This window comes from Lolium perenne, chromosome 4 (assembly GCF_019359855.2).
Source record: "Lolium perenne isolate Kyuss_39 chromosome 4, Kyuss_2.0, whole genome shotgun sequence".
In the NCBI taxonomy this organism is placed as follows: Eukaryota; Viridiplantae; Streptophyta; class Magnoliopsida; order Poales; family Poaceae; genus Lolium; species Lolium perenne.
Genome location: NC_067247.2, coordinates 81,573,813 through 81,645,901, shown reverse-complemented (window position 1 = coordinate 81,645,901; position 72,089 = coordinate 81,573,813). Strand labels below are relative to the sequence as shown.

The following is a 72,089-nucleotide window of genomic DNA, read 5'->3' as shown; positions in this document are numbered from 1 at the left end:
GTTTCCGGAACCAATTCCGATGTTGCGCTACTCTGATCATTATGCTTAGGTTCATAAACCTTATCAAATTCTATTGTCCTCCCACTTAAAAAACTTCGCGAGAAACAATTTCTTGGAAATAAATAATAAACATTGACAAACACTTTTGTCTTTGTATCCATAGTGGAAAGAATTCCCAATCAATACTTTGGGATAACCAACAAAGACATTCATCTGATTTTGGTTGTAAACTTATTTACATATGCTATGCATACCAAAATTTAAAGAAAGGACTATTAGGGTTTATACCCATGCCATAACTCGTATGGTATCATTTCAACGGATCATGATGATGCTCTATTTAGTGTAAAAGCGGTAGTCACTAAAGCATAATCCACAAAAATATAATGGCATCATTTTATTTTTATCTCATCATTAACCCAACAAGGTTTGGATACATCTCTCGGATACTATATTATCACTATGATACTCCAAGAAATGTGAGTTGTAGAACAATTTCATAACTCTCTTAGATGTTCGCTAAAACTCGTAATTCAAATATTTCCACCATGATCCAATCATAGATATTTGACTTTTCTATTACGATGATTTCCACTTCATGCTGAAATTTATTTGAATCTATTCAAATGTTTCAAACTTCTTCCTTATCGAATATATCCACATATATATACTCAATTCATTGTTGGAAGTTTTCATGTAGTGGAAGAATCTCCCGCATACAACTATGCCCAGTGAACCATGATTGTGACGGTAAAGCACACGTCCGTTGGGAACCCCAAGAGGAAGGTGTGATGCGTACAGCGGCGAGTTTTCCCTCAGAAAGAAACCAAGGTTATCGAACCAGTAGGAGTCAAGAAGCACGTTGAAGGTTGATGGTGGCGGAGTGTAGTGCGGCGCAACACCAGGGATTCCGGCGCCAACGTGGAACCTGCACAACACAACCAAAACACTTTGCCCCAACTTAACAGTGAGGTTGTCAATCTCACCGGCTTGCTGTAACAAAGGATTAGATGTATAGTGTGGATGATGATGTTTGCAGAGAACAGTAAGAACGGGTATTGCAGTAGATTGTATTCGATGTAAAGAATGGACCGGGGTCCACAGTTCACTAGTGGTGTCTCTCCGATAAGAATAAGCATGTTGGGTGAACAAATTACAGTTGGGCAATTGACAAATAGAGATGGCATGACAATGCACATACATATTATGATGAGTAGTGTGAAATTCAATTGGGCATTACGACAAAGTACATAGACCGCTATCCAGCATGCATCTATGCCTAAAAAGTCCACCTTCAGGTTATCATCTGAACCACTTCCAGTATTAAGTTGCAAACAACAGACAGTTGCATTAAGTATGGTGCGTAATGTAATCAACACATACATCCTTAGACATAGCATTGATGTTTTATCCCTAGTGGCAACAGCACATCCACAACCTTAGAACTTTCGTCACATCGTCCTGCATTTAATGGAGGCATGAACCCACTATCGAGCATAAATACTCCCTCTTGGAGTTACAAGTAACGACTTGGCCAGAGCCTCAACTAATAACGGAGAGCATGCAAGATCTTAAACAACACATATATGATAGATTGATAATCAACATAACATAGTATTCCATATTCATCGGATCCCAACAAACACAACATGTAGCATGATACGCGTACAGCACGCGTCCGTTGGGAACCCCAAGAGGAAGGTGTGATGCATACAGCGGCAAGTTTTCCCTCAGTATGAAACCAAGGTTTAATCGAACCAGTAGGAGCCAAGAAGCACGTTGAAGGTTGATGGCGGCGAGATGTAGTGCGGCGCAACACCAGGGATTCCGGCGCCAACGTGGAACATGCACAACACAAACCAAGTACTTTGCCCCAACGAAACAGTGAGGTTGTCAATCTCACCGGCTTGCTGTAACAAAGGATTAGATGTATAGTGTGGATGATGATTGTTTGCAGAAAACAGTAGAACAAGTATTGCAGTAGATTGTATTTCAGTATAGAGAATTGGACCGGGGTCCACAGTTCACTAGAGGTGTCTCTCCCATAAGATAAATAGCATGTTGGGTGAACAAATTACAGTTGGGCAATTGACAAATAGGGAGGGCATGACCATGCACATACATATTATGATGAGTATTGTGAGATTTAATTGGGCATTACGACAAAGTACATAGACCGCTATCCAGCATGCATCTATGCCTAAAAAGTCCACCTTCAGGTTATCATCCGAACCCCCTCCCATATTAAGTTGCTAACAACAGACAATTGCATTAAGTATTGCGCGTAATGTAATCAATAACTACATCCTCGGACATAGCATCAATGTTTTATCCCTAGTGGCAACAGCACATCCATAACCTTAGAGGTTTCTCTCACTCCCCCAGATTCACGGAGACATGAACCCACTATCGAGCATAAATACTCCCTCTTGGAGTTACAAGCATCAACTTGGCCAGAACATCTACTAGTAACGGAGAGCATGCAAGATCATAAACAACACATAGATATAAATTGATAATCAACATAACATGGTATTCTCTATTCATCGGATCCCAACAAACACGACATATAGAATTACAGATAGATGATCTTGATCATGTTCGGCAGCTCACAAGACCCGACAATTAAGCACAATGAGGAGAAGACAACCATCTAGCTACTGCTATGGACCCATAGTCCATGGGTGAACTACTCACACATCACTCCGGAGGCGACCATGGCGGCGTAGAGTCCTCCGGGAGATGATTCCCCTCTCCGGCAGGGTGCCGGAGGCGATCTCCTGAATCCCCCGAGATGGGATTGGCGGCGGCGGCGTCTCTGGAAGGTTTTCCGTATCGTGGCTCTCCGTACTGGGGGTTTCGCGACGAGGGCTATTTGTAGGCGGAAGGGTAGGTCAGGGGGCGTCGCGAGGGGCCCAGGAGACAGGTCGGCGCGGCCAAGACCTGGGCCGCGCCGCCCTACCTTCTGGCCGCCTCGTGGCCCCACTTCGTTGACTCTTCGGTCTTCTGGAAGCTTCGTGGCAAAATAGGCCCCTGGGCGTTGATTTCGTCCAATTCCGAGAATATTTCCTTACTAGGATTTCTGAAACCAAAAACAGCAGAAAACAAAGAATCGCTCTTCGGCATCTTGTTAATAGGTTAGTTCCAGAAAATGCATAAATATGACATAAATTATGCATAAAACATGTAGATATCATCAATAATGTGGCATGGAACATAAGAAATTATCGATACGTCGGAGACGTATCAGCATCCCCAAGCTTAGTTTCTACTCGTCCCGAGCAGGTAAACGATAAACCAAGATAATTTCTGGAGTGACATGCCATCATAACCTTGATCATACTATTGTAAGCATATGTAATGAATGCAGCGATCAAAACAATGTAAATGACATGAGTAAACAACTAAATCATATAGCAAAGACTTTTCATGAATAGTACTTCAAGACAAGCATCAATAAGTCTTGCATAAGAGTTAACTCATAAAGCAATAATTCAAAGTAAAGGTAATGAAGCAACTCAAAGGAAGATGAAGTTTCAGCGGTTGCTTTCAACTTATAACATGTATATCTCATGGATATTGTCAATGTAAAGTAATATAACAAGTGCAATATGCAAGTATGTAGGAATCAATGCACAGTTCACACAAGTGTTTGCTTCTTGAGGTGGAGAGAGATAGGTGAACTGACTCAACATAAAAGTAAAAAAATGGTCCTTCAAAGAGGAAAGCATCGATTGCTATATTTGTGCTAGAGCTTTGATTTTGAAAACAAGAAACAATTTTGTCAACGGTAGTAATAAAGCATATGTGTTATGTAAATTATATCTTACAAGTTTTAACCAAGTGTCACAAAGGGGTACCTCTATGCCACCTGTACAAAGGTCTAAGGAGAAAGCTCGCATTGGATTTCTCGCTATTGATTATTCTCAACTTAGACATCCATACCGGGACAACATAGACAACAGATAATGTACTCCTCTTTAATGTATAAGCATGTAGCAACAATTAATTTTCTCATATGAGATTGAGGATATATGTCCAAAACTGAAACTTCCACCATGGATCATGGCTTTAGTTAGCGGCCCAATGTTCTTCTCTAACAACATGCATGCTCTAACCATTAGGTGGTAAATCTCCCTTACTTCAGACAAGACGAACATGCATAGCAACTCACATGATATTCAACAAAGAGTAGTTGATGGCGTCCCCAGGAACATGGTTATCGCACAACAAGCAACTTAATAAGAGATAAAGTGCATAAGTACATATTCAATACCACAATAGTTTTTAAGCTATTTGTCCCATGATCTATATATTGTAAAGGTAAAGGATAGAAATTTTAAAGGTAGCACTCAAGCAATTTACTTTGGAATGGCGGAGAAATACCATGTAGTAGGTAGGTATGGTGGACACAAATGGCATAGTGGTTGGCTCAAGTATTTTGGATGCATGAGAAGTATTCCCTCTCGATACAAGGTTTAGGCTAGCAAGGTTATTTGAAACAAACACAAGGATGAAGCGGTGCAGCAAAACTTACATAAAAGACATATTGAAAACATTATAAGACTCTACACCGTCTTCCTTGTTGTTCAAACTCAATACTATAAATTATCTAGACCTTAGAGAGACCAATTATGCAAACCAAATTTTAGCATGCTCATGTATTTCTTCATTAATGGGTGCAAAGCATATGATGCAAGAGCTTAAACATGAGCACAACAATTGCCAAGTATCACATTATCCAAGACATTATAGCAATTACTACACGTATCATTTTCCAATTCCAACCATATAACAATTTAACGAAGAAGAAACTTCGCCATGAATATTATGAGTAAAGCCTAAGGACATATTTGTCCATATGCTACAGCGGAGCGTGTCTCTCTCCCACACAATGAATGCTAGGATCCATTTTATTCAAACAAAACAAAAACAAAAACAAACCCACGCTCCAAGTAAAGCACATAAGATGTGATGGAATAAAAATATAGTTTCAGGGGAGGAACCTGATAATGTTGTCGATGAAGAAGGGGATGCCTTGGGCATCCCCAAGCTTAGACGCTTGAGTCTTCTTGATATATGCAGGGGTGAACCACCGGGGCATCCCCAAGCTTAGAGCTTTCACTCTCTTTGATCATGTTGTATCATCTCCCTCTCTTGATCCTTGAAAACTTCCTCCACACCAAACTCAAAACAACTCATTAGAGAGTTAGTGCACAATCAAAATTTACATGTTCAGAGGTGACATAATCATTCTTAACACTTCTGGACATTGCACAAAGCTACTGAAAGTCAATGGAATCGAAATATCCATCGAACATAACAAAACAGGCAATGCGAAATAAAAGGCAGAATCTGTCAAAATAGAACAGTTCGTAATGACGAATTTTATTGAGGCACCAGACTTGCTCAAATGAAAATTCTCAAATTGAATGAAAGTTGCGTACATATCTGAGGATCACTCACGTAAATTGGCATAATTTTCTGAGTTACCTACAGAGAATTTTTCCCAGATTCGTGACAGCAAAGAAATCTGTTTCTCCGCAGTAATCCAAATCTAGTATGAACCTTACTATCAACGACTTTACTTGGCACAACAAAACACTAAACTAAGATAAGGAGAGGTTGCTACAGTAGTAAACAACTTCCAAGACTCAAAATAAAAACAAAGTACTGTAGTAAAAACATGGGTTGTCTCCCATAAGCGCTTTTCTTTAACGCCTTTCAGCTAGGCGCAGAAAGTGTGTATCAAGTGTTATCAAGAGACGAAGTGTCAACATCATAATTTGTTCTAATAATAGAATCAAAAGGTAACTTCATTATCTTTCTAGAGAAGTGTTCCATACCTTTCTTGAGAGGAAATTGATATTTAATATTACCTTCCTTCATATCAATGATAGCACCAACAGTTCGAAGAAAAGGTCTTCCCAATATAATGGGACAAGATGCATTGCATTCAATATCCAAGACAACAAAATCAACGGGGACAAGGTTATTGTTAACGGTAATGCGAACATTATCAACTTTCCCCAAAGGTTTCTTTGTAGAATGATCAGCAAGATTAACATCCAAATAACAATTTTTCAATGGTGGCAAGTCAAGCATATTATAAATTTTCTTAGGCATAACGGAAATACTTGCACCAAGATCACATAAAGCATTACAATCAAAGTTATTGACCTTCATCTTAATGATGGGCTCCCAACCATCCTCTAGCTTCCTAGGAATAAAAGCTTCGCGTTCTAATTTCTCTTCTCTAGCTTTTATGAGAGCATTTGTAATATGTTTCGTGAAAGCCAAGTTTATAGCACTAGCATTAGGACTTTTAGCAAGTTTTTGCAAGAAATTTATAATTTCATAGATGTGGCAATCATCAAAATTCAAACCATTATAATCTAAAGCAATGGGATCATCATCCCCAATGTTGGAAAAAATTTCAGCAGTTTTATCACAGGCAGTTTCAGCAGTTTTAGCAGTTTCAGGCAGTTTTTCGCGCTTTGCATTTGAAGTGGAAACATTGCTAACACCAATTCTTTTATTAGTAATAGTAGGAGGTGCAGCAACTTGTGTAGCATTAGCATTACTAGTGGTGGTAATAGTCCAAACTTTAGCTATATTATCTTCTTTTTCATTTTCTTCTTTTTCCCACCTAGCACGCAATTCGGCCATCAATCTTATATTCTCATTAATTCTAACTTGGATGGCATTTGCTGTAGTACCAATTTTATGATTATGATTTTTATGATGCATAACTTTCGATTTCAAAAGATCAACATCAGCAGCAAGACTATCAACTTTAGAAGCAAGTATATCAATTTTCCCAAACTTTTCTTCAACAGATTTGTTAAAAACAGTTTGTGTACTAATAAATTCTTTAAGCATGGCTTCAAGTCCAGGGGGTGTATTCCTATTATTGTTGTAAGAATTACCATAGCCGTTGCCATTATTATAAGGATATGGCCTATAGTAGTTACTAGAATTGTTCCGGTAAGCATTGTTGTTGAAATTATTATTTTTAATGAAGTTTACATCAACATGTTCTTCTTGAGCAACCAATGAAGCTAACGGAACATTATTAGGATCAACATTAGGCCTACCGTTCACAAGCATAGACATAATAGCATCAATCTTATCACTCGAGGAAGAGGTTTCTTCGACAGAATTTACCTTCTTACCTTGTGGAGCTCTTTCTGTGTGCCATTCAGAGTAATTGATCATCATATTATCAAGAAGCTTTATTGCTTCACCAAGAGTGATGGACATAAAGGTACCTCCAGCAGCTGAATCCAATAGGTTCCGTGAAGAAAAATTCAGTCCTGCATGAAAGGTTTGGATGATCATCCAAGTAGTCAGTCCATTGGTTGGGCAATTTTTAACCAAGGATTTCATTCTTTCCCATGCTTGTGCAACATGCTCAGTATCCAATTGTTTAAAATTCATTATGCTACTCCTCAAAGATATAATTTTAGCAGGGGGATAATATCTACCAATAAAAGCATCCTTCCATTTAGTCCATGAATCAATACTATTCTTAGGCAGAGATAGCAACCAATCTTTAGCTCTTCCTCTTAATGAGAAAGGGAACAATTTTAATTTTATAATGTCACCATATACATCTTTATACTTTTGCATTTCACAAAGTTCAACAAAATTATTAAGATGGGCAGCAGCATCATCAGAGCTAACACCAGAAAATTGCTCTCGCATAACAAGATTCAGTAGAGCAGGTTTAATTTCAAAGAATTCTGCTGTAGTAGCAGGTGGAGCAATAGGTGTGCATAAGAAATCATTATTATTTGTGGTTGTGAAGTCACACAACTTAGTATTTTCAGGAGTACCCATTTTAGCAGTAGTAAATAAAGCAAACTAGATAAAGTAAATGCAAGTAACTAATTTTTTTTTGTATTTTTGATATAGCAAACAAGATAGCAAATAAAGTAAAACTAGCAACTATTTTTTTTGTATTTTGATTTAGTGCAGCAAACAAAGTAGTAAATAAAATAAAGCAAGACAAAAACAAAGTAAAGAGATTGCGATGTGGAGACTCCCCTTGCAGCGTGTCTTGATCTCCCCGGCAACGACACCAGAAAAAGAGCTTGATACGCGTACAGCACGCGTCCGTTGGGAACCCCAAGAGAAGGTGTGATGCGTACAGCGGCAAGTTTTCCCTCAGTATGAAACCAAGGTTTAATCGAACCAGTAGGAGCCAAGAAGCACGTTGAAGGTTGATGGCGGCGAGATGTAGTGCGGCGCAACACCAGGGATTCCGGCGCCAACGTGGAACCTGCACAACACAAACCAAGTACTTTGCCCCAACGAAACAGTGAGGTTGTCAATCTCACCGGCTTGCTGTAACAAAGGATTAGATGTATAGTGTGGATGATGATTGTTTGCAGAAAACAGTAGAACAAGTATTGCAGTAGATTGTATTTCAGTATAGAGAATTGGACCGGGGTCCACAGTTCACTAGAGGTGTCTCTCCCATAAGATAAATAGCATGTTGGGTGAACAAATTACAGTTGAGCAATTGACAAATAGAGAGGGCATGACCATGCACATACATATTATGATGAGTATTGTGAGATTTAATTGGGCATTACGACAAAGTACATAGACCGCTATCCAGCATGCATCTATGCCTAAAAAGTCCACCTTCATGTTATCATCCGAACCCCCTCCAGTATTAAGTTGCTAACAACAGACAATTGGATTAAGTATTGCGCGTAATGTAATCAATAACTACATCCTCGGACATAGCATCAATGTTTTATCCCTAGTGGCAATAGCACATCCATAACCTTAGAGGTTTCTCTCACTCCCCCAGATTCACGGAGACATGAACCCACTATCGAACATAAATACTCCCTCTTGGAGTTACAAGCATCAACTTGGCCAGAGCATCTACTAGTAACGGAGAGCATGCAAGATCATAAACAACACATAGATATAAATTGATAATCAATATAACATGGTATTCTCTATTCATTGGATCCCAACAAACACAACATATAGAATTACAGATAGATGATCTTGATCATGTTCGGCAGCTCACAAGACCCGACAATTAAGCACAATGAGGAGAAGACAACCATCTTGCTACTGCTATGGACCCATAGTCCAGGGGTGAACTACTCACACATCACTCCGGAGGCGACCATGGCAGCATAGAGTCCTCCGGGAGATTATTCCCCTCTCCGGCAGGGTGCCGGAGGCGATCTCCTGAATCCCCCGAGATGGGATTGGCGGCGGCGGCGTCTCTGGAAGGTTTTCCGTATCGTGGCTCTCCATACTGGGGGTTTCGCGACGAGGGCTATTTGTAGGCGGAAGGGTAGGTCAGGGGGCGTCGCGAGGGGCCCAGGAGACAGGTCGGCGCGGCCAAGACCTGGGCCGCGCCGCCCTACCTTCTGGCCGCCTCGTGGCCCCACTTCGTTGACTCTTCGGTCTTCTGGAAGCTTCGTGGCAAAATAGGCCCCTGGGCGTTGATTTCGTCCAATTCCGAGAATATTTTCTTACTAGGATTTCTGAAACCAAAAACAGCAGAAAACAACAACTGGCTCTTCGGCATCTTGTTAATAGGTTAGTTCCAGAAAATGCATAAATATGACATAAAGTATGCATAAAACATGTAGATATCATCAATAATGTGGCATGGAACATAAGAAATTATCGATACGTCGGAGACGTATCATAGCATTACAAATAGATGATCTTGATCATGTTAGGCAGCTCACAAGATCCAATAATGATTGCACAATGAGGAGAAGACGACCATCTAGCTACTGCTATGGACCCATTGTCCAGGGGTGAACTACTCATACATCAATCCGGAGGCGACCATGGCGGTGAAGAGTCCTCCGGGAGATGATTCCCCTCTCCGGCAGGGTGCCGGAGGCGATCTCCTGAATCCCCCGAGATGGGATTGGCGGCGGCGGCGTCTCTGGAAGGTTTTCCGTATCGTGGCTCTCGGTACTGGGGTTATCTCGACGAAGACTATATGTAGGAGGAAGGGTAGGTTAGGGGCACCACGAGGGGCCCACACGCTAGGGCCGCGCGGCCAGGGGCTGGGCCACGCCGCCCTGTTGTGTGGCCGCCTCGTCGCCCCACTTCGTTTCCCTTTCGGACTTCTGGAAGCTTCGTGGAAAAATAAGACCCTGGGCGTTGATTTCGTCCAATTCCGAGAATATTTCCTTACTAGGATTTCTGAAACCAAAAACAGCAGAAAACAACAACTGGCTCTTCGGCATCTTGTTAATAGGTTAGTGTCGGAAAATGCATAAATATGACATAAAGTGTGTATAAAACATGTGAGTATCATCATAAAAGTAGCATGGAACATAAGAAATTATAGATACGTTTGAGACGTATCAAGCATCCCCAAGCTTAGTTCCTACTCGTCCTCGAGTAGGTAAATGATAACAAAGATAATTTCTGAAGTGACATGCTACCATAATCTTGATCAATACTATTTGTAAGCATATGTAATGAATGCAACGATCCAAAGCAATGGTAAAGACAATGGTTAAACAACTGAACCATATAGCAAAGACTTTTCATGAGTAGTACTTTCAAGACAAGCATCAATAAGTCTTGCATAATAGTTAACTCATAAAGCAATAAATTCAAAGTAAAGGCGTTGAAGCAACACAAAGGAAGATTTAAGTTTCAGCGGTTGTTTTCAACTTGTAACATGTATATCTCATGGACAGTTGTCAATGCAAAGTAATATGATGAATGCAAATATGCAAGTATGTAAGAATCAATGCACAGTTAACACAAGTGTTTGCTTCTAAGACAGAAAGAAGTAGGTAAACTGACTCAACATAAAAGTAGAAGAAAGGCCCTTCGCAGAGGGAAGCAGGGATTGCTATGTTTGTGCTATAGCTTTTATTTTGAAAACATAGAGAGAGCATAAAAGTAAAGTTTTGAGAGGTGTTTGTTGTTGTCAACGAATGGTAGTGGGCACTCTAACCCCCTTGTCAGACAGACTTTCAAAGAGCGGCTCCCATGAATTTTATTTTCGGGTGGCACTCCTTCCAACCTTTGCTTTCACAAACCATGGCTAACCGAATCCTCGGATGCCTGCCAACAATCTCATACCATGAAGGAGTGCCTTTTTATTTTAGTTTTATTTAGATGACACCCCTCCCCACCTTTGCTTTCTCAAGCCATGGCTAACCGAATCCTCGGGTGCCGTCTAACAATCACATACCATGGAGGAGTGTCTATTTTTTTGTAAAATTATGAAGGTTAATTAATTGGGGCTGGGAACCCCATTGCCATCTCTTTTTGCAAAATTATTGGATAAGCGGATGAAGCCACTAGTCCATTGGTGAAAGTTGCCCAACAAGATTGAAAGATAAACACCACATACTTCCTCATGAGCTATAAAACATTGACACAAATAAGAGGTAATAAATTTTGAATTGTTTAAAGGTAGCACTCAAGCAATTTACTTTGGAATGGCAGAAAATACCATGTAGTAGGTAGGTATGGTGGACACAAATGGCGTAGTTTTTGGCTCAAGGATTTGGATGCACGAGAAGTAATCCCTCTCAATACAAGGCTTAGGCTAGCAAGGTTGTTTGAAGCAAACACAAGTATGAACCGGTACAGCAAAACTCACATAAAAAAATATTGCAAGCATTATAAGACTCTACACCGTCCTCCTTGTTGCTCAAACCCTTACCAGAAAATATCTAGACTTTAGAGAGACCAATCATGCAAACCAAATTTCAGCAAGCTCTATGTATTTCTTCACTAATAGGTGCAAAGTATATGATGCAGGAGCTTAATCATGAGCTATAACAATTGCTAAGTATCACATTATTCAATATATTATACCAATTATCACATGTAGAATTTTCTGTTTCCAACCATATAACAATTAATGAAGCGGTTTTAACCTTCGCCATGAACATTAAGAATAAAGCTAAGAACATATGTGTTCATATGCAACAGCGGAGCGTGTCTCTCTCCCACACAATGAATGCTAGGATCCAATTTTATTCAAACAAAACAAAAAACAAGAACATACAGACGCTCCAAGTAAAGCACATAAGATGTGACGGAATAAAAATATAGTTTCACTAGAGGAACCTGATAATTTTGTCGATGAAGAAGGGGATGCCTTGGACATCCCCAAGCTTAGATGCTTGAGTCTTCTTGAAATATGCAGGGATGAACCACGGGGGCATCCCCAAGCTTAGAGTTTTCACTCTCCTTGATCATATTGTATCATCCTCCTCTCTTGATCCTTGAAAACTTCCTCCACACCAAACTCAAAATAACTCATTAGAGGGTTAGTGCATAATCAAAATTCACATGTTCAGAGGTGACATAATCATTCTTAACACTTCTAGACATTGCACAAAGCTACTGAAAGTTAATGGAACAAAGAAATTCATCAAGTATAGCAAAACAGGCAATGTGAAATAAAAGGCAGAATCTGTCAAAACAGAACAGTCTGTAAAGACGAATTTCTAAGAGGCACCAGACTTGCTCAAATGAAAATGCTCAAATTGAATGAAAGTTGCGTACATATCTGGGGATCACTCACGTAAATTGGCAGAATTTTCTGAGTTACCTACAGAGAATTCAACCCAGATTCGTGACAGCAAGAAATCTGTTTCTGCGCAGTAATCCAAATCTAGTATGAACCTTACTATCAAAGACTTTACTTGGCACAACAATGCAACAAAATAAAGATAAGGAGAGGTTGCTACAGTAGTAACAACTTCCAAGACTCAAATATAAAACAAAAGTGCGGAAGTAAAATCATTGGTTGTCTCCCATAAGCGCTTTTCTTTAACGCCTTTCAGCTAGGCGCAGAAAGTGTGTATCAAGTGTTATCAAGAGTTGAAGCATCAACATCATAATTTGTCCTAATGATAGAATCAAAAGGTAACTTCATTCTCTTTCTAGGGAAGTGTTCCATACCTTTCTTGAGAGGAAATTGATATTTAATATTACCTTCCTTCATATCAATAATAGCACCAACAGTTCGAAGGAAAGATCTTCCCAATATAATGGGACAAGATGCATTGCATTCAATATCCAAGACAACAAAATCAACGGGGACAAGGTTATTGTTAACCGTAATGCGAACATTATCAACCCTCCCCAAAGGTTTCTTTGTAGAGTTATCAGCAAGATTAACATCCAAATAACAATTTTTCAATGGTGGCAAGTCAAGCATATTATAGATTTTCTTAGGCATAACGGAAATACTTGTGATACGCGTACAGCACGCGTCCGTTGGGAACCCCAAGAGGAAGGTGTGATGCGTACAGCGGCAAGTTTTCCCTCAGTATGAAACCAAGGTTTAATCGAACCAGTAGGAGCCAAGAAGCACGTTGAAGGTTGATGGCGGCGAGATGTAGTGCGGCGCAACACCAGGGATTCCGGCGCCAACGTGGAACCTGCACAACACAAACCAAGTACTTTGCCCCAACGAAACAGTGAGGTTGTCAATCTCACCAGCTTGCTGTAACAAAGGATTAGATGTATAGTGTGGATGATGATTGTTTGCAGAAAACAAGAGAACAAGATTGCAAGAGATTGTATTTCAGTATAGAGAATTGGACCGGGGTCCACAGTTCACTAGAGGTGTCTCTCCCATAAGATAAACAGCATGTTGGGTGAACAAATTACAGTTGGGCAATTGACAAATAAAGAGGGCATGACCATGCACATACATATTATGATGAGTATTGTGAGATTTAATTGGGCATTACGACAAAGTACATAGACCGCTATCCAGCATGCATCTATGCCTAAAAAGTCCACCTTCAGGTTATCATCCGAACCCCCTCCAGTATTAAGTTGCTAACAACAGACAATTGCATTAAGTATTGCGCGTAATGTGATCAGTAACTACATCCTCGAACATAGCACCAATGTTTTATCCCTAGTGGCAACAGCACATCCATAATCTTAGAGATTTCTGTCACTTCCCCAGATTCACGGAGACATGAACCCACTATCGAGCATAAATACTCCCTCTTGGAGTTACAAGCATCTACTAGTAACGGAGAGCATGTAAGATTATAAACAACACATAGACATAAATTGATAATCAACATAACATAGTATTCTCTATTCATCGGATCCCAACAAACGCAACATATAGAATTACAGATAGATGATCTTGATCATGTTAGGCAGCTCACAAGACCCGACAATTAAGCACAATGAGGAGAAGACAACCATCTAGCTACTGCTATGGACCCATAGTCCAGGGGTAGACTACTCACACATCACTCCGGAGGCGACCATGGCGGCGTAGAGTCCTCCGGAGATGATTCCCCTCTCCGGCGAGGGTGCGGAGGCGATCTCCTGAATCCCCGAGATGGGATTTGCGGCGGCGGCGTCTCGGAAGGTTTTCCGTATCGTGGCTCTCGGTGCATCGGGGTTTCGCGACGAAGGCTATTTGTAGGCGGAAGGGCAGGTCAGGGGGCCACACGAGGGGCCCACACTACAGGTCGGCGCGGCCAGGGCTTGGGCCGCGCCGCCCTAGGGTGTGGCCACCTCGTGGCCCCACTTCGTTGACTCTTCGGTCTTCTGGAAGCTTCGTGGCAAAATAGGACCCTGGGCGTTGATTTCGTCCAATTCCGAGAATATTTCCTTACTAGGATTTCTGAAACCAAAAACAGCAGAACAAAGAATCGGCACTTCGGCATCTTGTTAATAGGTTAGTTCCAGAAAATGCACGAATATGACATAAAGTGTGCATAAAACATGTAGATATCATCAATAATGTGGCATGGAACATAAGAAATTATCGATACGTCGGAGACGTATCAGCATCCCCAAGCTTAGTTCCTGCTCGTCCCGAGTAGGTAAACGATAAACAAAGATAATTTCTGTAGTGACATGCCATCATAACCTTGATCATACTATTGTAAAGCATATGAGCTGAGATCAAATCATTCAAAGCAAGTATCTATATTGATATAAGAGATGATAATGCAAGAGTTAGACAAGCTAGAAGTTTTCATGAACTATTGCTTTAAAGACATGCAACCGTACAAAGTTCATTAAAGATGTATTAAGTATTCAGCATAGAATTTCTATCCTTCATTCCAAGCATCAAGTAAATTTTCACAACATAAGAAGGATTCAGTCAAGTAAACATAAACATGAACGTCATGAATCAACTGTTTCGAAGTCTACTCAACCGGTGAGCGCAAGCATTTGGTATTAGCACCAGGATGTTATGGCATAAAGAACGTTAATGGGGGTTTGGAAGGCCAAATAGAAGAGAGGCTTGCAAAGCTGTAAATGACCATTAGACAAGAGGAAGCCTTATGATCGATGCTATGCAAGGAGTAGTGATTGCCATGCAACGGATGCACATAGAGCTATATGTGTATGAAAGCTCTCCAATGGAACTAGTGGGGGTGCATCCAACTTGGTTGCTCACGAAGACCTAGAGCACTTTTGAGGAGGCTCATCATTGGAATATACAACCCAAGTTCTATAGTGTAAATTCCCCACATAGTTATACTAGTAAAACATGAAAACTCTCTCATATGAATGTAGGTGCTGAACATGAGCACAAATGATGACTATGAATAATGCGGGTGCTAAAACATGAGCACAAGTGTGGATAAAAGATAGTAATGCTGCCCCCTTTTTTCTTTATTCTCTTTTTTTTTCTTCTTTTTTTTCTTTCTTTTCCTTTTTCTTTCTTTTCATTTTTTTCTTTCTTCTTTTTTCTTTTCTTTTTGGTGGCCTCCTCGGCTCTTTTCATTTTTAGGGGCAACATCCTAATATGACAACACACTTTTTGGTACAAATAACTCATAATGAATGAAACATGATGTATGAAACTGTATGCCTCTGCCAGTGTAGCAGGATGTGCAATGATCTAGCGTAACATGGGTAAACCACACATCAGCTGTATATGATCATGCAAAGCAATATATAAATAATAAATGACAACATGGCATGTAATGTAAAATGGATGTTGCATGGCAATATATCTCGGAACAGCTATGGAAATGCTGTGGTAGGTAGGTATGGTAGCTGTTTTGAGGAGATGTATGGGCTTATGTGTAGGAGAACAAGAGAAAGTTCTCCCACAGGTTTGGATGTACCGGCGAAGTATGCACAATTCTCAATGTGAGCAAAAGGCAATGCACAGTACCGAAGAGGCTAGCAAATTTAGACGGTGGAAGTGCCAAAAACCGTAGCTTAACATTAGTCAAAAAGAACTCACAAGCTTATTGCAAACAACTAGCAGGTTCATCATTAAGAGCATGATTAAAATTTACTCCAAGGAGGGTCGTTCACGGTGGCACAAGTACCCCGCTAGCTCCATCGACCTTCAGCACAACTTAGTTATTACGATGAACTCTCAGACATGGAAAGCTATCAAGTCCAACTACGCCTTCAACTATTTAAATAGAGTTTGTAGTACGGCACAAGCTTAAAGACAACAATCCACTACTAATTTTAACTCATTTATCCAGCAAGCCTTACCATCTAAATATCTCAAAACATTTGCAAAGAATCAAGTTATCAAAGCTCATTGTTCTACAAGTATTTTATTATTCACTACCACATGCAACATTTCCCGTTTCCAACCATACAACAATTTAACGAAGAAGAAACTTCGCCATGAATATTATGAGTAAAGCCTAAGGACATACTTGTCCATATGCTACAGCGGAGCGTGTCTCTCTCCCACAAAGTGAATGCTAGGATCCATTTTATTCAAACAAAACAAAAACAAAAACAAACCGACGCTCCAAGAAAAGCACATAAGATGTGATGGAATAAAAATATAGTTTCAGGGGAGGAACCTGATAATGTTGTCGATGAAGAAGGGGATGCCTTGGGCATCCCCAAGCTTAGACGCTTGAGTCTTCTTGATATATGCAGGGGTGAACCACCGGGGCATCCCCAAGCTTAGAGCTTTCACTCTCCTTGATCATGTTGTATCATCTCCCTCTCTTGATCCTTGAAAACTTCCTCCACACCAAACTTAGAACAACTCATTAGAGGGTTAGTGCACAATCAAAATATACATGTTCAGAGGTGACATAATCATTCTTAACACTTCTGGACATTGCACAAAGCTACTGAAGGTCAATGGAATCGAAATATCCATCGAACATAACAAAACAGGCAATGCGAAATAAAAGGCAGAATCTGTCAAAACAGAACAGTTCGTATTGACGAATTTTATCGAGGCACCAGACTTGCTCAAATGAAAATGCTCAAATTGAATGAAAGTTGCGTACATATCTTAGGATCACTCACGTAAATTGGCATAATTTTCTGAGTTACCTACAGAGAATTTTGCCCAGATTCGTGACAGCAAAGAAATCTGTTTCTGCGCAGTAATCCAAATCTAGTATGAATTTTACTATCAACGACTTTACTTGGCACAACAAAACACTAAACTAAGATAAGGAGAGGTTGCTACAGTAGTAAACAACTTCCAAGACTCAAAATAAAAACAAAGTACTGTAGTAAAACAATGGGTTATCTCCCATAAGCGCTTTTCTTTAACGCCTTTCAGCTAGGCGCAGAAAGTGTGTATCAAGTATTATCAAGAGACGAAGTGTCAACATCATAATTTGTTCTAATAATAGAATCAAAAGGTAACTTCATTCTATTTCTACGGAAGTGTTCCATACCTTTCTTGAGAGGAAATTGATATTTTATATTACCTTCCTTCATATCAATGATAGCACCAACAGTTCGAAGAAAAGGTCTTCCCAATATAATGGGACAAGATGCATTGCATTCAATATCCAAGACAACAAAATCAACGGGGACAAGGTTATTGATAACGGTAATGCGAACATTATCAACTTTCCCCAAAGGTTTCTTTGTAGAATGATCAGCAAGATTAATATCCAAATAACAATTTTTCAGCGGTGGCAAGTCAAGCATATTATAGATTTTCTTAGGCATAACGGAAATACTTGCACCAAGATCACATAAAGCATTACAATCAAAATCATTGACCTTCATCTTAATGATGGGCTCCCAACCATATCCGAGCTTCCTAGGAATAGAAGCTTCGCGTTCTAGTTTCTCTTCTCTAGCTTTTATGAGAACATTTGTAATATGTTTTGTGAAAGCCAAATTTATAGCACTAGCATTAGGACTTTTAGCAAGTTTTTGCAAGAACTTTATAATTTCATAGATGTGGCAATCATCAAAATTCAAACCATTATAATCTAAAGCAATGGGATCATCATCCCCAATGTTGGAAAAAATTTCAGCAGCTTTATCACGAGCGATTTAAGCGGTTTTAGCGATTTCAGGCAGTTTCTCGCGCTTTGCATTAGAAGTGGAAACATTGCCAACACCAATTATTTTACCATTAATAGTAGGAGGTGCAGCAACATGTGTAGCATTAGCATTACTAGTGGTGGTAATAGTCCAAACTTTAGCTATATTATCTTCTTTTTCATTTTCTTCTCTTTCCCACCTAGCACGCAATTCAGCCATCAATCTTATATTCTCATTAATTCTAACTTGGATGGAATTTGCTGTAGTAACAATTTTATTATGATGATTCTCATTAGGCATAACTTTCGATTTCAAAAGATCAACATCAGCAGCAAGACTATCGACTTTAGAAGCAAGTATATCAATTTTCCCAAGCTTTTCTTCAACAGATTTGTTAAAACCAGTTTGTGTACTAATAAATTCTTTAAGCATGGCTTCATGTCCAGGGGGTGTGTTCCTATTATTGTTGTAAGAATTCCCATAAGAATTACCATAGCCGTTGCCATTATTATAAGGATATGGCCTATAGTTGTTACTAGAATTGTTCCGGTAAGCATTGTTGTTGAAATTATTATTTTTAATGAAGTTTACATCAACATGTTCTTCTTGTGCAACCAATGAAGCTAACGGAACATTATTAGGATCAACATTTGTCCTATCATTCACAAGCATAGACATAATAGCATCAATCTTATCACTCAAGGAAGAGGTTTCTTCGACAGAATTTACCTTCTTACCTTGTGGAGCTCTTTCCGTGTGCCATTCAAGGTAGTTGATCATCATATTATCAAGAAGCTTTGTTGCTTCACCAAGAGTGATGGACATAAAGGTACCTCCAGCAGCTGAATCCAATAGGTTCCGCGAAGAAAAATTCAGTCCTGCATAAAAGGTTTGGATGATCATCCAAGTAGTCAGTCCATGGGTTGGGCAATTTTTAACCAAAGATTTCATTCTTTTCCATGCTTGTGCAACATGCTCAGTATCTAATTGTTTAAAATTCATTATGCTACTCCTTAAAGATATAATTTTAGCAGGGGGATAATATCTACCAATAAAAGCATCCTTGCATTTAGTCCATGAATCAATACTATTCTTAGGCAGAGATAGCAACCAATCTTTAGCTCTTCCTCTTAATGAGAAAGGGAACAATTTTAATTTTATAATATCACCATCTACATCTTTATATTTTTGCATTTCACATAGTTCAACAAAATTATTAAGATGGGCAGCAAGATCATCAGAACTAACACTGGAAAATTGCTCTCGCATAACAAGATTTAGTAAAGCAGGTTTAATTTCAAAGAATTCTGCTGTAGTAGCAGGTGGAGCAATAGGTGTGCATAAGAAATCATTATTATTTGTGGTTGTGAAGTCACACAACTTAGTATTTTCAGGAGTACCCATTTTAGCAACAGTAAATAAAGCAAACTAGATAAAGTAAATGCAAGTAACTAATTTTTTTTGTGTTTTTGATATAGCAAACAAGATAGCAAATAAAGTAAAACTAGCAACTAATTTTTTTTGTATTTTGATTTAGTGCAGCAAACAAAGTAGTAAATAAAACTAAGCAAGACAAAAACAAAGTAAAGAGATTGCGATGTGGAGACTCCCCTTGCAGCGTGTCTTGATCTCCCTGCAAGAACGAGCGCCAGAAAAAGTGCTTGATACGCGTACAACACGCGTCCGTTGGGAACCCCAAGAGGAAGGTGTGATGCGTACAGCGGCAAGTTTTCCCTCAGTATGAAACCAAGGTTTAATCGAACCAGTAGGAGCCAAGAAGCACGTTGAAGGTTGATGGCGGCGAGATGTAGTGCGGCGCAACACCAGGGATTCCGGCTCCAACGTGGAACCTGCACAACACAAACCAAGTACTTTGCCCCAACAAAACAGTGAGGTTGTCAATCTCACCGGCTTGCTGTAACAAAGGATTAGATGTATAGTGTGGATGATGATTGTTTGCAGAAAACAAGAGAATAGTATTGCAGAGATTGTATTTCAAGATAGAGAATTGGACCAGGGTCCACAGCTCACTAGAGGTGTCTCTCCCATAAGATAAACAAGCATGTTGGGTGAACAAATTACAGTTGGGCAATTGACAAATAAAGAGGGCATGACCATGCACATACATATTATGATGAGTATTGTGAGATTTAATTGGGCATTACGACAAAGTACATAGACCGCTATCCAAAGCATGCATCTATGCCTAAAAAGTCCACCTTCAAAGTTATCATCCGAACCCCTCCGTATTAAGTTGCTAACAACAGACAATTGCATTAAGTATTGCGCGTAATGTAATCAGTAACTACATCCTCGAACATAGCACCAATGTTTTATCCCTAGTGGCAACAGCACATCCATAATCTTAGAGATTTCTGTCACTTCCCCAGATTCAAGGAGACATGAACCCACTATCGAGCATAAATACTCCCTCTTGGAGTTACAAGCATCTACTTGGCCAGAGCATCTACTAGTAACGGAGAGCATGCAAGATCATAAACAACACATAGACATAAATTGATAATCAACATAACATAGTATTCTCTATTCATCGGATCCCAACAAACGCAACATATAGAATTACAGATAGATGATCTTGATCATGTTAGGCAGCTCACAAGACCCGACAATTAAGCACAATGAGGAGAAGACAACCATCTAGCTACTGCTATGGACCCATAGTCCAGGGGTAGACTACTCACACATCACTCCGGAGGCGACCATGGCGGCGTAGAGTCCTCCAGGAGATGATTCCCCTCTCCGGCAGGGTGCCGGAGGCGATCTCCTGAATCCCCCAAGATGGGATTGGCGTCGGCGGCGTCTCTGGAAGGTTTTCCGTATCGTGGCTCTCGGTACTGGGGGTTTCGCGACGAAGGCTATTTGTAGGCGGAAGGGCAGGTCAGGGGGCCACACGAGGGGCCCACACTACAGGTCGGCGTGGCCAGGGCTTGGGCCGCACCGCCCTAGGGTGTGGCCACCTCGTGGCCCCACTTCGTCTCCTCTTCAGTCTTCTGGAAGCTTCGTGGCAAAATAGGACCCTGGGCGTTGATTTCGTCCAATTCCGAGAATATTTCCTTACTGGGATTTCTGAAACCAAAAACAGCAGAAAACAAAGAATCGGCACTTCGGCATCTTGTTAATAGGTTAGTTCCAGAAAATGCACGAATATGACATAAAGTGTGCATAAAACATGTAGATATCATCAATAATGTGGCATGGAACATAAGAAATTATCGATACGTCGGAGACGTATCAACTTGCACCAAGATCACATAAAGCATTACAATCAAAATCATTGACCTTCATCTTAATGATGGGCTCCCAACCATCCTCTAACTTCCTAGGAATAGAAGTTTCAAGTTTTAGTTTCTCTTCTCTAGCTTTTATGAGAGCATTCGTAATATGTTTTGTAAAGGCCAAATTTATAGCACTAGCATTAGGACTTTTAGCAAGTTTTTGTAAGAACTTTATAACTTCAGAGATATGACAATCATAAAAATCTAAACCATTATGATCTAAAGCAATGGGATCATTGTCCCCAACATTAGAAATTTTTTTAGCAGTTTTATCACAGGCAGTTTCAATGATTTTAGCGATTTGTGCAGTTTTTCACGCTTTGCATTAGAAGTGGAAACATTGCCAACACCAATTATTTTACCATTGATAGTAGGAGGTGCAGCAACATGTGAAGCATTAGCATTACTAGTGGTGGTAATAGTCCAAACTTTAACTACATTATCTTTAGCATCTTCTTCTTTCTCCCACCTAGCACGCAATTCGGCCATCAATCTTATATTCTCATTAATTCTAACTTGGATGGCGTTTGCTGTAGCAAATGACTTAATATCTTTATTTTCATTAGGCATAACTTTCGATTTCAAAAGATCAACATCAGTAGCAAGACTATCAACATTAGAAGCAAGCATATCAATTTTCCCAAGCTTTTCTTCAACAGATTTGTTAAAAGCAGTTTGTGTACTAATAAATTCTTTAAGCATGGCTTCGAGTCCAGGGGGTGTATTCCTATTATTGTTGTAAGAATTCCCATAAGAATTACCATAACCGTTACCATTATTATAAGGATATGGCCTATAGTTGTTACTAGAATTGTTCCGATAAGCATTGTTGTTGAAATTATTATTTTTAATGAAGTTCACATCAACATGTTCTTCTTGGGCAACCAATGAAGCTAACGGAACATTATTAGGATCAACATTTGTCCTACCATTCACAAGCATAGACATAATAGCATCAATCTTATCACTCAAGGAGGAGGTTTCTTCGATAAAATTTACCTTCTTACCTTGTGGAGCTCTTTCCGTGTGCCATTCAGAGTAATTAATCATCATATTATCAAGAAGCTTTGTTGCGTCACCTAGAGTGATGGACATAAAGGTACCTCCAGCAGCTGAATCCAGTAGGTTCCGCGAAGAAAAATTCAGTCCTGCATAAAAGGTTTGGATGATCATCCAAGTAGTCAGTCCATGTGTTGGGCAATTTTTAACCAAAGATTTCATTCTTTCCCATGCTTGGGCAACATGCTCATTATCCAATTGGTTAAAATTCATTATGCTACTTCTCAAAGGTATAATTTTAGCAGGAGGATAATATCTACCAATAAAAGCATCCTTGCATTTAGTCCATGAATTAATACTATTCTTAAGCAGAGATAGCAACCAATCTTTAGCTCTTCCTCTTAATGAGAAAGAAAATAATTTTAATTTTATAATATCACCATCTACATCGTTATACTTCTGCATTTCACAAAGTTCAACAAAATTATTAAGATGGGCAGCAGCATCATCAGAACTAACACCAGAAAATTGCTATCTCATAACAAGATTCAGTAAAGCGGGTTTAATTTCAAAGAATTCTGTTGTAGTAGCAGGTGGAGCAATAAGTGTGCATAAGAAATCATTATTATTTGTGGTTGTGAAGTCACACAACTTAGTATTTTTAGGAGTACCCATTTTAGCAACAGTAAATAAAGCAAACTAGATAAAGTAAATGCAAGTAACTAATTTTTTTGTGTTTTTAATATGGAGATTGCAAACAAGACAGTAAATAAAGTAAAGCTAGCAACTGATTTTTTTGTGTTTTTGATATAATGCAGCAAACAAAATAGTAAATAAAGTAAAGCAAGAAAAAAACAAAGTAAAGAGATTGGAAGTGGAGACTCCCCTTGCAGCGTGTCTTGATCTCCCTGGCAACGGCGCCAGAAAATTTTGATGCTGGCGTGCAGTTGACGTGCCCGTTGGGAACCCCAAGAGGAAGGTGTGATGCGTACAGCGGCAAGTTTTCCCTCAGTAAGAAACCAAGGTTTATCGAACCAGTAGGAGCCAAGAAGCACGTTGAAGGTTGATGGCGGCGAAGTGTTAGTGCGGCGCAACACCAGGGATTTCGGCGCCAACGTGGAACCTGCACAACACAACCAAATTACTTTGCCCCAACGTGACAGTGAGGTTGTCAATCTCACCAGCTTGCTGTAACAAAGGATTAGATGTATAGTGTGGATGATGATGTTTGCAGAGAACAGTAGAACGAGTATTGCAGTAGATTGTATTCGATGTAAAAGAATGGACCGGGGTCCATAGTTCACTAGTGGTGTCTCTCCCATAAGAATAAGCATGTTGGGTGAACAAATTACAGCTGGGCAATTGACAAATAAAGAGGGCATGACCATGCACATACATGTTATGATGAGTAGTGTGAGATTTAATTGAGTATTACGACAAAGTACATAGACCGCTATCCAGCATGCATATATGCCTAAAAAGTCCACCTTCAGGTTATCATCCGAACCCCTTCCAGTATTAAGTTGCAAACAACAGACAATTGCATTAAGTATGGTGCGTAATGTAATCAACAAATATATCCTTAGACATAGCATTGATGTTTTATCCCTAGTGGCAACAACACATCCACAACCTTAGAACTTTCTGTCACATCGTCCTGCATTTAATGGAGGCATGAACCCACTATCGAGCATAAATACTCCCTCTTGGAGTTACAAGCAAAAACTTGGCCAGAGCCTCTACTAGCAACGGAGAGCATGCAAGATCATAAACAACACATAGATGATAGATTGATAATCAACATAACATAGCATTCACTATTCATCGGATCCCAACAAACGCAACATGTAGCATTACAGATAGATGATCTTGATCATGTTAGGCAGCTCACAAGATCCAACAATGATAGCACAATTAGGAGAAGACGACCATCTAGCTACTGCTATGGACCCATAGTCCAGGGGTGAACTACTCACACATCACTCCGGAGGCGACCATGGCGGTGAAGAGTCCTCCGGGAGATGATTCTCCTCTCCGGCAGGGTGCCGGAGGCGATCTCCTGAATCCCCCGAGATGGGATTGGCGGCGGCGGCGTCTCTGGAAGGTTTTCCGTATCGTGGCTCTCGGTACTGGAACTATTATCGACGAAGGCTTAAGTAGGCGGAAGGGTAGGTCAGGGGGCGCCACGAGGGGCCCACACACTAGGGCCGCGCGGCCAGGGCCTGGGCCGCGCCGCCCTAGCGTGGCGTCGCCTCGTCGCCCCAATTCGTATCTCCTCCGGTGTTCTGGAAGCTTCGTGGAAAAATAAGATCCTGGGCGTTGATTTCGTCCAATTCCGAGAATATTTCCTTACTATGATTTCTGAAACCAAAAACAGCAGAAACAAGAATCGGCTCTTCGGCATCTTGTTAATAGGTTAGTGCCGGAAAATGCATAAATATGACATAAAGTATGTATAAAACATGTAGGTATCATCAATAAAGTAGCATGGAACATAAGAAATTATCGATACGTTGGAGACGTATCAACATGCTAGGCTCGTAAAGTTTAACTTTAGTATTCGCATGTGCAAAACTGGCTTGCACCCGTTGTATGCACACGTAGAATCTATAACACCCGATCATCACGTGATGCTACGAAACTACGAGTCTTAGCAACGGTGCATACTAAGGACGATCACTTCATGGATATGCGAATATCGTTAGTGCCCCAATAGTTGGAGGATTGGGACGCCTTGCGTCTTCAACCTTCGTACATTCCCATAAAACTTATGAGTTTATGTAATCTCACCAAATTATATTCCATCATCTTGCAATAAGGTCTTAGATATCACATATATCTCATACCTTGATTATTTCTGAAAACTAAATTTTCAGCTCCTTACTTTTCAAACAGATTTGAACTTCAAGTTTCACGGAGACAAGATAACTTTAGGTACTAATTGAAACCATAGCTCTTTGAATCAACAATGTGAGATTTACTAAAAGTTTGCAATAGGACTTAAACATTTCTTGATTCTTTAACAATACGGTACCAGTCCGTAAAGTTTCTTGTCAGATTTTAACAGTATTTCTATCTCAATTACAAGACTAGCGCATGGTAGAATACGGATGCCAATACTACAAAATTAATTCAAAATACTACTCAGACTATGTTTATGATAATTAGTTCATGTTTTAATCTAATTACTAATGAACTCCCACTTAATACAACATCCCTCATAGTTGTTAAGTGGTACACGATCCAAATCCACTACACCAAAACCGATCATCACGTGAGATGATGTAGCTTCAATGGTGAACATCAACATGTTGATCATATCATCCATATGACTCGTGTTCAACCTTTTGGTTTCCGTTGTCCCGAGGCCATGTCTGTACATGCTAGGCTCGTCAAGCAAACCCAAGTATTCCGCGTGTGCAACATGGCTTACACCCGTTGTATGTGAACGTTGAGTCTATCACATCCGATCATCACGAGATGCTTCGAAACGATGAATTGTGCAACGGTGCATACGAGGGGAGAACACTTTATTATCTTGATATTAATGTGAGGGATCATCTTATAATGCTACCGTCGCGATCTAAGCAAAATAAGATGCATAAAGGATTAACATCACATGCAATTCATATGTGATATGATATGGCCCTTTAGTCTTTGCGCCTTCGATCTTCATCTCCAAAGCACGGACATGATCTCCATCATCAACGGGCATGATCACCATCATCGTCGGCGTAGCGTCAAGGTCCATGGCGCCGTCTTCATGGTTGTTCACCCCATGTAGCAACTATTACAGCTACTTTGAAATACTACTCAACATGAAATTTAAAGACAACCATAAGGCTCCTGCCGGTTGCCACAGTACAATAATGATCATCTCATACATATTCATCATCACATTATGGCCATATCACATCACCAAACCCTGCAAAAACAAGTTAGACGTCTCTAATTTGGTTTGCATATTTTACGTGGTTTAGGGTTTTCGAGTAAGATCCAATCTACCTACGAACATGAACCACAACGGTGATACTAGTGTTGTCAATAGAAAGAGTAAATTGAATCTTCACTATGGTGGGAGAGACAGACACTCGCAAAGCCACTTATGCAATACAAGTTGCATGTCGAACGTGGAGCAATTCTCATGAACGCGGTCATGTAAAGTTAGCCCGAGCCGCTTCATCCCACCATGCCACAAAGATGTAAAGTACTCGAACTAAAGACAACAAAGCATCAATGCCCACAAAACAATTGTGTTCTACTCATGCAACCATCTATGCATATACACGGCTCTGATACCACTGAAGGGATTCGTAGCATAGAAAACAAAAAATTCTCCTACCGCGAGAACGCAATCCAAGCCAAGATGCAATCTAGAAGATGGGAGCAACGAGGGGATGAACGAGACTAACCCTTGAAGATTTCCAAAGCCTACAAGAGGAGGCTCTCGTTGCTGCGGTAGACGATCACTTGCCGCTTTCAAAATCGCGTAGAAGATCTTGACGGTGCCACAATCGGGCAGCACCTCCGTACTCGGTCATACGTTCGGTGTTGATGAAGACGACGTCCTTCTCCCCGTTCCAGCGGGCAGCGGAAGTAGTAGATCCTCCTCGGAATCCCGGCAACACGACGGCGTGGTGGCGGTGGTGGTGGAGATCTCCGACAGAGCTTCGCCTAAGCTATGTGGGAGAGAGAGGTAGGAGGGAACCGCTAGGGTTTCTGGGAGAGGGGGCTCTTGAGGGGGTGCGGCCATGGTGGTCTTGGTGTGGCCGGCCAGCCCCTCCCCTCCCCTCTTTATATAGGTGGAAGCCCCAAGGATTAGGTCAAAAGTCTCCGAATAAGACCCCAACATAAACCTTCCATATGACCAAACCTAGGGGGAGTGGGACTCCCCCCTTTTCCTTTGGTGGGGTGGCCGGCCACCATGGGGAGGAGTCCACTTGGGACTCCTCCTCCCTTAGGCTGGCCGGCCAAGGTGGGTGGAGTCCCTCCACCTTCCATGCTGATTTATTCCGGAATCTTCTAGAACCTTCTAGAACCTTCCAGAAAAAATACCGGATCATTTTCAAACCTAGAAAATGACTTCCTATATATGAATCTTATTCTCCAGACCATTCCGGACCTCCTTGTGATGTCCTGGATCCCATCCGAGACTCCGAACAAAACTTCGAACTCCATTCCATATTCCATATCTACTTAATCGACATCAAACCTTAAGTGTGTCACCCTACGGTTCGCGAACTATGTAGACATGGTTGAGACCTCTCTCCGACCAATAACCAATAGCGGGATCTGGAGATCCATAATGGCTCCCACATATTCAACGATGACTGATGTCTACGCCCCCCCTCCTTTTCCTGTAGACAGTGTTGGGCCTCCAAGAGCAGAGGTTTGTAGAACAGCAGCAAGTTTTCCCTTAAGTGGATCACCCAAGGTTTATCGAACTCAGGGAGGAAGAGGTCAAAGATATCCCTCTCATGCAACCCTGCAACCACAAAGCAAGAAGTCTCTTGTGTCCCCAACACACCAAATAGGTGCACTAGTTCGGCGAAGAGATAGTGAAATACAGGTGGTATGAATAAGTATGAGCAGTGGCAACGGCACCAGAAAAGTGCTTTGCCCAGACAAGAACAAGCGTAGTAACGCAGCAGTAGTAACACAAGAACAAGAAACAAGCAGCGATAGCAGTATTTAGGAACAAGGCCTAGGGATTACACTTTCACTAGTGGACACTCTCAACATTGATCGCATAATAAATAAGTCTTTCTCATATGTGCTACATACACTCTTTTGTTGGATGATGAACACATTGCGTAGGATTACACGAACCCTCAATGCCGGAGTTAACAAGCTCCACAATTCAATGTTCATATTTAAATAACCTTAGAGCATAATAGATCATTGCAAAATAAACCAAGAACTAACATAGTGCACACACTGTCACATTACACTATGAAGGAGGAATAGATCACATCAATACTATCATAATGATAATTAACTCCACAATCTACAAGAGATCATGATCATAGCCTACGACAAGAACCACATGGTGCACACACTAGTCACCTTTACACCATGCAGGAGGAATAGACTACTTTAATAACATCACATGAGTAGCACACAACTAGTAGCGATACAAAGCTCATCATATGGATCTCAATCATGTAAAGCAGCTCATGAGATCATTGTATTGAAGTACATAGGAGAGAGATTAACCACATAGCTACCGGTACAGCCCCGAGCCTCGATGGAGAACTACTCCCTCCTCATGGGAGACAGCAGCGGTGATGAAGATGGCGGTGGAGATGGCAGCGGTGTCGATGGAGAAGCCTTCCGGGGGCACTTCCCCGTCCCGGCGGCGTGCCGGAACAGAGACTCCTGTCCCCCAGATCTTGGCTTCGCGATGGCGGCGGCTCTGGAAGGTTTTCTCTGGTTTCGTCGAACATCTCAGGGTTTTCGCGACGGAGGCTTTAAATAGGCGAAGAGGCGGCGCAGGAGGGCTGACAGGGTGGCCACACCATAGGGGGGCGCGGGCCCCCCCTGGCCGCGCCGGCCTAGGGTTTGGTGGGCCTGTGCCCCTCCTCTGGCGGTTCTCGTGTGTTCTGGATGCTTCCGGGCAAAATAGGAACCTGGGCGTTGATTTCGTCCGATTCCGAGAATATTTCGTTACTAGGATTTCTGAAACCAAAAACAGCAGAAAACAGGAACTGTCACTTCGGCATCTTGTTAATAGGTTAGTTCCAGAAAATGCACGAATATGACATAAAGTGTGCATAAAACATGTAGATATCATCAATAATGTGGCATGGAACACAAGAAATTATCGATACGTCGGAGACGTATCAGCATCCCCAAGCTTAGTTCTGCTCGTCCCGAGCAGGTAAAACGATAACAAAGATAATTTCTGGAGTGACATGCCATCATAAACTTGATCATACTATTGTAAACACATGTAATGAATGCAGCAATCCAAGACAATGGTAATGACATGAGTAAACAACTGAATCATAAAGCAAAGACTTTTCATGAATAGTACTTCAAGACAAGCATCAATAAGTCTTGCATAAGAGTTAACTCATAAAGCAATAATTCAAAGTAAAGACATTGAAGCAACACAAAGGAGGATTAAGTTTCAGCGGTTGCTTTCAACTTGTAACATGTATATCTCATGGATAATTGTCAACATAGAGTAATATAATAAGTGCAATATGCAAGTATGTAGGAATCAATGCACAATTCACACAAGTGTTTGCTTCTTGGGGTGGAGAGAAATAGGTGAACTGACTCAACAATGAAAGTAAAAGAATGGTCCTCTATAGAGGAAAAGCATCGATTGCTATATTTGTGCTAGAGCTTTGATTTTGAAAGCATGAAACAATTTTGTCAATGGTAGTAATAAAGCATATGTATCATGTAAATTATATCTTACAAGTTGCAAGCCTCATGCATAGTATACTAATAGTGCCCGCACCTTGTCCTAATTAGCTTGGACTACCGGATCATCGCAATGCACATGTTTTAACCAAGTGTCACAATGGGGTACCTCTATGCCGCCTGTACAAAGGTCTAAGGAGAAAGCTCGCATTGGATTTCTCGCTATTGATTATTCTCAACTTAGACATCCATACCGGGACAACATAGATAACAGATAATGGACTCCTCTTTTATGCATAAGCATGTAACAACAATTAATAATTTTCTCATATGAGATTGAGGATATATGTCCAAAACTGAAACTTCCACCATGGATCATGGCTTTAGTTAGCGGCCCAATGTTCTTCTCTAACAATATGCATGCTTAACCATAAGGTGGTAGATCTCTCTTACTTCAGACAAGACGAACATGCATAGCAACTCACATGATATTCAACAAAGAGTAGTTGATGGCGTCCCCAGAAACATGGTTATCGCACAACGAGCAACTTAATAAGAGATAAAGTGCATAAGTACATATTCAATACCACAATAGTTTTTAAGCTATTTGTCCCATGAGCTATATATTGTAAAGGTGAATGATGGAATTTAAAGGTAGCACTCAAGCAATTTACTTTGGAATGGTGGAGAAATACCATGTAGTAGGTAGGTATGGTGGACACAAATGGCATAGTGGTTGGCTCAAGTATTTGGATGCATGAGAAGTATTCCCTCTCGATACAAGGTTTGGGCTAGCAAGGCTATTTGAAACAAACACAAGGATGAAGCGGTGTAGCAAGACTCACATAAAAGACATATTGAAAACATTATAAGACTCTACACCGTCTTCCTTGTTGTTCAAACTCTTTACTAGAAATTATCTAGACCTTAGAGAGACCAATTATGCAAACCAAATTTTAGCAAGCTCTATGTATTTCTTCATTAATGGGTGCAAAGTATATGATGCAAGAGCTTAAACATGAGCACAACAATTGCCAAGTATCACATTATCCAAGACATTTTAGCAATTACTACATGTATCATTTTCCAATTCCAACCATATAACAATTAACGAAGCAGTTTCAACCTTCGCCATGAAAATTAAAAGCTAAGAACACATGTGTTCATATGCAACAGCGGAGCGTGTCTCTCTCCCACACAAGCATTTATTCAAACAAAAACAAAAACAAGAAACATACAGACGCTCCAAGTAAAGTACATAAGATGTGACCGAATAAAAATATAGTTTCACTAGAGGAACCTGATAATGTTGTCGATGAAGAAGGGGATGCCTTGGGCATCCCCAAGCTTAGATGCTTGAGTATTCTTGAAATATGCAGGGATGAACCACCGGGGCATCCCCAAGCTTAGAGCTTTCACTCTTCTTGATCGTAGTATATCATCCTCCTCTCTTGACCCTTGAAAACTTCCTCCACACCAAACTCGAAACAAACTCATTAGAGGGTTAGTGCATAATCAAAAACTCACATGTTCAGAGGTGACACAATCATTCTTAACACTTCTGGACATTGCATAAAGCTACTGGACATTAATGGATCAAAGAAATTCATCCAACATAGCAAAAGAGGCAATGCGAAATAAAAGGCAGAATCTGTCAAAACAGAACAGCTCGTATTGACGAATTTTATCGAGGCACCAGACTTGCTCAAATGAAAATGCTCAAATTGAATGAAAGTTGCGTACATATCTGAGGATCACTCACGTAAATTGGCATAATTTTCTGAGTTACCTACAGAGAATTTTGCCCAGATTCGTGACAGCAAAGAAATCTGTTTCTGCGCAGTAATCCAAATCTAGTATGAACCTTGCTATCAACGACTTTACTTGGCACAACAAAACACTAAACTAAGATAAGGAGAGGTTACTACAGTAGTAAACAACTTCCAAGACACAAATATAAAACAAAGTACTGTAGCAAAATAACACATGGGTTATCTCCCAAGAAGTTCTTTCTTTATAGCCATTAAGATGGGCTCAGCAGTTTTAATGATGCACTCGCAAGAAATAGTATTTGAAGCAAAAGAGAGCATCAAGAGGCAAATTCAAAACACATTTAAGTCTAACATGCTTCCTATGCATAGGAATCTTGTAAATAAACAAGTTCATGAAGAGCAAAGTAACAAGCATAGGAAGATAAAACAAGTGTAGCTTCAAAAATTTCAGCACATAGAGAGGTGTTTTAGTAACATGAAAATTTCTACAACCATATTTTCCTCTCTCATAATAACTTTCAGTAGCAACATGAGCAAACTCAACAATATAACTATCACATAAAGCATTCTTATCATGAGTCTCATGCATAAAATTATTACTCTCCACATAAGCATAATCAAATTTATTAGTAATAGTGGGAGCAAATTCAACAAAGTAGCTATCATTATTATTCTCATCATCAAATATAGGAGGCATATTGTAATCATAATCAAATTTATCCTCCATAACAGGTGGCAACAAAAGACTTCTATCATTATAATCATCATAAATAGGAGGCAAAGTATCATCAAAGTAAATTTTCTCCTCCATGCCCGGGGGACTAAAAAGATCATGCTCATCAAAGCCAGCTTCCCCAAGCTTAGAATTTTCCATAGCATTAGCAACAATAGTGTTCAAAGCATTCATATTAATAACATTCCCATTAGCATGCATATAAAGTTCCATGGGTTTTTTAATTCTCTCTTCAAACACATCATGTCCTAATTCAAGATAAAGTTCATAAAGATCTCTCATATTTTTGTTGTTTTCCATTATGCCTAACTAGTGTAAACAAGAAACAAAAAGATGCAATTGCAGGATCTAAAGGAAATAGCTTCGAGTACTTACAACGGCGCCGGAAAATAGCTTAGTAGCCAAGATCCGGAGTGTGAGTACCTTTTACCTTTCCTCCCCGGCAACGGCGCCAGAAAATAGCTTGCTGTCCACAACTGGCGCGTAGTTGACGTGGGAGGTTTAATGGCGGTTGACGGGCTTGGTGGAGTGTCTTGATTCGTTCCCCGGCAACGGCGCCAGAAAATAGCTTGATGTCTACGCCCCCCTCCTTTTCCTGTAGACAGTGTTGGGCCTCCAAGAGCAGAGGTTTGTAGAACAGCAGAAAGTTTTCCCTTAAGTGGATCACCCAAGGTTTATCGAACTCAGGGAGGAAGAGGTCAAAGATATCCCTCTCATGCAACCCTGCAACCACAAAGCAAGAAGTCTCTTGTGTCCCCAACACACCAAATAGGTGCACTAGTTCGGCGAAGAGATAGTGAAATACAGGTGGTATGAATAAGTATGAGCAGTGGCAACGGCACCAGAAAAGTGCTTTGCCCAGGACAGTAAACAAGCAGTAGTAACGTAGCAGTAGTAACACAGTAAACAGTAAACAAGCAGCGATAGCAGTATTTAGGAACAAGACCTAGGGATTACACTTTCACTAGTGGACACTCTCAACATTGATCGCATAATAAATAAGTCTTTCTCATATGTGCTACATACACTCTTTTTATGGATGATGAACACATTGCGTAGGATTACACGAACCCTCAATGCCGGAGTTAACAAGCTCCACAATTCAATGTTCATATTTAAATAACCTTAGAGCATAATAGATCATTGCAAAATAAACCAAGAACTAACATAGTGCACACACTGTCACATTACACTATGAAGGAGGAATAGATCACATCAATACTATCATAATGATAATTAACTCCACAATCTACAAGAGATCATGATCATAGCCTACGACAAGAACCACATGGTGCACACACTAGTCACCTTTACACCATGCAGGAGGAATAGACTACTTTAATAACATCACATGAGTAGCACACAACTAGTAGCGATACAAAGCTCATCATATGGATCTCAATCATGTAAAGCAGCTCATGAGATCATTGTATTGAAGTACATAGGAGAGAGATTAACCACATAGCTACCGGTACAGCCCCGAGCCTCGATGGAGAACTACTCCCTCCTCATGGGAGACAGCAGCGGTGATGAAGATGGCGGTGGAGATGGCAGCGGTGTCGATGGAGAAGCCTTCCGGGGGCACTTCCCCGTCCCGGCGGCGTGCCGGAACAGAGACTCCTGTCCCCCAGATCTTGGCTTCGCGATGGCGGCGGCTCTGGAAGGTTTTCTCTGGTTTTGTCGAACGTCTCAGGGTTTTCGCGACGGATGCTTTAAATAGGCGAAGAGGCGGCGCAGGAGGGCTGACAGGGTGGCCACACCATAGGGGGGCGCGGGCCCCCCTGGCCGCGCCGGCCTAGGGTTTGGTGGGCCTATGCCCCTCCTCTGGCGGTTCTCGTGTGTTCTGGATGCTTCCGGGCAAAATAGGAACCTGGGCGTTGATTTCGTCCGATTCCGAGAATATTTCGTTACTAGGATTTCTGAAACCAAAAACAGCAGAACTGGCACTTCGGCATCTTGTTAATAGGTTAGTTCCAGAAAATGCACGAATATGACATAAAGTGTGCATAAAACATGTAGATATCATCAATAATGTGGCATGGAACACAAGAAATTATCGATACGTCGGAGACGTATCAATGACTTAGTGATCGACTGAACCATTTACATACGATACCGATTTCCTTTGTCACGCGATATTTTACTTGTCCGAGGTTTGATCATCGGTATCTCTATACCTCGTTCAACCTCGTCTCATGACAAGTACTCTTTACTCGTACCGTGGTATGTGGTCTCTTATGAACCATTCATATGCTTGCAAGCTATTAGACGACATTCCACCGAGAGGGCCTAGAGTATATCTATCCGTCATCGGGATGGACAAATCCCACTGTTGATCCATATGCCTCAACTCATACTTTCCTGATACTTAATCCCACCTTTATAACCACCCATTTACGCAGTGGCGTTTGATGTAATCAAAGTACCTTTCCGGTATAAGTGATTTACATGATCTCATGGTCGAAAGGACTAGGTAACTATGTATTGAAAGCTTATAGCAAATAACTTAATGACGTGATCTTATGCTACGCTTAATTGGGTGTGTCCATTACATCATTCATATAATGACATAACCTTGTTATTAATAAAATCCAATGTTCATGATCATGAAACCATGATCATCTATTAATCAACAAGCTAGTTATACAAGAGGCTTACTAGGGACTCCTTGTTGTTCACATAACACACATGTATCAATGTTTCGGTTAATACAATTATAGCATGGTATGTAAACATTATCATAAACTCAAAGATATATTATAATAATCATTTTATTATTGCCTCTTGGGCATATCTCCAACAGTTATCACATTCATCGTTCCGCACATAACAAAACACAGTGGTATGTTTCTTCAAGCGCAAAACAACCTAGCAATTAGTATCTCTTGTTTCTCCACTCGAGCCCAATAAAATTGTTAGCATCTAAACATAGTGACAAAACTGCCCTAAGGATCAGTTTTTACTCATACAATACCTATTGAGCCAAGTAACATCCCGAGGGGACGAAACAGGGAGTGCGATTGTGCATCAATGAACCCTGCCAAGTAGGGGACCTGATCCTCTAACGTGGAAGAGCAAAGTTAGGGAGCTACAATGTTGAGCTAGTGTAAAATGAAGAACCAAAGTCCAAATACTGTATATCTCATACTGCAGCAAATTACTATAGGTAGTTATTGTTCACATAGGTCTTCTAAACTAAAAAATTAGCAAATTATAATTTTGATTGCAAGTAATTATTTTTAATAGATACCACCTGTTTATATTGTACATGTTAATTTAGATCAAATTAATCCTAATTATATACTTCCTCTCTACCACAACTTAGGGCGTATAAATTTTATCGATTTTTCCACATAGCATAAGGCGCCTGGTCGTGGGCATCGCTAGGATCCCAATTTTACCCCTGCTTCATGTTCCCTCCCTCGTCCTCAAAAACCGTTCCTAGTTACTCTCTCACGGCGGCTGTGCTTCGACTCCTGTGCTGAGTTAACCCCCCTGCGTCCCAATCCTTGTATCCTAGATCATGGCGCTGATCTTTCCCATCCCGCCTGCGTGAAGGATGATGGAGGTGGTTTTTGCGGTGGTGTTGGTAGGGGATCGACGGTTTGGGCAGCGGCCTGCCAGTGATGGGCGAGGGCAGGCGAGCGCGGCGGGCTACAGGTGACATAGGCATCCCCAATGGGCCTGCCAAAGATGGTACCCAGGGTTTACTGAAGGCCCACGACTCGATGAATATGAAGTTCGGAAGCCCAAGTTAGTACTAAGGAAAGCTAGAGTTGTATTAGGAAATACATACTTGTAATCTTACGGGATGAGTTAGAAACCCTCCCGGACTCTGTAAACTTGTGTATTACGAATCCCTCGGCTCCGCCTCCTATATAAGGGGGAGTCGAGGGACGAAGAAAGGATCGACTCATTGTTTCACGCAACACTAGTTTTCACATCGTCGGGCACTTTTCGGCTGAAACCTTCGAGATCTACTTGCCCTCTACTTCCGACTAAAATCCTAGTCTACAATTTGTAGGCACTGATAAGTTAATCCCTTGTCAACAGGGACCGCTCGGCGAGGGCGGAGCCGTAGACACAGTTCAAGACGAGCGAGTCGCCCATGTCAAACGTACTTCACCAATGTATGATGATCTTGTTTCTATCCGATTGTTCAGAAATTTTGGCCAAGGATCGGCTCTCCATTGATGCGCATGCGTTGGGAGAGAGGGGCCGGGACATAAGACAACGAGCAACAAGGGGTGGGAGAAACGAAGAGCCCAACCTGCTTATACGAGAAAAAAGAGGAAGAAGACTTAACTACCGTGCATGCAAGGACAAAAGGGGAAGATGACCAATTCTTTCTCTCCTAGCTATCCCTCACTAATCTCTCCTTAATAAACGCGCCCAAATTTATACGCCCTAAGCTGTGGTATCGAGGAAGTAGATATGAAGAAGAAAAGTTAGAGTATTGTAGATTACCTGACTTTGCTACTTCACGTTAGAGGATCTGGGTCCTCCAAGTAGATGCACGATATTGCAGCCTACTTAATATCTTCTTTTTAATACTTCGTATAAGAACTACTGACAACCTGGACCCAGTTCAGCAGATATGGCCGCGGTCCGTCACTTACATACCGGACCCACAAAAGCAAATCACAAAGGATAACACCAATCATGCTCTGGCAGGGTGACCCCACATACCAGCCAGACAATGCTCCCAGTCCAAAACCCCTAACCACTGGCGAGTCCTCCCCAAGTCCCCCCAACCCCAACCCTGCGCAGCGTTTCCCCATCCTTCTCACCTCCTCGGCCGCCGCAGGCCGCAGCACGCATCACACCACCCCACCCCGCCCCGCCCCGCCCGCTTCCCGACCTCCCCACCCGCTCCGCCGCCGCCACGCCAGCGCGCCGCCCCGCGCGGAATGGGGGCCCCGGAGACGCCGCCGGAGGAGGTGCTGCGCGCCGCCGCGGCCGAGGTCTCCACGCCCTCCGCCAAGCGCCGCCTCCGCCTCTTCCGCCACACCCTACCCCCACTGCTCGCGAAGGCAACAGGTACCACCGCGCGCCGCCTCCCTCTCTCTCCGCTCTTCTCCCTAGGGATCGCGCGCCTCCTCCGCAGATTAGTCTCCCGTGCACCTCCGCTCGCTCCCGTACGTGCTCCCTGCTTTTGTCAGCCGCGATCGGAAATATTTACTACTTTCGACGGGCGGATTCACCTAGTTCGCGCGAGAACTGGATCTCCCTGTGCTGCGTGCTCGTGTGTTCGCTCAATTCCGTTCAACCTGCAGCAGATCGTAGCTAGTTAGCTTCGCTCCCGTGTGCAGATGCGCCCGTTAGCCCGGGAACAGGGCGGACTTTAGATTCGCTGCTGGTGCTATCGTTTGCGAGATGTAGCGTGGTTCTAGTTTCTGATGTGTTAGCTTCTGCAGTTCTGTTCGCTCGATATTGCATCGTCCTTCTCTCGCTGTACAAGTTCTTAACCGAGGGGATGGAGCTTGTAAGGGGACACGTGAAGCTAGCTTTGCTTGATTTCAAACGGTTGCCCTAAGGCACCGATCTGCAGTTTAGCTGCAGATTTCTCTTGTTTTCTAGTATCCCGTTTTGGATTCAGTTGCTGCTGTAAGAGTGGCAGCAGGACTGAACGAAATGGAAGTTGATTAACATTAATTGTATCCTTTTCTGAGCCTGCTTGGAGTGTGTCCACCGGTGTTTAGGTCACACTTGAACTAAATACCTGGAAGCACTCAAAATTTACACTCAGTCCAAACAAGTTTGCAGTGTTTGGATCCTCCCTTGACATACCTGGCTGTCTTGTGGTTGAAGTCCTATTCAGCTCATACATGCATTCCTTGTTAAAAAGGAATACATGCAGAGAATTTACCCTGTTGAGTATATTGTGTGATATTGTTACTACAAGAGATTATTTGTGATAATATGCAATGCCTATGTGACTCGATCTCAATCTTTCATTTGAGTATATACCTTCCTCATTGCTAGAATATTTGTTGTACTAGTAATGTTCATGAACATGTCTTTTTCACTTCTATTTTTTGTTTAGTTCTGCTGGGCCATTTGTATTTGCATTTGAACTGATATACCCCTGCGGTTATTATCTAATCCGTTTTGTTACTTCTATACAGAAAGCAACGTAAAACCATTTCTCTTATGCTATTCTGTTTCCTATGCAGATTCAGCATCAGATACCACATTGTTGGTCGACCTAATTTTCCAGACTTTGCCTTTATATGATGACCGTGCCTCAAGGAAAGCGGTGGATGATATGGTTATTCGGGCTCTCAGCGAGTCCACCTTTATGAAGCCGTTTGCTGCTGCACTAGTTCAGTCTATGGAAAAGAATCTGAAGGTTACAAGCCCTCTGGCTTGTTTCAAGCTTCTCAGATGGTCAAGCTATCTTCTGAAATGGACCCAGTTTGCCACACTTTCTAAAGGTGGTTTCTCTAGACTGGCCAATGCACAAGCAGTCTTATCTCAGGTTCTGATGGATGGCTCCTTTCGTCAGCGTAGGACCTGCAAACAACTATTTATCCGTCTTTTCTCTGAGGTAATTTTCACAATAACTCCATCATACAGGATTATTGGAATTAGCTCCGCCTCTTCTCTTACTTGGTTTCATTTTCCAGTCGGTTGAAATATATAAGATGTACATAGAGGAGGTCAGAGATTCAAGGATTTCGACAAGGGATTCCCCTGCATTCATAAATCTAATACTGGATTTCACCATTGCTTCATCTTCGTTGTTATCCGAGTACAAGGTAAACCCATCCTTGTTTGATTTGATTTGATTTGGAGCCATTATTTATGAGTAGTCGATTTTTTCCAACCACTCCACAATTATGGTATTTTATAACCTATTTTGTTTCTTTTTTCTTCTGCATTCCCTTTCACTTTTTCTTCCATGTTTGACAATCAGTGATATCTTTTCAGCCAGTATTCCTTGATTTATATGTCAAGACCATCTTGAGTTCAAAAGATCGGCCATCAGAAGCAGCCAGTGAAGCTTTTAAGCCTCTTTTCTTGGATATTGGGCATGAGGATTTCAAAAATGTTGTGCTCCCATCATGCATAAAGATGCTGAAAAGAAATCCTGAGATTGTGCTACAATCTATTAGACATCTTCTAATGACGGTTCGTTTGGACCTAAGCAATTATTCCATGGAGTTCATGCCAGTTGTTCTGCATCAGGCTCGTCATTCAGATGAAGAAAGGAGGATTAATGCTTTGAGTATCGTAGCAACTTTAAGTGACAAGTCCAGTGATCCGGACACTCTACCTTCCATGTTCAATGCTATTAAAGCAATTTTAGGAGGTTAGCTATATATCTTTATGCTCCATACCACCAATTGGCTTATCGTATTACCTTTAGTATAATTCTGCAACTTGCATATATTACCTTTAGTTAATGTGCTACAACTTGCATCCTCAACTCGCACTTAACACACTGAAATTTGGTACCATAGTATAATTCATATAGCTCTTTATGCTTTATCTGGGCAGGCTCGGAAGGGAAACTATCACTACCGTACCAGAGAGTTGGAATGTTGAATGCTTTAGAGCAACTGTCAAGATTTTCTCCAAAGCAAATAAGCAGGCTTGCTCCCTCAGTATCTAGTTTCCTTCTAACGTGTTACAAGGGCGATGGTAAAGTTAATTGTTGCATTCTGTGCTTCATACCCTCATCTGATGGCGCAAATTCATATGTTTGCTATCTTGTGACAGGTATTGAAGAAGTGAAATTGGCAGCTCTCTCAGCTTTGGGGTCATGGGCTTCGGTATCATCTGAAGCTGTCCAACCAGATGTTGTTTCATTTATTACTGCAGGATTGAAAGAGAAAGACACTTTGAGAAAGGGGCATCTAAAATTAATACGAGTCATATGCAAAAAGTCTGATTCCCTGACTAAGGTACTATATTTACTTTGAGCTGCCTGTAAAAAAACATTCTGTTGAGTTCTCATTTTTGTGGCAAAGAAGAGTGATCAAAACTTGAGATGCAGCTGGGATGCTGATGCTAATATTGTTCCATATTGATTATTGATAAATTTGATGTTGTGCAGGTTACTTCCCTGCTGGATCATTTGATTCAGTTGTCAAAAACTGGCTTCACCAAGGCAACACAGCGGTTGGATGGAATCTATGCACTGTATGCAATATCTAGACTTGCTGCTATTGATGCCAAAGCAGGTATGTCTATAATAATGACCTAATATTTATATTTTAAGTATGTTATGTCATAAATTTTGTTTAATGTACATGCAGATGGTTCAATTGTGAAGGAAAAGGTCTGGCCATTGATTGCTCAAAGTGAACCCTCAGTGGTCTCTGCTCAGTTGGTAATTCCGGCGTACTTTTCAATTTCCACAAAGAATAATTTATTATTTTCAATGAGACCCCATATTTATCTCCTTCGTACGACTGGTACATGACATGAACCTTGAAGTAGTTCAATGCGATTCAAACGGATATGAATGGCTTGGAGTTATCATCAGCACATTGTTATGAATGCTCTAAGTTTTTCAGATCTTTGGATGCTACTTTGAAACTGAAGCTGTTGCATATTTGCTTTTAACACTGCATCTTTCCCTGCAGCTTTCCAAACTAACAGATGAAGATTGCTTAACATGCGTGGATCTTCTTCAATCACTGCTTGTGGATCATCTTTTCCGGTTTTGCTCCCTTGTTCTTAAACTGCATTATGTGTGTTAGACCGGCACCTTTTGCTTCTCTCGACTTATCATTGTTTGAACTGCAGGGTCCAGGAATATTTTTCTGTCCAGTCATTGCTACAGGTATGCATAATGGGCAAGGATGCTCCAAACTGTTATGTTTGACTCACTTATCTTGAGTTTTTTCAAGCTCTTTATATTTTGTAACTAGCCATCAGTTATGTGGCTGTCGTCGGTACTAATCTTTTTTCCCCTTTTCGCTGCAGGTGCTAATATATCTAGTTTGTCATCCAAGCTGGGCAGTTAGGAAGATAGCTTATGATGCTACTAAGAAAATACTTTCAAGCTCTGGTACCTTGGCTGAAGATCTTCTGTTCTTGTTCACTGACTGGTTGTCATTAGTTGGAGAGAGAATATCAATATTGAAACAAAGGTATGCAACTTTTGCCTATTTATTCGTAGCTCTTCGCTCTCTTGGAGTGAGTGCACTATGCAAGATATCTTCTCAGGCTGTGTTGAACAGTTGATATTAATTCTTCATACCCCCCTTCTAAATTTTCACATAACCTGACAACGGTTTTTTAATCAGTGATATGGATGGCTCTGGAGATTCACAACTACCATTTATTCCATCTACTGAGGTCCTTGTGAAGTGCTTGTTCTTGATTGCACCTTATGCAGTTGACCATAGTCAGAGATCATATTCTCGACTTATCTTGTGTTCCCACCATCCTTGTATTTCAAGCTCCAGTTCTCCTGCTGGTGTATGGAAGGTTTGGATCTTGCTACCTATCTTTTGTCCATATTTTGATCCATCTAATTTGTTTGTTTGTCCAATTTCAGAGGTTGCAGAGAAGGTTGAAAGAGCAAAAGATCTTCTTAACTGACTTAATTTTCCCCAACATTTCGGCTATATGCAAGGTAATTACCAAATTTGGAATTTATGGCAGGGACCTTTATGTTTTGGCAAAATGAATTATATGTTCATGTGAGCTAGCATTCTAGTATTGGAGCGGCATATACTACCCTTCTCAAATTCTAATGAAATGTTCATAAATGCAACAGGGAATAAAAACAGTTGAATTCCATTATAATTTTGGTGCATGTTTGTTATGTCATGATACTTGCAAGGATTTTTGGGGTTTTAAGCATTAGTTGGTAACCTAGATACATTAGTTGCATACTTGCATTTGTTGATTTGTGAGTAACATAATTGGTTAAGTTGCTATGGTATACTTTAGTACCAAGTTTTTGATGGTACCGGTCTATCTTCTGTAGTTGTATGGATTCCATGATAGAACATGAATTTTAGTTTGTCAAAAATTTAATTGAGAAACAGATTAAAATAGACAGTATCCAAAACGGGAGTGCCCTTGGTTGGTTCATTTGGAAATTGACCACTTTCAGGTGGTCCCTAGCGGGCTATCCAACACCTAGCTTCATTGCAAGGCACTTAGGTTTACCATATTTACTTATGTGAAGCCCAGTTATAGTATTTTATATTCTACATTTTCCTGTCCAATATCTGTTTTTTGTTGGGTCAATGACCAGTATACTTTCTTTCCAGGAATTGCTTTCACAGGATGGTCTATTTAGTTCCAATAAGCAAGAGCAACGTGCAGCATTATGCTCATTATCGACACTGATGACAATAGCACCCAGTGATACATTTACAGAGTTTGAGAAGGTGTGTTTTCTCCTTTCATTTCCAGTGAAACTTGTAATATATGTTCTAACGTTATCTTCACACTGTTATTTTCCAGCACTTCATAGAGCTTCCATACCGTGCTTTGCACGATGGCTTCTCTGAGAATGATATCAAGGTGAACTTTCTTAACTTCATGACAAGTATTTTTGATTAAGAAAATATCAGCACCTTGTGATGATTAACCAATGTATTCAGTTCATAATAGAAACATATTTCTAAGGTCATACCTACTTATTTTGGACTGATGTTTTGGTGATGTTTTCAGCATTCGTGAACTGTCATCTTTGTTCTGTTCTCAGCTTCTCATAAATGACCTGTCTTCTGCATTGATTCCTCAAGCCATAGTCAGCTTTGATTATGTATTACCATACCCAAAGTGGATGTACTAATGTTTTCACACTACACTAGATATGTACTTGATCATTTTGAGACATATTTAACCTTTCTCTCTTGATGGCTTAAACACCGCTTCCTATATAATTACACATCTGATAACATACGACTCTGCACTTTTGTATATTTCGTCCTCTAAAGCTTTTTTTTTAGCCTGTTTTATGTATCTTTTTAGGGTAGATAATCCTACTTTATTGGATGTGCTTACAAAGTTATTCTTACTCCACTGTAGATATTCTTTACTTCTGAGGGGCAGTTGTCAAGTGAGCAAGGAATTTATGTTGCTGAGGCTGTTGCTTCTAGAAATACAAAACTTGCAAAGGGACGTTTTCGTGCATATGATGTTCAAGATGAGGTAATTCTTGTTCTTTACACCCGGCAGAGTAGAAATGTCCTGTTGGTCAAAGCTGATGACTTTTAAGAGTTTGTATATCAGTAGTCTGAGTTCCTGTGGCATGATTTTTCGTATCACTTTATTTGGACTATATAACTGTGTGAGCCTGTGGAAAAATCATGTATTGCAGATAAAATATAACTAAACTACATAAAGCTGGCACCTTCATTAAAAATGTCACGGAACTGCAACTATCTGGCTCAGTATAGGTTTGCTTATTGTCGGAAATACATCGCTGTCCATGGTGGCCAGCCTCCCTAGAACTGCCGCTGCTCATTTCTTCCAGATTCGTACTAAGTCATGTATTTAATAGCGTATATGACGTATATTTGCTGTATGTTGGTTTTCTGAAAATACTAATTGGATAGGTGGACCCGACAACCAGACCTGCTGTGTTGACAGCACATGGCATTTAATATCTTTCCATCTCAGCCATTAGTCAATTAACGCATAGAGCATTAAACTATTTTGCAAATTTAAATAGTTATAAAAGTTGAGCGCTGGTAGTAATCTTTGTTCTTGCATATATAATCTTTATTTCAAAGATCATAGACTTTCAAATTAGTGTTTTTTTCATAAATCTGTGAAATACCTATGCAGAATATGAATATCCAAACTCCAAGTACTAGAACTTAGGTTTTCAATTTGTGGATTATATGGAACGATCAATATAGTACTCCTGCAAACATTTGAATTTTTGACAGTTTGAAATTCTAGGTTGTGAAAATCTCTGCAGTTCGGTAGAGCTGAATTTCCGATAACCCCCAACTAAGACGAATTTGATTAATGACCATAATCTCTATAGTTTTACTGTTTTGCTCAAATGAACATGTAGTCCACTAGTTCTACATAGTATTACTTGCTTGCAGCAGTGTTACTTTTTTTTGGTGATTGGAGAAATTTTGAACTGCATGAGTGAGGAAAATGCATCAACGTTAGATCTGTGAGAGAAAATATGCATTAATGCCTCCTGTACCCCACACACCCTCATTATTGAATTGGCCTATGAAGTCAACTGTACTGCGACTTTACATCTTATATTCCTCAAGTATTTTCACTGCATATGAAAATTTGATTTATTATGCACAGATCTTCAACAAAAGATGGGTGGTTTAGACTTAATGCGTGGTTGCCACGATGTGTACAAAATCCCTCCCTCTTCTTGTTGTACTAGTCTTGATTTTGGCTTTGCAATGTTTATAGGACCCTGCAAAGAGTGATAGGCGAGAATCGTCTAGCATTGGCAAGAGAGAAACTGGGAAATCTACAAAAAAAACTGGTATTCCAAGCTCTTAGTTCTTACAGAAGTTTTAAGTTTAGTGCTCTATTTGAGAACTCATGTTTACAATCTTCCAGCTCCTGTGGACAAAGCCAAGACTGCAAAAGAGGAGGCCAGAGAGTTGCTTTTGAAGGAAGAATCATCTGTACGTGAGAAGGTTGGACATGTGCAGAAGAATCTTGCGTTAATGTTGGACGCTCTTGGTGAATTGGCTATTGCTAATCCTATATTCACTCACGGTCAACTACCTCATCTGGTTAGCAACCCTACACTTGCATTGTCTAGCTTTTTATTTGTGTTACCGTGCAACGCAGTCGTCATTTTTTTTAATGTGCTTCACCACAATATCGATCATGGCTGCCAAAAAATGTTTTGTGGTGCATTTATCTCAAAGCCCAGAAAGCTGCCATAAAATGTTGATGACATTAGTATATAATTAATCAATTTAGGTGAACTGGGCAGAAGTTCTCCTCTTTATTTATTTCTAACAATATAATTTATGTTTAAACAATTTGTAATTGTAGGAGTTAGGTTAATATGTTGAAAGCTTTTAGCCACGATGAACGGCTGCCCTAGTATGTGTCCTGTTGTCTTTTTAATGCACATCTTCGGCTGCCAAATAGTGGTGAACAAAACTGGCTAATGAAGTGACTGTTAGATACGCAACTAAAAGAGCTGAAAAAGCATCTATGTGGCCACTCAATGTATATTAGAAGCATACAATTGCAAGTACTCTTTAGTGCTTAACTTTATTTTTTCTAAGATATGATCTATTTGTAAATATATTTGCTTATATGTGTTGCGGCTTAATGCTTGATGTCGTTCCATGTAGGTAAAATATATTGAACCATTGCTAAGTTCTCCAATAGTAAGTGATGCTGCATTTTGTGCAATGTTGAGGCTGGCTCGCTGCACAGCCCCTCCTCTTTGCAATTGGGCAACTGATATTGCTGCTGCAATCCGTGTAATGTCTGTTGAAGATTTTGAAATGGTTTTGGACCTTATGCCTGTGATTATGGAAGAAGGCAAAAAGAGGCCATCACCTGGCCTCTTTGAACAAATAGTAACTGGGCTGACAGCTGCATGCAAAGCGGGACCTCTTCCAGCAGATTCATTTACTTTTATCTTTCCGGTATTTCTTCAATTTCATCAATGGTCCTATCATAATTTCACTTGTGTTCCTCTTGGCTTTTCTTTTTTATCTTTTATCTTTTATCTTTTCATTAATCTGCTTGTTTGCACTCAGATAATGGAGACGATCCTTCTTTCTTCAAAAAAGACATGTCTACATGATGATGTGCTTCAGATACTATCTATGCATCTGGATCCGATATTACCTCTACCTCGACCTAGAATGTTATCAGTTAAATATTCTTCTTTCATGGCATAGCATAATCATTTGCATCATTTTAGTCCCTTGAGTCTCTAACCTCTTTTTTTGGTGGCGCTAGGTTCTTTATCATGTGCTGAGTACCGTTCCTGCTTATCATCCTTCAGTTGGACCTATGCTGAATGAGCTATGCCTAGGTCTAAAATGCAACGATTTAGCACAGGTTATTTATTCATTCCACAGCTTAGTACATTTTTTCATCTGTTATGATATCCTTACACCATTCTTTATTTAGGCTCTTGTTGGGGTATATGCAAAAGAAGTGCATGTTAGGCTTGCCTGCTTAACTGCTATAAAGTGTGTTCCTAGCCACTCTGTACAACGGGATTTGCAGGTTTCAACAAGCCTATGGATCGCTGTTCATGATCCAGAGAAGGTCAGTAACAACCTTCCTATTCAGTTTGACGTGGAACTTGGGCATTGGCCCTTTTTATATCCTTTTTTTTGATTGAACTCTGAATGTTTCGTGAAACTTCTTTTTTCTGGTACTCTCCATGACACATATTTTATCTAGGCGGTTGCTGAATTAGCAGAGGAGTTATGGGATCGCTTTGGTTTTGATGTTTGTACTGATTATTCTGGCATATTTGATGCACTTTCCCATAAAAATTACAATGTTAGAGCTGCCGCAGCTGAGGCTCTGACTGCTGCGTTGGATGAAAATCCAGACAAAATGCAAGTAAGTCTCCAGTATTGCAAGTTCTGTTACATTATCATGTTATTTTGAGAGGAACCAGAGTATTTCATGGTCATCTGTCTAAATAATTGTTGTTGTATGGTCATGGCAGGATACACTTTCTGCTTTGTTTTCATTGTACATACGAGATCTTGGTCCTGGAGTTGAATTTGGAGATACAAACTGGCTTGGAAGACAGGGTATTGCATTAGCACTCCACTCGGTTGCAGATGTCTTGGGTTCTAAAGATCTTCCTATTATCATGACATTTCTCATATCACGTGCATTGGTAAGTGTTTCCGTACCGTACTAGTATATGTGCATTTTATGATTTGCATGCCTGTAAGTGCATTGAAAATTTAGTACCTACTTATACTGAACTTACAGGCTGATCCTAATCTGGATGTTCGTGGTAGAATGATTAATGCTGGCATCCTTATTATTGATAAGCATGGAAAGGAAAATGTTCCTTTGCTGTTTCCTATTTTTGAGAGCTACTTGAATAAAAGGGTAAGTTCCTTATTATTGATGAGCATTGGGATTTAGTAGATGATATAGATAATGTATTTTAATCTGCAATATCTGTATTACTCTACGTTTTCGGATATGTTACAGGCATCAGATGAGGAAACATATGACCTTGTCAGGGAAGGTGTTGTTATATTCACTGGTGCTCTAGCAAAACATCTATCGAAGGTGCAAATACTATCAGACTTATAGGCTGTTCGTTTAATTTATAAGATACCTATACATGGTACTAATTTAGACCTTCTAGCAGGATGATCCTAAAGTTCACAGTGTTGTTGAGAAGTTGCTAGATGTACTTAACACCCCGTCAGAGGCAGTTCAGAGGGCTGTGTCAGACTGTTTGTCTCCACTTATGGTCTCAAAGCAGGTGAGTTGTGTTATTCACTTCAGTTCTGTTTCTTGCATTGATGCCCTCGTGATCCTTTCAGTATTCACTTCTGGTTTCTTGTTTTTCTGCTTTATGTTATAATGTCAATTTGCACTTATTTACATATATATACATATTAGGAAGAAGCCCAAGCTCTTGTATCTCGACTACTGGATCGGATGATGAAATGTGAAAAGTATGGTGAGCGGCGTGGTGCAGCCTTTGGCCTTGCTGGAGTGGTAAAAGGATTTAGAATTACTTCTTTGAAGAAGTATGGTATTGCTGCAACATTACAACAAGCTTTGGGAGATAGGTATGTGACCTTACCTCTTCATCAAATGCTACATGAGGGACTTCATGTATAAAATTAGTTGATGCACATGTGCTGCATACAATTTCATGATAACATAGAGATTTACATATTACCCCATAAACCATGTCAGTTTAATTTTCACCCCTCAGATCCAAAACTGATTAAATTTGCACCCTCATTTTCCCATAGTGTTTATGTGCACCCTGTTTCCACCCCGGTTTTGGTTTTATCCCACATGGACGCTGTCTCAGTTTATCACTTAGAGCCAGCTTCCCTCGTGTGCCACGTGTGCGACAAGTCACCACCACATAACCCCTTCATTCTACCTCCCTCTCTCCTCTATCCTGTCTGGCCATGACTTGAGCTTAAGCTCGTGGGTGAAAAAATGCTGAAGTGGAGTGTTTACGGCAAAAATAGTCCGGGAGATAGCACTGAACCGCGCTTCTGTAGTTGGCTGATGGTTTGGTTGGGAATCATCGGCGAAAGGCACTAGCAAGGATAGAACCACTAACATGGACTGGAACATGCACCCTGTGGTAGGCAGGAGCTTAGCGGGGCTCTCGAGTCACAATTCCAGCGAGTCTATCCCTGGGGGAGCAGCTGCTGAACAGCTGCACCGTTTTTTCCTTCATGCCCCATGTTGCACTCTTCACCCAGGCTCCTGTAGGTGGTCTACAAGTTCGTAAAGATGCAGCTTGTCAACAAGTAGGGTTAGAATTTGAATGTCGTGGTAGCAAATAGGGCACAGTGGGGCGGTGGCTTGCTGCTGCTAGTGGCCAGCTGTGGCCTCAATGGTCATGATGCTTAGATGCAAAAAGAGAGACACATTGTACTGAGAGCATGCAGGGTTGGCTTTGATTTTTTGAAGGAAAAGGGCTGCCATGGAGAAGGGAAAGGGAAAATGAGAAAAAAAAAACGGGAAAGTTATACTGGTATGTGGGCCTCTGGTGAGATTTCTGCCACATAGGCCATCCTGTGGCAGCCTGGCAGAGGTTTAAGTAGACCGAGTTAACAAGTATAGATGCAGCATTTAGATGGTTTTAAGTCCATCGGGAAAGTTAGTGACATGCGTGCATCTGCTTTAAGGCAGTTGAAAAGTGAATGTAGTTATACTGTTTAATCATTAGTTTTTAGTAGAAGTCTTCAGCCCTAGCTTGAGACCTTCATTTCATCCTTAAATTTGGCATTGTAGGCAACTGCGCCTCACTTATGTATTCCAAGGATAGGATTAGTTTTTTGCTTCATTGTTTCTTGTCATGTTATTTCCATCCGATGCCCTCCCTTTCTTTCACAAGATAGTATTTGAAACATCAGATGTTTTGTGAATGATTAGTGTTTCACCACATCGATTCTGCTGTTCTCAGAGCTTCTGCAAAATCCCGTGAAGGAGCATTACTTGGATTTGAGTGCATGTGTGAAAAGCTTGGCAGATTATTTGAGCCGTAAGTGTAGCAATGCTTACCTCATAATTGTTTTCTGGTTGAAAATGGTTCATTATGATTCTTGTCTTGCAGCTATATCATCCAGATGCTACCCTTGCTTCTTGTGTCTTTCTCTGATCAAGTTCTGGCAGTGCGTGAGGCTGCTGAATGTGCTGCTCGCGCAATGATGTCTCAGCTCACTGGTCACGGTGTTAAGCTTGTCCTGCCTTCACTTCTTAAGGTGCAGATGTCTCTTCATCACGCTATGGAACTGTTCTATTTCTGCTTGATATCAACAGTTGCCGACATCTACTTGCTCTTGTTACACACTTTAAGTACTCTCCCTCCGATCCAAATTAATTGACTCCCACTTTGTCTAGATACAGATGTATCTAGTCAACAAACGCCTCTAGATACATCCATATCTAGAGTTCTACACAAAATGGAGTCAATTAATTTGGATCAGAGGGGGGAGTATATAATCTTCAATGCATCTTCCAAATCTTATGTTATTTTTATCTATTAATGCACTGCACTGTTTTAAGATTTGAGCTTACATATATAGATGACCTTCATCAGAAACTACTAGTTGCATTGCATGCAACTGCAAATTGTCTACTTGTGTCCTTTCAGTAAAACAACTAGAGAGAGCCATCCCAATGGCCATCTTTCATCCACTTTTTGTTTTGTTTTCTCTACTCTGATAATGCTCCTTGCTTGTTTCATGTCTAGTTTTTGCACTTACTGCTGTATTCCTTTTGTACTATGTTTCTTAATAGTTCAGATAGATACCATAAGAAAATTTCAGATATAAGGCCACATATGTTTCCATGAATGTGAACAGCACTATATATTTTTATCTAGCGTGGCAAAGGCCAATATATATAATTTGTACAAAGACAGCTATTCCTTGGCATTAGAGTAATGTTGTACAATCGGGATGACTAATACTGAGTAATAAAGTTGTAATGGTTGGCCATACTATTATATGTATTTTCTTAAATTGCACATATCTGGATGAGTGTCATGTGTTTTCTTCCAGGGCCTAGAGGATAAAGCATGGCGAACTAAGCAAAGCAGTGTTCAACTTCTTGGTGCTATGGCATACTGTGCTCCTCAGCAGCTATCTCAGTGTCTTCCGAAGATTGTTCCGAAGCTAACAGAGGTATATGAGGGAATTTGTATTTGCATATAATCTGCATGATTTTTTCTCAAGTTATATATCATTTATTTTCCAGGTACTAACTGATACACATCCTAAAGTCCAATCAGCCGGACAGACAGCCCTCCAACAGGTAACACTTGCTTATTTCTCATAGACGTTGGGATGTTCTTATACCTTATCTCTGATGGATACTGTCTATTTTTTCCAGGTTGGAAGCGTCATAAAGAATCCTGAAATCTCGGCACTTGTTCCAATTCTTCTGTCAGCTCTGACAGATCCAAATGGCCACACCAAACAATCTCTTGACATCCTTCTTCAGGTGAACTGGGTTATTAGATAATGTTCACCCTGTTTTTGCATCTCAATTGGTTCCATCACCTCTGATGATTCTTTTTTATTTACCTGTAGAACAGGGTGTAATGTGTGTATTTACCTCAAATGATTGTATTTACCTCTGATGACTTATTTTTTATGGCAGACGACTTTTATTAACTCCATAGATGCACCATCACTTGCGTTGCTTGTGCCCATTGTGCACAGAGGACTGAGGGAGAGAGGTGTTGATACTAAGAAGAAAGCAGCTCAAATAGTTGGGAACATGTCTTCTTTAGTTACAGAACCACTGGACATGATCCCATACATAGGATTGCTTCTACCTGAAGTCAAGAAGGTTTTTATGCCAGTCCTGGACACAGCATTTTGGAAGCTGATAGTAATGTTTAATGAATTTAAAGTCCACTTACTTGATTCTCATCCTCTACTTTGATATTTTATAGGTTCTAGTGGATCCCATACCTGAAGTCAGGGCAGTTGCTGCTCGAGCTCTTGGGTCTCTTATAGTAGGGATGGGTGAACAAATTTTCCCAGATCTCGTGCCATGGTTGTTAGATACACTGAAATCTGATAATAGTAATGTTGAACGATCTGGGGCTGCACAGGGACTAAGTGAGGTTGTTTTCTTGTCCTTCGCTTTTATTGTTTTGTATTATCAGTTTTGACTTTTTTGAACTTAGCAGTGTGTTGTCATGGATGTTTTGTTTCTTAAATCTTCTGATGCATCGACTGAGATAGACTTAGACATGCAATCTAACATGTGTAGCCAAGGCAGTCCACACCTGTAATTTCTGTAGAAGTTATGCATAGCTTGTCAACTCTCACTTATCTGACGCTTCATTTGATTAAGTGTGGAAATTGTCAATTCACAATATTTTTTTTTCATGTTGAGGTTTGTTGAGGGTTTTCCAAGTCCAATATTTTTGGAGTTCCAGGAAAAGCAAATGCTTTCAGATTTCTTACACTATTGTCTATTAGTGCCTTGTGTGGCAAGAAATTTTCTGTTAGTGTATGATTTTGCCTATTGTTGTGAACTTCCAGGTTTTAGCTGCTCTTGGCAAAGATTATTTTGATCAGATTCTTCCTGACATCATCCGGAACTGTTCTCATCAGAAGGCTTCGGTTCGCGATGGACACCTGACACTTTTCCGCGTAAATTTGCCCCACAGTTCCCCATCTTTTTATCATATGCCTATATTGCCTGAAATGTTCTAGCGTTCCTGACTTGTATCCTTCTGTAGTATCTGCCAAGGTCCATGGGTGCAATTTTTCAGAATCATCTGCAGTCAGTTCTTCCTGCTATATTAGATGGTAAGATAGTTGAACTTCTGTCTATGATGATCTGCTCCTTGTAACATTGACTTCTAACTCTTCTCAGGGCTTGCTGATGAGAATGAATCTGTTCGTGAGGCTGCACTTGCTGCGGGTCATATCTTTGTGGAGTACTATGCAATAACGTACACACTCGCATTTCAATGAGTTCAATGTTCAATTTTTTTGTAGTGCTCTTGATATGTGATGGCATTTTCTTCATGTTAAATAGGTCTTTGCCTCTGTTGCTTCCTGCTATTGAAGATGGGATATTCAATGATAATTGGCGTATCCGACAAAGTTCTGTTGAACTTCTGGGAGATCTTTTGTTCAAGGTCGCTACCTCCTTTATAATAATGATCTGACTGACATAGTAATTCTTATCTTACCTTTTCTAATTGTTGCTTTACCATCTGTAGGTGGCTGGAACTTCTGGGAAGGCAATCCTGGAGGGTGGAAGCGATGACGAAGGTGCTAGCACAGAGGCTCAGGGACGTGCAATTGTTGAAGTTCTTGGAAGAGCGAAACGGGACGAGGTTCTTGCTGCCATTTATATGGTCCGCTCTGATGTTAGCTTGACTGTCCGCCAGGTATTTGCTATATTTTACCCTTCTGTGGAACCGGTGAATTTGGTTGATATGCAACTGTTCAGCATTCCAGAGTGCCTTTTTCTAGAGCTTCTCTTTTTCATGCTAGGCTGCGGTACATGTCTGGAAGACAATTGTAGCAAATACTCCAAGAACTCTGAAGGAGATCATGCCTGTACTTATGGACACACTAATTTCATCTCTTGCATCATCTTCCTTGGAACGGCGGCAGGTTCGATTTAATTAATACATGGTTTGATCTTTTTAAAGAACTGTTCTAATTTTGACGTTGGTAATATATTGAAATTTTTTCAGGTTGCCGGGAGAGCACTTGGTGAGCTTGTAAGGAAGCTTGGTGAGAGAGTTTTGCCCTCTGTTATTCCCATTTTGTCACGAGGACTCAAGGACCCAATTGCTAGCAGAAGACAAGTAAGTATTGTTAGCTTTCTATTCGACTATTCATACATAACTTGATTTATATTTTGCGATTCGCAAAAAAGAAGTTCTAGACTTTGTGACTTAGGACTTGTGGAATTTTTACCAAGACTTATGTTAATCGCTTTATTTGCTAGTAGAGATTGAAGTGAAATATTTATGTGCTTTTGTTGAACTCTGTTTCCTGTTGAAATTTCTGAGATTTAACTTTCATATGGTTGTCTTGAATTCTGTGTTCCTGTCATTATTTTTGCCAGCCCACCAGTTTCTTTGGAAGCTGTATATGGATATGATGCTTTCTTAATATATTTTGGACACACCTTGTATGTTGTTGAATATAACAATTTTTGGAATGGTCAATGTACTGTTAACCTTTTTCTCTTCAGGGAGTATGCATCGGCTTGAGTGAGGTCATGGGTAGTGCTGGAAAGCATCAACTATTAAGTTTTATGGATTTACTTATTCCTACCATCCGAACTGCTCTGTGTGACAGGTTTGTCTTCTGGCTGTATAAGTGTGTTATTTTATAGTGAGGTATCACTAAACAGCAAGCATTTGTAACAGCACACAGGAGGTTCGCGAATCTGCTGGATTAGCCTTTAATACTCTATATAAGGTAACACTGGAGACCACATGCTTATAGTATGGATGATTTTGTTAGACTACGTGTTTTGTTATTGACTTTGTTACCTTCCGTAGAGTGCTGGACTGCAAGCCATTGATGAAATTGTCCCCACACTGCTACGAGCCATGGAAGATGACGAGACCTCTGCAACAGCCCTTGATGGTCTAAAGCAGATTCTAAGGTTTTTTGTCAGTTACCATTAGTTTGGTTAAATTGAATATTTTTGCTTGAGCACCAGAGATATGCTGACCTTTCAAATGATTTGACAGTGTCCGTACTGCTGCTATTTTGCCCCATATATTGCCCAAACTAGTGCAGCCCCCTCTCTCGTGAGTGAACCGATTTTTTATATTTAGAATTTTCGATCAACTTTTGTTTCCTTACAAATTTCCTTTGTTGGGGTTGTAGTTCATTCAATGCACATGCACTGGGAGCACTGGCCGAGGTAGCTGGGCCAGGTTTGAGTTCACATATTGGAACCATTCTTCCTACATTGGTACTTGCTATGGATGATGAAGATGAGGTGAGAGGCATTCTAAATACATACTTCAGATCTGGCCTATTTATTAGTCATGTGATCATTATTTGTACTCTTATTCATAATCTAATACATTTGCCCATAATTCATAATCTGTCCAGTTTATGAGTAAAAATGCTACTCCCTTCGATCCATATTACTTGATGCTAAAATGGATGTATCTACAACTAAAATGTGTCTAGATACATCTATATTAGCATCAAGTAATATGAATCGGAGGGGAGGGAGTAAATTTAGTGTATTCTGTTATTTCTGACAATGAATATTTCTCTTGGCAATTATAGGATGTACAGAGCACAGCCAGAAAGGCTGCTGAAACTGTTGTATTGGTTATTGACGAAGAAGGAGTTGAAACACTAATGCCTGAGCTTCTCAGAGGAGTCAATGACAGTCAGGTTGTTCACCTGAGAATTCTCATTGAGCTTGAATCCATATTATACGTGTTGTTAATTTAAAGGTTGACATATTTTTTTCTGGCCAGGCATCTATGAGGCGGGGTTCAGCCTATCTTATTGGTTTCCTCTTTAAAAACAGTAAATTATATTTGGCTGATGAGGCTCCTGAAATGATGTCTACCCTAATTACTTTATTGAGCGATACCGATAAGGCAACTGTATCTGTGAGCACTCTCCATCCCACACTCCTGTTTTAGTTTTCTCTACTTTTGAGTCTTACTTACAATGGTCAACAGGCTGCCTGGGAAGCATTTTCAAGAGTCGTTGGCTCTGTTCCAAAGGAACAGCTTCCTACACATATAAAATTAGTGCGGGATGCTGTCTCTACAGCCAGAGATAAAGAACGTAGGAGGAAAAAGGTGCTACTTGGAACTTTTAGATTTATGATCTGCATATGTGGCAATAATTTGCGCTTGCTAGAGCGGAAGAAATATTGCTACTCCCTCCGTCTGTAGAAGGATGTCTCAACTTTAGACAAATCTAGATGTATCTGGATACTAAAATGTGTCTATACATTCAAAATTTGATAAAGTTGAGACATCCTTTTATGGTCTGAGGGAGTACATTTTTTCAGGGACACTTCGTTAACTTTGTTCTGGCTGACATTCTAACAACTTGAATCAATTTCAGGGTTCGCCTGTTCTCGTACCGGGCTTATGTCTTCCTAAAGCACTGCAGCCTTTTCTTCCTATATTTCAACAGGTATCTACTCACGCAGAACTATTAGTTGTTATAATCATAGCCTTTTGTAGTAAGTGTCGAATTGCATGCAGCGTGAACTACCTGATTGAGAACATGTAGTGCATTACACAATCAGGCTAGTCTTAAGCACATTTTACATCAGATCTTCTGTTGTACTTCAGGGTTTAATTAGTGGGTCCGCCGATACAAAAGAGCAGGCAGCAGAAGGTCTGGGAGAGTTAATTGATGTTACAAGCGAGAAAACTCTTAAGGAAGTCGTTGTGCCAATAACAGGGTATGGCTATCTTATTTTTATCAAAATAGCACCTGTGTTATGATTTCATCTTGTATTTTAAAGGAGGCATTTGCTATCCTCATATAGAAGAAGCCCCAAAGCATATTCTATATAACAGAAATAATTGCAACCATCAGCCCCGTACAAGCTGCCACACTGAAACTTGTTTCTATAGCATGTTATTCCTGCAAAATAAGCGAACTCCTTGTAAGCATATTTGTAGTGCTCCTTTAGTTTAATGTTAGTTATAGATACCCAAAGTTTCTCATTGTTAATAGGTATTCTATAGTTGTTCTGATGTGCCGAAATATCAGCTCCAAATTTCCGCATTAATCTGCTGTGTGTTCATAAGCTAAAAACCTTGAATGTGGAGCCTGATAAAAATCCTGGAATGCATCATTCAGCTTTATACATAAACACATACAGGGAATTCGATTAAAAATCTACAAAGCTAATGCACATATCAACATGTCATGTTTTTCACATTCAGCAAACATGTCATCTTTTTGACACTTAAGCTAGTACACATTGAGCAAAGATGCCATATTTTTCACATTGTAGCTGCTGCATTGTAACTCTCTCTTAATTTATGTACCACTACGTGTAACAAATTCACCCTCTAAACATGGTGTAATTACATGGTTCCGTGTTCAATCCTGCGTGCTGGGTAATTTTTTTTTTGTATATATACGGCTTGTCTTTATAGGAGGCCTATTGCTCTAATATATGCCTTGCTGTGCGTATAGGCCCCTTATACGAATTCTCGGAGACCGGTTTCCATGGCAAGTTAAGTCAGCTATCTTATCAACCCTGACTATTATCATCACAAAAGGCGGGCTTGCACTTAAGCCCTTCCTTCCCCAACTTCAGACAACATTTGTTAAATGTCTACTGGATAGTAATAGGTTGGTACAGGCTTCTCTTTCTTTGCTCCATTGATTGTTTTATCTCCTTTGAGTCCTTTTACACGAACGTATGAATTGCAGATCTGTCCGGACAAGGGCCGCATCAGCTCTTGGAAAGCTTAGTGCATTAAGCACACGAGTTGATCCTTTAGTTAGCGATCTGTTGTCCATGTTGCAGGTATTTCTGGCATTACCTTTTATTTTGTTGTGGGGGTTGGGATGGAGTTTGCCACCACCTGTGCAGAAGTAATTTTATGTTTTTTCAGTCAGGGGATGATGCTGTTAAGGAAAGTGTGCTTTCTGCACTCAAAGGTGTTGTTAGGCATGCTGGTAAAAGTGTTAGTTCTGCAATCAGATCACGTGGGTGTGCTCTTCTCAAAGATCTGCTGGAGGCTGATGCTGATGATGTCCGCAGTTCTGCTGCAAAAGCAATTGGTACATTGTCACAGGTATTGCAAATTGTGGCATCTTTTTAATCTTTATAGACAATTCAGAAATAATTCACAAGATTTGCCTAACTAGTGGTTAAGGTATCGGCCTGAAATTAAACAAGTCTGCTCGCGATCCTACATCTGCTGTATGACTAATCATGCCAGTGAAATCAGTTGCACTAAACAACACATCAGAACATATAATTAAGATACCACATTGTCTTCTTTTACACACGTTTTTGGACATTATAGCCAGGCTTGCCAAAGAAAGATCAGTATATTCTCTGAAAGCGGATATGTGAGTATATTGGTTGCAATAATATCTTATATTATGGGACGGAGGAAGTACTTTGAGGATTCTATCAGCACTTTGACCTGTATTTTTTGGAAAGCAACTCCTATTTCAAGGGAATATAATATTCTCGGTTGCTTACAACTGTTCAGTCATGGGCTTGCCATTGTTTATCTGTGGAGGAACCATTTTTTTATAATAGTTGGAATTATTCTTTTCTTTTCTAAAGTTACCTATTTACTTATTATGCATATGCTTTCTTCAGTACACGGACGAGATCGAGACCTCTGATCTGGTGCAGGCCCTGTTGAGTATGGGCACATTACCAGACTGGTGTACCAGGCATGGCGCTTTGTTAACATTCTCATCCATATCAAGGCATTCTCCAACAAAACTGTGCAATTCAGCATCATTTGCATTGATTGTTGATCTTCTGAAAGATTCTCTAAAAGATGACAAGGTATGGGATCAACTTGCACTAATTGGTTACTGTATTTATCACTGTGTTTCCATCTGTAGTAACTCTTGTCTGTGTTGCGGAGAAGTTCCCTGTTCGTGAAGCCTCTACAAAAACTCTGGGGAGGCTACTTTGCTACCAGCTACAATTCGAAGGCAGCACCTTGCAACTTATTCAGTTGCTTATCTTGGCATTGCGTGATGATTCAAGTGAAGTCAGGAGAAGATCTTTGTCCTGTATCAAAGCTGCTGCGAAGGTTTATTATTAGATCTATTTCCATTTTGCTATATTTATTAAGTAGGTGTTACGCTGGTAATCTAACTGTTCTTTGCTGCAGATAAATCATTCAGGTCTTGCTACACATATCTCGATATTGGGCCCAGCAGTTGGTAATACTTTAAAGGATAGCAGTACTCCAGTTCGTCTAGCTGCAGAGCGCTGCGCAGTTCATGTTTTCCAGTTGACCAAAGGTACATGCTCGTACTGGTCCTTGTTTTCTGTTGTTTCATATCACATCTTTCAATACTGGAGACCCGTATTGGTGGGCTTGTGGTAAATTTTGTAGCTGTCCTAACTTCAATAATGTTAGTTACTCAAAAATCAATTTACTACGTCTGTTTCCAGGGGGAGAAAATGTCACCACTGCACAAAAGTACCTTAGCAACATGACAGGCTTAGAAGTAAGAAGACTTGCGAAGCTTCCTGTGGAGAGGTAAGAGAAATTGACTAATTTAGTACCCCTACTGTCTGGATGCCTGCAATTGCGTTGTTCCATCTTAGTGAATCTGGACATAACTTGATAAGAAACTTAAACCTTTTTTCCAATGCTTTCCGCTGCAGCGATGGCAGTGAAAGTAGTGACGATGACAGGAGGACATAAACACTGCTCTGTCACAGCTGCCTCCAAGACCATTTTTTGTCTGTTCATTCAGATCATACCTGAGATCTTATAGGTATAAACCGTGAGTGGAACAATGTGGTCAATTTTTTCCTCTGACCCTTGATGTAAACACCTTTTTTTTGGCAACATATATAGTATTTAGAGGACTAGAGGAGGTCGTCTGTGTTCATATTTCTTGCTACGAATGAACAATGTTCATATCGGTTAGATGGAAAGACCACATTGAATGAGGCAAATCAGGCATATTTTACGGAAATACTTTTGTACACCCATACTTTTTCTCAACTCTTTATTCCAATTTTAAAGCACAATGGATGGTTACGGAAACGCCCACATATACCCATATGTGGGTGTACAAAAATGAACTCAATTCACCTCTATTGGATGAGGCTAAAACTAAGGATCATGATTTGTTATACACCCAACAATCTTGTTGTGTAATACTATAAGAATCTACTATTGACATGCTGCAATAAAACATTACCAATAAATGTTACAAACTTCCATGGGAGGAGGCTACAAACACTCACAAATCGTTCTACAAGCAACAAGAATCATATGGTTCTTCATCTTTTAACAATCTCAACCGAACACAACAATCAAGCCACATAAATGTCTACCATCTTTCATCTCCCTCCCACATATTCTTCTCCTTGGGTCCGGTCGGCCCTTCCTCCTTGGACAGCTCGTTTGGCATCTTGCTCACCATGTTCTCAGCTGAACCCCTGATCCGGAGAGGCAGACGCTTGGTCGTCCCCTCCATCCTCGTCTTGGACTTGTAGATCACCGTCGGCCCCCATTCCCTCATGAACTGCAGCCACTGCGGTTCGACGACCACGCCGTCCCCGAGGTACTCCGCCGACACGATGCGGTACTTGACGCTGGAGTCCACGTACAGCTTGCTCCGGGCAGCGTCATTCAGTATGCCAACTCCTAGCGCCGCCGAGCCCTGCAGGTAAACGCCGGCGTACGGGTAACTCGCGTGCCCGTTCCTGGACGAGTACACCGCCGGTTTGTTCCCCGCGGCGTACTCCAGCGCGGACGCGTCCACCCACCTGCCGCCGCTGTGCTGGGAGTAGTAGACGGCCATGAGCTCGCCGGTGAGGTTGCTGACGCGGAGCGTGAAGTGCTCCCAGTCGCCGACGTGCTGGCCGGTCGTCCCGAGCGGCATGCTGACCATGCCCAGCTTGAGCCTGGCGGGGCCGTTGAAGGGGCAGAAGACCCACATGGCGACGTCGGTGCACGCCCCGCCCATGGCCGGCTTGACGTGCGCGTACAGCTCCGCGCTCTCGATGTCGCCGCGGCAGACCTCCTGCCTCCTCTTGGCGTCGCACGGCAGGTCCATCCAGTACTCCCCGTCGTTCCACCCGCCGCCGGGGAGGTTGGACCCCTCCGCGTCGATCTCCTCCCCGACGGCGCCCCCGCCTTTCCGGAACAGCTTCGCCCCGTTCTTGAAGTACCAGGCGACGGACGACGGCAGGTAGACCTCCTTGGGGTGGAAGAAGAGCGTGGGCCCGTAATGCTTGATGACGGCGTGCACCTGCTCCAGCGTCGGCATCGCCGTCAGGTCGAGGTCGACGTTCTTGAGGCACGCCAGCCCGCCCTGCTCGCGCGGGGGCGAGCGCCCGTCCACGGCGCAGCAGAACGTCCCCGCGCCGATGCCCTTCTCCCGCATCCCGCGGCGCAGCGGCCTGAGCCCGCGCACGACGAAGGCGGCCTCGCCGGCCGGCGACGCCGACGCCGACGACGGCTGCGGCTTGAGCTGCAGGCGCAGCAGCGCGCCGTGCGGCTCGCATTCGTCGTCTGTGAGGTCGGCGCGCACGCAGCGGACGTCGTCGAGCGCCGGCTTGGCGGCGTCCGTCGTGACGAGGAACCCCAGCGCCCGGTACTCCTCCGGCGGCACGGGGAGCCAGAAGTAGGCGTCGCTGCGGCCGTACCCGGAGCAAGCCCTGCTCGCGCCGCTGGCGTGGAAGGCCCAGACGAGCTCGTAGTCCCGTGGCGCGCAGAGGGGCGAGCGCGTCGTGTCGGCGCCGGCCCTGGCGACGAGCAGGTGGCCGTGGAGCGGGCGGCTGTTGGGCTGGCAGTAGTGGCCGAGCACGGAGAAGCCGTCCGGGAGGGCGGTTGGTCGGTAGAATGTGACGCCGCAGGCCTGCTGCAGCCGCGCCGACGGCGACAGGGCGCAGATTTTCTCGAAGGCGGTCGCCGCGGCGAGCTCCAGCTCCCCGCCCCCGATGGAGATCCTGCCCCGCGCGAACCCGCCACCTGCCGCATTGCCCACGTCGAAAGAACTTACACGTCAATGCCATGAATCAATCAATGGACGGAAAATGGTAGAAACTAGCGACGTGTCCAATAATTCAGAGACAGACAGAGAGGCGAAGGCGAAATCAAAGATGGGGACGGTCGGTCACCTGGCGGCCACGTCGGGAGGGGCTCGGGGAAGGAGAATGGCTTCGGCGCCGGCTCCTCCGCCGCGCCGGCGCCGGCGCGGCCGAAGAAGCGCCCCAGCATCGGTGATGGGGTTTGCACGGCCGTGCTTGCAGTGGGAGACGGAGGCAGGAGGTGTCACCTAAACCCGGATCAACTAACTAACGAACTGCCGGATCGAGACGACAAGATCTAGGCTTGGTTCCTCCGGGTTGCAGGGACGGAGAGGATAGCCCTGAAGACGATGGGGAGTGAGATACCTCGCTCGCTCGCACACGCTGGCTGGATTTGGGTTACTCCGATGGCAAGATAGGTTTGATGCACGCCGGCCGGGGCCCTCTACCGGCGCCTAAAAGGTGAATGCAGATGCCCTGTCCGTGCTTTGTTTGGTGAGACTCTACCGTGCTCTTCTATTGGACGATTTATTCCAAGTTTCTGCATCGGGGGAGCGGTAGGGCCGCGCGCGCCAGATATACTATCGAGAGGATGCTTTTGGCTTCGACTGGGTGCGGTACACGGCGGCGTGGCAGATATTACCGACAACTTTATGCGACGCAAAATCGATAAAAATAATCCAAAGATGAACAAATCCGAAAAATAAACTTTGGGTGAAACTATTTCACGTAAAGAAAAAGTCTATTCTGAACCCTGAACTCGTAGAGGTTCCATGAATCGAACCATGAACTCGAAATTCCTATTGTTTCCCCGCAAAAAAAAAAGAAATTCCTATTGTTTGTACCCTATATAATCCCGATCTATATCGAACTTTGGACTTGTTTTTCAGAGAAAAAATATAAATATAAATTGCTACTATCAGTGGCTATATTGGCCCACATGTAATATTCATTTTCCTCCCCAATCTCACGAAGGCCAATACTAGCAAGCTTGGCCAAGGTGTGGTGCAGCTCGGCCATGACGGCGTATTCAATGCCACAAGCCTATGGTACCACCTCCTCGTGCTCGCCGCCGTGCACAACGATCTCAGCTTTGTTACCTGTCCATAGCACCGCCCGCACCATGGAGCAGATACCGACCAACACCACTTGCCCCTGTATCCCCTAGCAACCAGGGGTTATCGCCAGAGGGGTAGTCAAGGCAACAACGAGGAGAGGCTCTACGAGGTCCGGGTTTAAAATAGATTTTTTTCTTTCACAAAACCAACCCTTTTTAGTCGGGCCCATCACCGTGGTGTCGCACCCCTCTCTATCGCGCCGGTTAGTAGGACGCCACACATGTCGCCAGCCAGCGTGGACAAGCGAGCCCCGCGTGTGCAAGTGTGGCGCCCTACATCAAGTCGCCGCAGTGTGGTAAGCCGCATCGTGGCCTAGAGCGCGGCACATCGAATTTGTTTAGTTCGGCTTGAGCCGGCCTGCCCTATCCACTTGACCTCACAGGCGCGACGCAACTGCAGTTCCTCTCCCCCTCCTCTACCCCTTAATAAAAAATCCATAGATCTGAAGCTTTCCTCCGTGGATATTGATCTCAACCCCTTCCCCTAGGTATTCTCCCGGAATCCCCTCAATCTTATCCGAAAAATCTTTCACATTTGCTCTAATTTTGCTATTTTAAGGAAACCCTAGTTCATCAAGAAATTTAGAAAATTATATGCACTTTTAATTTTGTAGCATATCAATAGCACTTGTGTGACTATGATTATGTCTTGCGCTCTAGATTTTGTAGTCACATGCTCACATATTAGTTTTTATATTCTCACATTTGCTCACATATTATTTTTTTATTCTCACATTTGCTCACACTAGTCGTTTTTATATGCTCACATGTGTATAACTTGAGTTGTCGGTGCTCGTGCTTTGCATCTTTGCCATCCATCATCTTGCCTTAGCATATGTGAGTTGATACACAACTAGATATGTGTCGATCAGGGCTTCCCTTACATAGTCTTGCATGCACAACCCAAGGATATCCATCCTCCCCGCATTTAACCATGTAACGCTTCTTCCCATCCGAGTGAATCACCGTACATGGACAATGATACTTAACCGAGTACTCCTCGAGCCATTGCTTCAATTCCAACAAGGTTGTGACTTCAATCCGGGAGAAATCTCATTCTCGTGATTATCATCTCGGTGAGAATTTGGCCTTGGTCCAAGCACTACCTCATTCTTCTCGTGGTTATCATCACGATCTATAGTTCCTTGCGTATAATACTTATCCAAATCTCCAACGTTGTTTCATGAAGCTCAACCTCATTCTCATCGTCCCGATACTCATCATTTTTCTCTTCCAATACTTCATCTTGGTTCTTTGAAATCAGGCCGGATGTTTGCCTCACATCATGTTGATTCCATGTAGGTTCGCTCATTTTTTCTTGGTTCAGGGGTTTCGGACTCCTACCATTCAACAGAGAGGCAAGCCGGTTCAAGTCCAAGTGCAAACTACTATCAACCTTTTCGGTGGCAAACAACTCAAGAGCCTTATCTCGTGATTCGGCCACCACCTCCTTGTATGTATGCAACCCAACGTTGTTCGGAGTAGATACGCATTATCTTCCAACGGACAAGCATTCGGCCCGCATTATGCCTTCCCTCCAACTCAACAACATAACTAGGGTTCATCTAATTCAAATCAATCCTAACTTGTTCAAGACCTCAGTGTAGTTAGGACTACGCTCGAACACCAAGTTAACCTCATCCGGGTCCGGCTTGATGTTTCCTTTCAAAAAAGCATCCTTGTCCACATGATGAATATGGATAATTCTCGCCATCCCTATAATAACCTAACCTAACCTAACAAAAACCCTAACCCTAACCTACCAATCTTAAGCAAAATGCTTCATATATGTCGTTGGACCAACATTAGCCAAAGCAACAAGAATCAAACATGCATTTTGGGTTAATTCATATTTCTAGGGTTCCCAAGATTTGGACATTGTAAGGGTATTTTACCCTTATCCATTATTTTGGTAACAATGACACCGTGCTAGAGTATTTGACCTAATACGTTTATAAGGATAATCTCAGGTATTAGGCAAAGAGGCATAAATGGTGTATCAAAGGAACAAGAAGGCTAAAGGAGACCCCCCACTTCAACAATAATCAAAAAGGGGTCTACAGCAGGAATCCGGTCTGCCGCCCGGTCAGCCGACCTCCCAACCGGATGGCCCGGCGTGCCAACCGGTCAACCGGGCGCCAACCAAGCGCCGGACGAGCTCCGGTCAGCCGGCCTCCCAACCGGCGTGCCGACCGGTCAACCGGGCGCCAACCGGGCGCCAACCGGTTGACCTCCTGGATGACACAAAGTGACCCCGGTCGGGGTCCGGCCTGCCGACCGGTTTGGACCGGCTGGTCCGGTCCCTGATCCGGTCCGACCGGCCTCTGCACCGGACAATCCGGTCTGTGGTCCGGTTGACCGGGTTTGTCGGGAGAAAAGCTGATGTGGCAAGTGACCAACAGCCATATTTCGAAGAACACTATAAATAGCCCTTCTCCTACCTCTGAACAGTTAGGCACTACACTACAAGCTGTTCTTGAGCTCTCTCTCTCTCTCTCATACTCCATTGCTAGAAACACCAAAAGCCTCAGATCTCCCTCCTCCTCCTCCACCCAAAATCAAATCCCTCCGGGGAAACGATAGAGGAGGACCCGATCTACTGTTCTACCAAGCCAAATCTCATTCCCCCTTGTATTCATCAAGAAATTTGCTTCCTAGGGTTCCTTGGAAACCCTAGGTGGGCAAGAGGAGTCCGGAAGCATCCGGGCTGTGGATTTGCTCCGGGCAAGATTGTGAAGGTTTGGAGGCTACCTCAAAGTCTACCACAAGTGAGTGAGCTATTCCTTCGTGGGATAGGCTCCAGAGAATAGGGTGAGCCTTCGTGGTGTGGGGAATCCTTCGTGGGACCTCCACCCCTCCAAACGTGACGTACCTTCTTGCAAAGGAAGGGAACACGGGAATACATCCTCGCTCCGCGTGCTATCGGTTATCTCTAACCGAACTCCTTACTTGTGATTTGTCTGCCTGTGAGAGCCTTCGTGCTCGAGTTAGTTGTATCCTCATATAGGTTGCTTCACCTAGTTTGCATTAGGCTCACCTTTATATTCCGCAAAGCCTAATATTGCAAAGAAAGAATTAAAATCTGTAGAAACCTATTCACCCTCCCTCTAGGTTTACCATCTCTATACTTTCAATTGGTATCAGAGCCTGGACTCTTATTAAGGGCTTCACCGCCTTAAGAGTGAGATGGATAAACTATTCGAGGGTCTAGATGAAAACTCTAACCTTTCGGTTAAAGAGATGAAATCTAGATTCTTGGCATATGATGCCGAGAAGAAGAAAAAGGAGGATGCTTTACAAAGCCAAATGGCAGAGATGACTGCCATGCTTAAGAACTTGACTAGTGGAAATCCTAGTGGAGCTTCGGCTCCTCAAGGGAGTTTCCATGAAGTCAACCATGACTATCCCAAAAACACTTCAACCATGCCTCATATAAACAATAGTGGGAATGTTCCCAATTTTGATGGAACTCACTTTCCTTTTTGGAAATCTGCTATGGAATCTCATGTTCGCAGCTGCAGTGTGGAGCTATGGGAGATCATTGTTCATGGATACCGGGAGCCACAAGATCCCATTCGGTTGACCTCCACCGAATTCTACATCCGTCAACTCAATGCCTTCGCACATGACAAGATTAGGAGTGGCATCAACCGCAAGCTCCTTGATCAAGTCAATGACATAGACTCCGTGCTTGATACGCGTTCAACACGCGCCCGTTGGGAACCCCAAGAGGAAGGTGTGATGCGTACAGCGGCAAGTTTCCCTCAGTATGAAACCAAGGTTATCGAACCAGTAGGAGCCAAGAAGCACGTTGAAGGTTGATGGCGGCGGGATGTAGTGCGGCGCAACACCAGGGGTTCCGGCGCCAACGTGGAACCTGCACAACACAACCAAAGTACTTTGCCCCAACGAAACAGTGAGGTTGTCAATCTCACCGGCTTGCTGTAACAAAGGATTAACCGTATTGTGTGGAAGATGATTGTTTGCAGAAAACAGTAGAACAAGTATTGCAGTAGATTGTATTTCAGTAAAGAGAATTGGACCGGGGTCCACAGTTCACTAGAGGTGTCTCTCCCATAAGATAAACAGCATGTTGGGTGAACAAATTACAGTTGGGCAATTGACAAATAAAGAGGGCATGACCATGCACATACATATCATGATGAGTATAGTGAGATTTAATTGGGCATTACGACAAAGTACATAGACCGCCATCCAACTGCATCTATGCCTAAAAAGTCCACCTTCAGGTTATCATCCGAACCCCCTCCAGTATTAAGTTGCAAAGCAACAGACAATTGCATTAAGTATGGTGCGTAATGTAATCAACAACTACATCCTTAGACATAGCATCAATGTTTTATCCCTAGTGGCAACAGCACAACACAACCTTAGAACTTTCTCACATCCGTCCCGGTGTCAATGCAGGCATGAACCCACTATCGAGCATAAATACTCCCTCTTGGAGTTACAAGCATCTACTTGGCCAGAGCATCTACTAGTAACGGAGAGCATGCAAGATCATAAACAACACATAGATATAACTTTGATAATCAACATAACAAGTATTCTCTATTCATCGGATCCCAACAAACGCAACATATAGAATTACAGATAGATGATCTTGATCATGTTAGGCAGCTCACAAGATCCGACAATGATAGCACAATGGGGAGAAGACAACCATCTAGCTACTGCTATGGACCCATAGTCCAGGGGTAGACTACTCACACATCACACCGGAGGCGACCATGGCGGCGTAGAGTCCTTCGGGAGATGATTCCCCTCTCCGGCAGGGTGCCGGAGGCGATCTCCTGGATCCCCCGAGATGGGATCGGCGGCGGCGGCGTCTCTGGAAGGTTTTCCGTATCGTGGCTCTCGGTACTGGGGTTTTCGCGACGGAGGCTATTTGTAGGCGGAAGGGCAGGTCAAGAGGTGGCACGAGGGCCCCACACCACAGGGCCGCGCGGCCAAGGGGGGGCCGCGCCGCCCTAGGGTGTGGCCCCCTCGTGGCCCCTCTTCGTCTCTCCTTCGGACTTCTGGAAGCTTCGTGGCAAAATAGGACCCTGGGCGTTGATTTCGTCCAATTCCGAGAATATTTCGTTACTAGGATTTCTGAAACCAAAAACAGCAGAAAACAAAGAATCGGCACTTCGGCATCTTGTTAGTAGGTTAGTTCCAGAAAATGCACGAATATGACATAAAGTGTGCATAAAACATGTAGATAACATCAATAATGTGGCATGGAACATAAGAAATTATCGATACGTCGGAGACGTATCAGCATCCCCAAGCTTAGTTCTGCTCGTCCCGAGCAGGTAAAACGATAACACAGATAATTTCTGGAGTGACATGCCATCATAATCTTGATCATACTATTTGTAAAGCATATGTAGTGAATGCAGCGATCAAAACAATGTATATGATATGAGTAAACAAGTGAATCATAAAGCAAAGACTTTTCATGAATAGCACTTCAAGACAAGCATCAATAAGTCTTGCATAAGAGTTAACTCATAAAGCAATAATTCAAAGTAAAGGCATTGAAGCAACACAAAAGAAGATTAAGTTTCAGCGGTTGCTTTCAACTCATAACATGTATATCTCATGGATATTGTCAACATAGAGTAATATAATAAGTGCAATAAGCAAGTATGTAGGAATCAATGCACAGTTCACACAAGTGTTTGCTTCTTGAGGTGGAGAGAAATAGGTGAACTGACTCAACATTGAAAGTAAAAGAATGGTCCTCCATAGAGGAAAAGCATCGATTGCTATATTTGTGCTAGAGCTTTGATTTTGAAAACATGAAACAATTTTGTCAACGGTAGTAATAAAGCATATGTATCATGTAAATTATATCTTACAAGTTGCAAGCCTCATGCATAGTGTACTAATAGTGTCCGCACCTTGTCCTAATTAGCTTGGACTACCGGATCATCACAATGCACATGTTTTAACCAAGTGTCACAATGGGGTACCTCTATGCCGCCTGTACAAAGGTCTAAGGAGAAAGCTCGCATTGGATTTCTCGCTATTGATTATTCTTCAACTTAGACATCCATACCGGGACAACATAGACAACAGATAATGGACTCCTCTTTTATGCATAAGCATGTAACAACAATTAATAATTTTCTCATTTGAGATTGAGGATATATGTCCAAAACTGAAACTTCCACCATGGATCATGGCTTTAGTTAGCGGCCCAATGTTCTTCTCTAACAATATGCATGCTTAACCATAAGGTGGTAGATCTCTCTTACTTCAGACAAGACGGACATGCATAGCAACTCACATAAAATTCAACAAAGAGTAGTTGATGGCGTCCCCAGTGAACATGGTTATCGCACAACAAGCAACTTAATAAGAGATAAAGTGCATAATTACATATTCAATACCACAATAGTTTTTAAGCTATTTGTCCCATGAGCTATATATTGCAAAGGTGAATGATGGAATTTTAAAGGTAGCACTCAAGCAATTTACTTTGGAATGGCGGAAAATACCATGTAGTAGGTAGGTATGGTGGACACAAATGGCATAGTGGTTGGCTCAAGTATTTTGGATGCATGAGAAGTATTCCCTCTCGATACAAGGTTTTGGCTAGCAAGGCTTATTTGAAACAAACACAAGGATGAACCGGTGCAGCAAAACTCACATAAAAGACATATTGAAAACATTATAAGACTCTACACCGTCTTCCTTGTTGTTCAAACTCAATACTAGAAATTATCTAGACCTTAGAGAAACCAAATATGCAAACCAAATTATAGCATGCTCTATGTATTTCTTCATTAATGGGTGCAAAGCATATGATGCAAGAGCTTAATCATGAGCACAACAATTGCCAAGTATCACATTACCCAAGACATTTATAGCAATTACTACATGCATCATTTTCCAATTCCAACCATATAACAATTTAACGAAGAAGAAACTTCGCCATGAATACTATGAGTAGAAACTAAGGACATACTTGTCCATATGCTACAGCGGAGCGTGTCTCTCTCCCATAAAGTGAATGCTAGGATCCATTTTATTCAAACAAAACAAAAAAACAAAAACAAACCGACGCTCCAAGAAAAGCACATAAGATGTGATGGAATAAAGATATAGTTTCAGGGGAGGAACCTGATAATGTTGTCGATGAAGAAGGGGACACCTTGGGCATCCCCAAGCTTAGACGCTTGAGTCTTCTTAGAATATGCAGGGGTGAACCACCGGGGCATCCCCAAGCTTAGAGCTTTCACTCTCCTTGATCATGTTGCATCATACTCCTCTCTTGATCCTTGAAAACTTCCTCCACACCAAACTCGAAACAACTCATTAGAGGGTTAGTGCACAATAAAAATTAACATATTCAGAGGTGACACAATCATTCTTAACACTTCTGGACATTGCATAATGCTACTGGACATTAATGGATCAAAGAAATTCATCCAACATAGCAAAAGAGGCAATGCGAAATAAAAGGCAGAATCTGTCAAAACAGAACAGTTCGTATTGACGAATTTTAAAATGGCACCAGACTTGCTCAAATGAAAATGCTCAAATTGAATGAAAGTTGCGTACATATCTGAGGATCATGCACGTAAATTGGCTTAATTTTCTGAGCTACCTACAGGGAGGTAGACCCAGATTCGTGACAGCAAAGAAATCTGGAACTGCGCAGTAATCCAAATCTAGTACTTACTTTACTATCAAAGACTTTACTTGGCACAACAAAACACTAAACTAAGATAAGGAGAGGTTGCTACAGTAGTAAACAACTTCCAAGACACAAAATAAAAACAAAGTACTGTAGGTAAAAACATGGGTTGTCTCCCATAAGCGCTTTTCTTTAACGCCTTTCAGCTAGGCGCAGAAAGTGTGTATCAAGTATTATCAAGAGACGAAGTGTCAACATCATAATTTGTTCTCATAATAGAATCAAAAGGTAACTTCATTCTCTTTCTAGGGAAGTGTTCCATACCTTTCTTGAGAGGAAATTGATATTTAATATTACCTTCCTTCATATCAATGATAGCACCAACGGTTCGAAGAAAAGATCTTCCCAATATAATGGGACAAGATGCATTGCATTCAATATCCAAGACAACAAAATCAACGGGGACAAGGTTATTGTTAACGGTAATGCGAACATTATCAACTTTCCCCATAGGTTTCTTTGTAGAATGATCAGCAAGATTAACATCCAAATAACAAATTTTTAGCGGTGGCAAGTCAAGCATATTATAAATTTTCTTAGGCATAACAGAAATACTTGCACCAAGATCACATAAAGCATTACAATCAAAATCTTTAACCTTCATCTTAATGATGGGCTCCCAACCATCCTCTAGCTTTTTAGGAATAGAGGCTTCGCGCTCTAGTTTCTCTTCTCTAGCTTTTATGAGAGCATTTGTAATATGATGTGTGAAAGCCAAATTTATAGCACTAGCATTAGGACTTTTAGCAAGTTTTTGCAAGAAATTTATAACTTCAGAGATGTGGCAATCATAAAAATTCAAACCATTATAATCTAAAGCAATGGGATCATCATCCCCAATGTTGGAAAAAATTTCAGCAGCTTTATCACAGGCAGTTTCAATGATTTTAGCAGCTTTCAGTTTCGCGCTTTGCATTAGAAGTGGAAACATTGCTAACACCAATTCTTTTATTATTATTAGTAGGAGGTGTAGTAACATGTGTAGCATTAGCATTACTAGTGGTGGTAATAGTCCAAACTTTAACTACATTCTTCTCTTTAGCTAGTTTTTCATTTTCTTATCTATCCCACCTAGCACGCAGTTCAGCCATTAATCTTATATTCTCATTAATTCTAACTTGGATGGCATTTGCTGTAGTAGCAATTTTATTATGATGATTCTCATTAGGCACAACTTTTGATTTCAAAAGATCAACATCAGCAGCAAGACTATCGACTTTAGAAGCAAGTATATCAATTTTCCCAAGCTTTTCTTCAACAGATTTGTTAAAAGCAGTTTGCGTACTAATAAATTCTTTAAGCATGGCTTCAAGTCCAGGGGGTGAATACCTATTATTGTTGTAAGAATTCCCATAAGAATTAGCATAGCCTTTGCCATTATTATAAGGATATGGCCTATAGTTGTTACTAGAATTGTTCCGGTAAGCATTGTTGTTGAAATTATTATTTTTAATGAAGTTTACATCAACATGTTCTTCTTGTGCAACCAATGAAGCTAATGGAACATTATTAGGATCAATATTAGTCCTATCATTCACAAGCATAGACATAATAGCATTAATCTTATCACTCAAGGAAGAGGTTTCTTCGACAGAATTTACCTTCTTACCTTGTGGAGCTCTTTCCGTGTGCCATTCAGAGTAATTGATCATCATATTATCAAGAAGCTTTGTTGCTTCACCAAGAGTGATGGATATAAAGGTACCTCCAGCAGCTGAATCCAATAAATTCCGCGAAGAAAAATTTAGTCCTGCATAGAAGGTTTGGATGATCATCCAAGTAGTCAGTCCATGGGTTGGGCAATTTTTAACCAGAGATTTCATTCTTTCCCAAGCTTGAACAACATGTTCAGTATCTAATTGTTTAAAATTCATTATGCTACTCCTCAAAGATATAATTTTAGCAGGGGGATAATATCTACCAATAAAAGCATCCTTGCATTTAGTCCATGAATCAATACTATTCT

The 72,089-nt window shown here is 41.5% G+C and overlaps 2 protein-coding genes across 2 annotated transcripts; one reads left to right on the top strand and one right to left on the bottom strand.

Moving 5' to 3' along the window:
* Positions 1-37,241: 37,241 nt before the first annotated feature.
* LOC127293119 (protein ILITYHIA) lies at positions 37,242-59,230 on the top strand. Its single transcript, XM_051322674.2, has 60 exons — positions 37,242-37,463; positions 38,600-38,973; positions 39,053-39,184; positions 39,357-39,738; positions 39,927-40,070; positions 40,149-40,333; positions 40,486-40,612; positions 40,688-40,761; positions 41,018-41,094; positions 41,181-41,217; positions 41,361-41,527; positions 41,684-41,867; positions 41,938-42,015; positions 42,662-42,781; positions 42,858-42,917; positions 43,428-43,550; positions 44,793-44,868; positions 44,946-45,124; positions 45,701-46,000; positions 46,115-46,231; positions 46,320-46,421; positions 46,494-46,634; positions 46,773-46,937; positions 47,047-47,223; positions 47,322-47,444; positions 47,550-47,630; positions 47,713-47,829; positions 47,970-48,142; positions 49,507-49,584; positions 49,657-49,804; positions 50,606-50,728; positions 50,802-50,858; positions 50,937-51,047; positions 51,207-51,398; positions 51,505-51,678; positions 52,103-52,213; positions 52,303-52,372; positions 52,440-52,518; positions 52,605-52,707; positions 52,792-52,962; positions 53,069-53,191; positions 53,275-53,388; positions 53,781-53,887; positions 53,959-54,010; positions 54,094-54,200; positions 54,289-54,348; positions 54,428-54,542; positions 54,842-54,952; positions 55,039-55,176; positions 55,249-55,371; positions 55,643-55,714; positions 55,876-55,988; positions 56,735-56,893; positions 56,975-57,071; positions 57,160-57,342; positions 57,882-58,076; positions 58,162-58,329; positions 58,411-58,543; positions 58,698-58,785; positions 58,914-59,230. The coding sequence occupies exons 1-60, from the start codon at positions 37,334-37,336 to the stop codon at positions 58,951-58,953; spliced, it is 7,860 nt and encodes a 2,619-aa protein (XP_051178634.1). The 5' UTR covers positions 37,242-37,333; the 3' UTR covers positions 58,954-59,230.
* Positions 59,231-59,415: 185 nt separating this feature from the next.
* LOC127293120 (hypothetical protein At1g04090) lies at positions 59,416-61,793 on the bottom strand. Its single transcript, XM_051322675.2, has 2 exons — positions 61,386-61,793; positions 59,416-61,236 (listed from the first exon to the last, which is right to left on the bottom strand). The coding sequence occupies exons 1-2, from the start codon at positions 61,483-61,485 to the stop codon at positions 59,591-59,593; spliced, it is 1,746 nt and encodes a 581-aa protein (XP_051178635.1). The 5' UTR covers positions 61,486-61,793; the 3' UTR covers positions 59,416-59,590.
* Between the last annotated feature and the right edge of the window lie 10,296 nt (positions 61,794-72,089).

Bases quoted from the DNA above. Each gene is read 5' to 3' on its own strand.
- LOC127293120 (XM_051322675.2), bottom strand. From the start codon at position 61,485: ATGCTGGGGCGCTTCTTCGGCCGCGCCGGCGCCGGCGCGGCGGAGGAG. The intron at 61,237-61,385 runs GTGACCGACCGT...GCAATGCGGCAG, and splicing joins CCTCCCGACGTGGCCGCCAG to GTGGCGGGTTCGCGCGGGGC.
- LOC127293119 (XM_051322674.2), top strand. From the start codon at position 37,334: ATGGGGGCCCCGGAGACGCCGCCGGAGGAGGTGCTGCGCGCCGCCGCG. The intron at 47,830-47,969 runs GTGAGTTGTGTT...TATACATATTAG, and splicing joins CACTTATGGTCTCAAAGCAG to GAAGAAGCCCAAGCTCTTGT. The intron at 48,143-49,506 runs GTATGTGACCTT...TGCTGTTCTCAG, and splicing joins CAACAAGCTTTGGGAGATAG to AGCTTCTGCAAAATCCCGTG.